Source organism: Rhodamnia argentea, chromosome 3 (assembly GCF_020921035.1).
Source record: "Rhodamnia argentea isolate NSW1041297 chromosome 3, ASM2092103v1, whole genome shotgun sequence".
Lineage (NCBI taxonomy): Eukaryota > Viridiplantae > Streptophyta > Magnoliopsida > Myrtales > Myrtaceae > Rhodamnia > Rhodamnia argentea.
This window is the reverse complement of record NC_063152.1, coordinates 27487439-27559527: the sequence shown is the minus strand read 5'-3', so window position 1 is coordinate 27559527 and position 72089 is coordinate 27487439. Positions and strand designations below refer to the sequence as shown.

General features: G+C 37.7%; 2 protein-coding genes across 2 annotated transcripts; both read left to right on the top strand.

Moving 5' to 3' along the window:
* The first annotated feature begins 34028 nt into the window (after positions 1-34028).
* On the top strand, positions 34029-49533 carry LOC115733520 (transcription factor MYB98-like). The gene is made up of 3 exons (XM_048275653.1): positions 34029-34294; positions 34514-34640; positions 49291-49533. Exons 1-3 carry the CDS (start codon positions 34029-34031, stop codon positions 49531-49533), a joined length of 636 nt encoding a protein of 211 aa, XP_048131610.1.
* Positions 49534-55965: 6432 nt separating this feature from the next.
* On the top strand, positions 55966-67603 carry LOC115730978 (sugar transporter ERD6-like 5). The gene is made up of 18 exons (XM_048276728.1): positions 55966-56180; positions 56798-56860; positions 57962-58051; positions 58147-58206; positions 58349-58416; positions 58495-58558; positions 58645-58711; positions 58783-58856; positions 65520-65612; positions 65684-65764; positions 65851-65935; positions 66013-66056; positions 66133-66195; positions 66272-66331; positions 66509-66562; positions 66972-67031; positions 67135-67249; positions 67391-67603. The coding sequence occupies exons 1-18, from the start codon at positions 56022-56024 to the stop codon at positions 67513-67515; spliced, it is 1425 nt and encodes a 474-aa protein (XP_048132685.1). The 5' UTR covers positions 55966-56021; the 3' UTR covers positions 67516-67603.
* The last annotated feature ends 4486 nt before the right edge of the window (positions 67604-72089 follow it).

Below are 72089 nucleotides of genomic sequence, written 5' to 3'. Positions count from 1 at the left end.
GAACAGCAGCTCACTTTTATAAGACGAGGAATTCCATACAAACACCAGTATGGAAACCTAGGCAAACCTCCCAACAAGAAAGCTCCTGAGGGTATGGCTCGAGACTTCTTCCCGATTAGAGGTTTCATCTAGATTTGGTTGCAGAGTCTGGCGGGTATAGCGACTACATCAAACTAGATTGGACTCTAGGGAATCATCTGCCAACAGAGTAGTGCTTCGACAGAGACTTCACTACTATAAGAGCTCTCTTCCGTCCGTTAGCCATCTCATTGCCTCCTCCTGTTATTCAAAAATGATAATCAAGATGTTATTATCATCATGAGAGAGAGAGAGAGAGAGAGAGAGAGAGAGAGAGAGAGAGATCTTACCAAGGATGCAATGTTTTTCTGGTAGATCACTGATCTGATACTTATGTACATACAAGGTTGGAGTATGTTAGACAGGATCATTTTTTTTCTTTTGGTCAAAAGACATGATCATTGGATGCACGACAAAAGAGGTATTCCAAGACGAGGGATCACATAAGTCTTGCTTTGAAGCACTTGAAGGATTAACAAGAAAGAAGAAATTTCAACCGGCTAAGGTGTAGTGCAGCAAGAGACAAAAGGCTCTACAAATAGGTAAATAATTAGTCATGCTCATTATTGTTGTGGATATACTTGCACAATTTGCATTTAATATGTTCCCATACTAAGGAATGCTATTAATGGCAGGGTTCGTTAGAAGTGATTTTCTCTAGAAGCGCAACAGTATACATACTTGGTGATTACTTACCTATTTGAGTAATTTAAAATCTAGACCTTTAGATTATCGATGATTTTGATGGATGGAAATCACGATTGCAAATTCGCAATATTGAAAGCACCTATCACATGCTTCTAATAAAACCTTAAAGTACGTAAATAAATTGCTATTTACTGTTGAAAGTCATGGTTCATTATATCAGGCTCACATTATTTTTCTATTATAAATTAAAGTAATTGCACTTAACATTGATTGGAAAGATATGCAACAATGGTTAAACTCATTCATCTGGCATACATATTGTCTAATAAGTCTTTGACTGGGAGAATTAACATTGTCTGAGCTAGTAAACAAAGAAACCGGAGATACAAATTTGTCTGTATAATCAACTACTAGATAACCAGGAGCAAAAGATTATGTTTTCCATTTTACTAAAAAGTATTATTCTTATCAAGAAGACACAACTATATTAATTAACTTGAAACGAATTAGTTTATAGTCACATACACACATATATATTATATATATTGTAAAGTCATAAATTGATTTCAAACATTGTATCTCATGGTTATGCATCTATACAAATGACAAAGGTAAATTGTAAAAAAGATAGGAAGCAACTTAAACTCTTTATATTCAATGTTTTGAAAAATCAATCTTAATTTTAAGCTTGTATTGATATTTTTTTCATTTGAGCAATGTCAAAGTTTTAATCCAGACATTTTTCCACAGAAAATACGTGTCCTTTTGACATAGTCCTTGTATATGCCTAAGTCACTATTCACTAATGAAAAAAAAAATTCTACACGAAAACTATGCAGTACGTGCATGATACATTTTTAATTCTATTTATAATATAGAGTTATAAAATATTTATGACTTATTTTTATTTGTCATGAAGAATGTTTTGTTATTGACGCACCTAGCAATGTGATTATATATTTTAACCTAGGTTTAGCGTATTAGCGAAATATCAAATACAACTCTCTCTTTTTCTTTGTTACACACATATAATCGATCTCCCTTCTTCAGAATCGGGCATGACCCTAAAGTTCATGCTTTTTGAGGGAAATTCGGTCATTATTTTCCAACCATGCCTTTTATAGCTTATCTTTTGCCGATATCTAATACTCAGCATTTAAAGGTGTCATTCAAGGCACATCCATCATTTTAATATATACGACGAGAAGTTTGGGTGGCCAAGCAAGGCTAGGCCCAAAGTTAGGTGGATTGGGCCTTTTAGCAAGGCCATTACTCAAACTTGTCCATTTGGACCAAACTTGGGTAAAGCAGGTTGCTTGCCCAATAATCTTCTTTATTGTGTTCTACACTAAGTAACCTCATTATATATATCCATTCTAAGCCTCTTTTTATTTTGAAAAAAAAAAACTAGTTCTTTTGATGAGTTAAAACGGTAGGAAAGGGCGATCCGGATAGCTACTTCTTTGGGTGTTACTTCATGCAAAATGTTACATTTAAATTTTTACTATTCAATTCTCTCATAAATATTTGAGTTTGTAAGTCAAAAGTCGAGAAATCTCTTCAAATGTGGTAGCTAAAGTTCAAGGCACAAGCTGGCCAGAGGTTCGCTCATAATAGGGTTCGAACTTGTAACCTCATTAAACACCGTGTTCTCTTTACCATTGAGCCTCGATGACCGCCAAAAACTAGTTATTAAAAAATATTATCAATATTCTCGTCATTTTAAGTATGCATGCGTAAAGCTTCTAATGGTTAAGGAGAGACGCAACACAACACAGTGAAACATAAAAACAATGTCACTACAACATTAACAAGAAAATGAATGGGACAAATTGACAAAATTAAAACTCCATTCGTTTTGTGGAAAACAATTTCCTGGAATATGATTTTATGATTTTTCAATGTTCGGTTCCTGGAAAATAACGAGTCAAGGAAAACATTTCTTGTCATGAAAAAAAAATACTTTCAAAAGTAAGGAAAATAATTCTCTTTTTGAGAAGAGAAAGATATTTTTCCCATCCTTCCTTCCTCCACTCTTTCACCATTCTATTTTAAAAAAAATTGAAAATTTTCTTTTGTCTCTTTGTTTTTCTTTTTTTTTCCACAAAAAAATGTCTTTTTTTTTTTTCTCTTTTCCCTTCTTCTTAGGCCCGTCGCCGGCGAGCTTGAGCCTCACCAGAGGCCGACAAGGCTAGGCAATGCCGGATCGGGTGAGGCTTGGCCTTGGTTGACCTCGCTTGCTATAAAAAAAATAAAAGAGAAAAAATAAAATTAGAATTAAAAAATAAAAAAGACAACTAAAATAAAAAGAGAAAGATTAGAATAAAATTTATTAAATGAAATTCGATTTTCAATACCAAACGGTGAAAAATATTTTTTAGGTTATATTTAGGTTTCGGCAGAACATAAAAAAAATTATTTTCTTAGCTTTATGGAAAATATTTTCTTGAAATACTTCATTTTCCGCGAAACAATCTAAGCCTAAATAACTAAGTTTGAGCATAAAAAGGTGTTATCCGCATATTACCACATGACTCAAGATATGCCCCATCTTAGGAACGCCACACCATAGATGGCGTCTGCTTCCTTTTCTAAGAAACTCTATAACATTAACTGAGCTAACTTTGATTAATTGTTTGGATCACAAAACAATTGCTGAAGATGGAATCAATCGATTGAGGAGATCCATATATTTATTCAATAAGATCAAAATTGTTTCTTCTCCAATAATTCGGAAAAAATGTAAATAGATTAAGCTATTGGAAAATCAGATTGGCATATAGGGTCAAAACCCTCATCCTATGTACTATGAGAGATCATGGGAGACAAACCCATGCATGGGTTATGTCAGTCTCTCTCCTCTCCCATATCCGGCTCAAAATCGCATATTGAGCTAATTCTATGGTGGAATTTGTGATGGTGTTGTTGTTGTCTACTTGTGGTTAATCGAAGCGTTTGTTGTTATTCCAGTTTTGCCCGATAATTGCTGACGTGGATGTCAACTGTCTTACTTGGTATGACAGAAGCTGATGTGGATAATTTTCTAATAATATTTACATATTCTTCAATTTTTTCTATTTTTTATTATTTTCTTTTCTTTTATTTTTTGTTTTCGTCAAAGTGGCCGGTGAGGGTCACCGAGCCATCACCTATCACTGTGCAAGGGTAGTGAAGCCCTCCCTAGCCACTAGCAAGGGCCACGACCCTCACCGGTCACTTAGGTTAAGCATGCGCTTTTGAGCATGAACCGATACATCTTATAATTGAATTGCCATGTCTCTCTTGAGTTCGCAAAATTTCCTAAAAATTTGAATATTCATCAATTGATGAATGTGCATCTCCGTTTTTGGATTGAATCATTCTAATAGACCTACCATTTATGACAGTTGCTTCTATGGAATTGCGCACTAAATGCAAATATGCAAGTTAATCCACTGTAATAATGAGTATGGCTAATACATTTGCCTAATTGTACAATCCTCCATCTTTTTATGCATGATGCTTCTTTAGTCTTGTTAATTAGCCTCACTATCAATCCTCGCATAACAAGTCATTATGCATAAAAACGACCAAGAGGATTATCATAAAAATCCTAAACTAATTGCAATCATGTCAATTCAGTCTTAATTTTTTTTTTTTGGCCAATTGAGTCCTAAATTTTTTGTATTTATGTCAATTCAGTCCATCTGGCGACTTATGACCCGAAATTGGTGACATGGAACCCCGAAAGTGCATTATGCCTAAAAGTCTTTGTAAAAGATAGGGATGGACGCTGAATTTGTGTGGTGCTTGCCCTGGTGGGGCTAGCTTGTGGAAGGAAAACAAAGAACGGGACGGAGGAGAGGAAAATTTCGCGGGGAGAGGCAACCGTTAACCTCTCCCCTCCTCACCCATCCGCTTGCCGAGGATATTAATGAAAGAAAATATGTATTATGTAAAACACCTGGCGCGTTCAGCCGACCTAGGCCCTACCTTTCTTGCTTTTCCCCTATGATGTTTATTCAATCTTTATTTACAAATCTATGAAAAGAAAAGAAAACAAGCAAACTGAAACGGATAATTAATAATCCAACATTTCCCAATTTGGCCCTTCTTTCGTTCAGTAATTGTGATTATCTTCCTGGAACATTATGCAAAAGACGTGCGACAATGAATTGAGACCAAAGCACCAAATAATCTCTCTCTCTCTCTCTCTCTCTCTCTCCCTGGGAGCTACGGATGGTTGTCGACGTTAGTGGTGGAGATTCCAGAACGACCAGTACCACGATCCTCCTCCTCCGGTACCACCCGTAGCAGCTCGACTAGACCCCAGCTCCCGACACCTTAATAAGTGCATGTCACTCACCTAAAAAAAATGTCAACGATAGGGAGTGAGAAAACTCAGCAAGTCAGAGTTCTAAATCATCGACTAAATTGTATAATAAAGTGAACAGATAACGGTGAACAACCAAACAAATCATTCAATGTATCCATCTCATTCATCTCGAGCAGCGTTCATGCGCTCACATGTGGGTGATGTTAATGCATGTCATGTATTCGTGCACTCTTGTTAACGTCTCGTTCCACCACAGAGACGAGTCCAGATTACACAACAGGACCGCCCAGATCACATAGCAGGGCTACCCGCATCACACAACAGGGTCTTCCCATAAACTCCATGGGAGATATTTCACTGGGCACGAAGCCCATTAATTTGAGTTTTCCTTAATGCCGCTCCATGAATGCATGTTTATGTTATGCGACATTCAACATATCAAGGCACGTTACCAAGTAGCACACGTTAACATATGCATACACTTCTAATAGCGAATCTAATTTAACCATGATTGCATCTATTGTCATTAATTAGACTATACCACATAATGCACTCAATATTATTTAAGCAAAGGAACGTCTCCACCAAAGGGCTCTTGATACTAGAACTCACTGACTGGCATATTTTTCTATCCCACCTACCACCCTTTTTCTTTTTTTTGAATCTTTACTCAAGTACTAAGACCAGAGCAATCTGGTTTTAAAAAAAAATCCTGAAATTCCTCAACTGGACACTCCTTATTGGCGCCACTTAGAATTCCAAACCACCCGACCACACTCATTTTTATTCATTCTACTTATGAGGTTCTTTTGTACCATAGCCACAAAACTCTCATTTTAGTTCAAACTTCGCGACAAGGCTAATGTAAAATTCTTGTCAATCACATAATTCCCAAACTGACCCACGGTAAGGATTAATGGTTCATATTAATCCAATAGAAACTGGACTTCATTTTCTTCTCCACGCTACCATTTTTTTTTCGCGATCGAGTAACCAACTCGCAATAATCCGTAACCCCACAGCCTTCAACGCCAAGCCCTTGGTAGCCCCATAACCCCTACTCGACGCCTCGATTCCACTCACACTCTGCAGCCCTTCGGCTCAACGTCACCCGAGTTCGCCCTCCATCATTTTGTACCCATAGAGTAATTACGACCACCATTCAGCAGTAAAACTCCACAAGCAACTGCAAATGAACTTCACACATGAGGATACCATGCCCGGCTTCATTGAAAACTCATGGAAACATCACCCAACTTGATACCAGCCCATTTCGCAGCTGAGACCCATTTTTTTGGTTGTACCGATACCACCAGTTGGTTCTATTCAATCACCAATCTCCCCGCAACAAGCTTACTCGTCACTCCCCCGTCGCTTTACCCCAAAACTCGACACCCATTACACAACCTAGTAGGTGGGTTAGAGATCGACTTGCCTTGGACATTGCTGTAGCTGAGCTCACGTCTATTGGTCGTTAAGAAGCCGCTGGAAGACTGGTCGGTCGAAGGAGCCGAGCCGGCGGAGGAGGAAAGCTTCGCGATAACGATATATCCAAGAGAGTCTGCGAACAGCCGCAAATGAGTGCCTATTCTGCACAACTTGAGGCTGCACGTGGCTTTTATAGTCAAGCATGATGTGGGTATTCGTGGAGAAATTGATGGGGTAAACGAAATGGGTTATATGACCCATAATGGCTGGCTAGAAAAAATAGAGAGAGAACACAACTGTTCAAGGGAAGTTGGGCTGATTTCGAGGCCCGATGACTGGCCCGAAAATGAAAGACCGGTGACGGGGGCGTTACAAATTCTGATCAAACTGTTAAGCCCAATGGTACAGAAACATATAAATGCATTATATTTCACTAATGGGATGAATCTGATTTGGAACATATAATTGCATCATCAAGTGCTTCATTAAGGATGAGTGACATGGCCATATAATAGGAACATATGTCAAAAGAATCCATATTTTCTATGTAAAATTTTGACATTGCTCAAAACAAAATATCAAATCAAGCTTAATATTAATATTTTTTGTTATCATGGAAATTAAAACCGTTTTTTATGTTTCCAATCTTCTTTGAAATTTACCTTTTTCTTTTGTATAGATGAAATAGCAATGGTATACAATGTTTGAAACCAATTTATGACTTTTTGGTCTATGTATTGATCTTTTCTTCTTATAAAGTAATGCCTTTCAAAGTTAATTAATATAGACGTGTCTTCTTGTTAACGATAATATTTTACTAACGAATAGTGTATCTATTCATATAAGAGTTGCATATTTTCATAGTACTATTCACTTAAATTAAAATATTAAATAATTTTAATTTATATTGAACAAACAGTCGTTATATACGGAAAACAAAATTTCCACGTGCAACACTCATGGTTACCTAGTAGTTAATTACATAGACAAATTTATTTATTCGCATCTATATCCTTGCTTGCTCGGATAATGTTGATTCTCTCGTATAGAGACATATCGGACTATACGTATGCAAGATGAATGAGTTTAAGCGTGTTGGAGATTCTTAAAATCAATGGTAAGTGCAACTATTTTAATTATAATAGGAAAGAGATGTGAGCCCAATATATCTAACTATGACTTTCAGCTGCTGATATTGGTTTAGTTACGTACTGTAATATTTTATTAGACACGTAATATGGATTTTTGATATCGTGAAATTGCCTTCAGTGTTTGCATCCATCACAACCATCGACAATCTAAAGGTCTAGATTTTAATTTTTTCAAATAGTTATGTAATCATGAGGGGTGTGCCATTGGAATGTTTCTTACAATGAGAACGTATTAAATGCAAATTGTGCAACTCAATCCACAGCAATAATGAGCATGACTAGATATTTACCTATTTATTTCTGCAAGTCTATCCACAAACAATAATGAGCATGACCAATTATTTACCTATTTATAAAGCCCTTTACCTTTTGGTGCTCCACGCCTTAGCCAGCTATATTTCTTCTTCTTTCTTACTAGTCCTTCAAGCGTTACAAAACAAGACCCTTGTGATGCCTCCAAAATAAAAAAAAATCCAGCATCTTTGGAGATCTTTCCGACCAATGGTAACGGCAGCTACTTGAATTTATAATAGGAAAGAGATGTGAGTTCGTCAAAGCCCTTTTCAATTTCAGTATATCAAATAGTTTTGCGTTTCTCCAAAATCCTTGAAACTAAAGACGTTTGCATTTAGTCAAAGACTTTCCACAGATGCTAAACCAAATGCACCCTCAATCTAAGGAAAAGTTCGAGAGACAATCAAAATCTGACTGAGCCCACAATATGAATTATGAATGAAGAATTTTCCATCCAACAAAGTTTCTAAAAATAATTAGAAAAAGAATGTGTGGATTAGATAGATAACAAGAGCTCAATTCCAACACAGCCAAAAGCAAACATTTCAATCTTAGAACTCCTATCCATGATTTCACTCATCTTATCACTTCTAGAATCTAATGGTGGTATTCTCTTTTCGATAGAATTACAGAAAAAAATAAATCAGCTATAAGGTACGAAGGGGCTGCGAACCCATGTGCAAAAAGAGCCCAAAAAGTTAAAGCCATATATGCAAGTCTCCACTACACCAACCGCGGACAATTTCAAGGCAATTTCCAATAAAAATAGAAAGGAAAGATTGCTCTCCATCAAAATCTATCTTGTCCCACCTAAATTGACCAAAGGAACTGCTAAATTATTGTCTCGAGTTTGAGCCGTGCATGAGACGATCTTTCTTATTTGGTAGAACAATCCTTTTTATTTGTAAGGACCTCTTTGTTTTTAGCCATTCAATAATCTCCATCCATCCTTATAAAAGGGTGAGAGCACCGGTTGACGTCGCAGGTTAAGGCGTACTTGTGCAGAGGCATGTTTTGCATAGCTTTCTTTTCCGCTTAAATTTGGGGTGATTGATTGTTTTAATGGCCGAAAATAAAGAGGATTCCTACACTTGCGAAGGATCGTTCTACAAAATAAGGAGATTCCCTACAAAAAAAGTAGGATTGTTCAATGGATTCTTATTTATTTTCCTCTTGTGTTTGAACAAGGTCTGCACAATTAGTTTTTATTTTCATTATTTTTATAAAGTCAATTCTTTATTGTTCACTATGTTTTATTAAAGTGGACACATAGGCTCAATCCGAATATGGACTGTACTGGGACCTCGCGAATGTGGCCTATAAATGGGCTTTATTAAATCCAGCCCCTTTCAAGCCTAACCTCACCAAGCTCAATCTCAAATGTAACCAAACGATGGCTTCATTTGTTTGACGAAAAATAATCATGAAAAAGTTTTTAGAATTTTTTGACGTTTGATTTACGGAAAATAAAATAGTTAAGAAACATATTTTTCATCAATAGAAAAAATACCTTCAACAGTGGGAAAATGATTTCTACAGTTTTGAAAAGAGTAAATCCTTTTCCCTTATATTTCCTCCTTATACTCCTTCATCTTCTTTTACTTTTTAACTATTTTTATTTATAAATTTTTTTCTTTTCTTCTATCTTCTTTTATCCTTCTTCATGGCATGGTCGCTGGACGAGGCAACAGACGTTGACCTACCACAAGCGTGGGGCGAGCTTGCCTAATTTGGCAAGGTGAAGCTCGCCAAATTGACTGGCATTTTGATTGATCCAAGTTTATTTATTTCAATTCAATTGTATTCATATATTATGCACAACCCAAATGAGTACTTTGAAAGTTTTACCCTTTTCTTTGAAATCATGCAAATGTGAGAACCGTGGGATAACTCATGAAGGTGCATGATTTAAGATATAAGGCATTTTGAGACATATGTATCATTTTCAAAATAATTTTTATTTTTCAGAAAGTAATACATTATAACAAACTAAAAAGGCGAATTAATTAGTTTGAAATTTCAAGTGGTTGAAATTTCGCTACACCGTCCCATAAGTAGAAAAATTATGTCTTAATAGCATTTTTTTTTTTTGGTTAATCATTGATCTGATACTTATTTACATACATGTCCGACTACCGGAGACATGATGATTGGATGCGCGCAAAAGAGGTTTTGTAAAGATGCGAGGGAGATATGATGCTGGATTCTTTATTTTGTAGGCTTGACTAGTAAGAAAGAAGAAGAAATTGAATTTGCTATGGCGTGGAGCACCAAAAAATGAAAGACTCTATAAATAGGTAAATACTTGGTCATGCTCATCATTATTGTGGATACATTTGTACAAATATATAGCTAAATATCTAGTCATGCTCATTATTGCTGTGGATTTAGTTGCACAATTTGCATTTAACATGTTCTCATTGTAAGAAATATTATCAATGGCAGATTTCACTAGATTTGGTTTTCTCTAGAAGCACGATCATGTAAACCCCCTCGTGATTACATAACCATTTGAGACAATTAAAATTTAGACCTTTAGATTGTCAATGGTTGCGATGGATGGAAACACAGATGGCAATTTCACGATATCCAAAATCTCCATTACATGTGTCTGATAAAATCTTATAGCACATAAATAAGCCTCTGTTAACAGCTAAAAGTCATAGTGAGATATATCAGGCTCACGTCTCTTTCCTATTATGATTGAAGTTGTTGCACTTATCGTGAATTCCTTGTCGCACCTCTTTCGCATAATGTTCGTGGAAGATAATAACAACTACAGAACCGAAAAAAAGGGGCAAAACGGGAAAGGTTGGATTTTGGGTCAAAGATTTTCCTTTTTAGTTTGCTTGTTTTCTTTTCTTTTCATAGGTTTGTAGATTGAATAAACAGCATGGGGGCAAAGCGGGAAAGCTTGGGCTTGGGTCGGCTCAGGCTCTAAGTGTTTTACATATTGCATACAAATCCGGTGCCCATCCCTATCTTTTACAAAGGCTTCCGGGCATAACGTGCGTCCTTGTGGGGTGAGCACTATAAGTGTAAATAAACATCATATAATTGAAAAAATACAAATCGAAGAAAATATACGTTGTATATCGGTGATCATTTTGATGGCAAATTCTAGAAAATATATGATACATATGGGTGGTTATTTTGGTCATGAATCTTTCTATTCTTTGTCTTGAATTGTTGAAGACTTTTTGTTTGGCACGATACTCCTAGATTTTCACACGATGTGCGCACCAAATGTGTTGTTAAATTGAACAATGTTGCTTAGCTTCATTTCCCTTTGAGCTTTATGTATAGTATTCGTAAAGCAGAGAAGCTAGGCATGCTAAGATAGTTTTGGTTATCTTAAGTACTTGAGTGACTAAAAACACATGTATTGGTGAGAATTCTTTGATTGTTATACATAATAATATTTTTGATTTAATTCATGATATTCAAAAGAAGAAGAAGAAGAAGCAAGGCCATAAAAAGTTGTATCGCTTGGACGGGTCAAAAGCCTGGTTCATTACGAAAAGATCAATACTATTGCAATATGGGCCTCTTTCAAAGTTGTCAAAGTAAGAATCTCTTTCTAGTTGCTCTTGAAAAATTACTTATTGCTAGGCTGATAGTTGTGCTTCTTGGATTTTTTTTTTCGTCATAGGTTGTGAAAGCCTACTCTCTCTCTCTCTCTCTCTCTCTCTCTCTCTCTCTCTCTCTCTCTCTCCACCCCACTCTCCCAAAACGTGAGAATTCGAATCCCCCACCTTCCTCTTCCCAAATGGGAAGAGTGGCTACTGGAGCAATCCCCCAAATGATTAACCAATGAGAATTTGACAGTACAATATCCGATGTGGTTATTAGAGCTCCATCTGTTTTACGGAAAATGAATAATCTAAAAAATATTTTCCTAAAAATGGTCATTCATATGACTTGAAATAATTAGCTAATGAAAAAAAGTCATTGTCAATAACATTGCATGTCTAAATATTTTCGTGAACCATGAAAAGGTTTTTCATTCATTCATTTTTCTAAGCAATAATTTTTTAGAATTTTTTTTAAATTATTCATTTTTACAAACAGAGCCTGGGTGTATCTGACAAATTCATTTACAAATAAATTCGGGCATTTTGAATTCTCCAGTTTCTCCCCCTCATTTTGCCTTCATCTTCGTTTCTCTTCTTGCTACGAAGAATCATTGTTCATGGCTGCTTGCGCTTTGCTGAGTGTTGACGACAATAGCATCAGCACTGGCGACAGCAATGGCCATCGCGAGAGCTCGAACTTCCTGACCTCGTCCAACATTGTCGGCAGTTGGGGGCGGCGACAATGTCGATCAGTGAGGACAAAGAGGAGGGAGAATTGCTCGCCAACGATGGGGATTATCTGGAGTGGTGGAATTGAAGAGAGAGAAGAAAAGAGGCGCAAATTATGAGACTTGTTTTATGTAACTCTAGCATTTTGGTTGAAAGTGGGTCTACAATAAACCCGTTTTTTTTTCTAGATTTTTATCTTTGGACCCCGTATATTATTCACATTTCATTTTTGACGTGATCGATATCTAATCCATTTGAACAACCTTGAGTCAAAATATGAGTTTGTAACCCACTTTGACCGCCCTAGTTATATACTCTTCATTTGAGCAATGCCAAAATTAGGAAAAAAAAATCAAATCAAATTATGTTGTACGTGCATAGTACATTTTTATTCTATTTCTATTATAGAGTAATAAAATATTTATGAGTTGTTTTTGTTTTGTAGCAGAATATTGTATTATTGAAGCACGTGATGATATAATCGGATTTCTCAAACTAGATTTACCTTGTTAGTGAAATGTTGAATTCAACGCTCGTTTTTTATATCCTGCGTACACAACTTCAATGTAATTGTGAAAGACAAACTAATCTTGTGTACAAGAAGAACAGTGCTTCCCACTGGGATATTTATGCGAGATTTTTGTCAATACATAATCTACACAAAAATTAAAACTTCTTTTTGAATAACATTAAAGGAGACTAATAACTCAACAATATCTTTCATAGTACACTCTCTTGTTTATACCATAGAAGTGTTTACAGATTCATAAGTGAAGGGGAAACCACATAATCCCTATTCTAGATCTAACATGCAACGGAAACCATAGATTGACATGCCCATGAATGTAACTTGAATCACTGGTTGGAGACGTAGAACGGACATATTTCGATAGCCATAGATTAAAAGACCCAAAAGTAGATGAGAAAGAATCCGGATCCAACGATCGCTTGTTCTTCGAGAGAATTCCTTAGAGAGTCGGGAGAGTATGAGCGCTTGTCTAAAAATGTCATACGTTCTGACAAAGGGAATGTATGGTCTTCACCTTTTTTGGAATGTGAATCAAATCGCTCATTATTGCGATCAATAAGACCTACCTTTTTGGTCTCTCTCTATATGGTAACCGGTACCATATAATAAAAGCAATTTCGATTCTTGCACTACATGTGTGCAATTAATTCCAACAATAAGAATATATTAATTTTGGAAAATAATCTTCTAATATGAAATGCAAGTACATTTACATTACCTTAATAATTATTATGGATAATGTTTGACATGTCCAACAGAACTTCTTTTCTGATTAAAAAAAAAAGAACAGTACTTCTTTAACACCCTATACGTTATATAGTTGAAAATCATAAATTGTTTTTTGTTTGCTTATGACGATAACCACTTATGTTCACCCAATCTTCAAACTGCATAATGAACATTTAAAAGTCCATATTTAAGCAACTGAAGTAAATTCTACATTTATAACAACATACTTTTTGGGTCAAAATTTTGATTAGTGGTTGAATTAAGAGAAAATATTCCATCGTCTGAACTTAGATCGTGTTTGGTTGATATAAGTTATGAAAAAGCATCATCATGTTACAAATTTTTGTGAATTATTTCATTACAATTCAAATTGAATTGCTTATCATTGAAGGCACTGTAGCTACAACTACCATTGCTTATATACTCAAAGATTAAATTCTTGCCTAATATCGAGGAAAGCTCTCACTCACACACAATTCAAAATGACCGGCTCTCATACAATTTAATATCGAATACATGAAACATTATATCTATCGACCATTTAACTTGTTCCCATGTTCTCTTCCTCCATAATTTTCCAAGGAGGGAGAACAGCAAATCACTTTTATAGGACGAGGAATTCCATACAAACACCAGCATGGAAACCTAGGCAAACCTCCAAACAAGAAAGCTCCTGAGGGTATGGCTCGAGACATCTTCCCGATTAGAGGCTTCATCTGCATTTGGTTACAGAGTATGGCGGGTATAGCAACTACTTCAGACTGGATTGGACTCCAGGGAATCGTCTGCCAATAGAGTAGCGCTTCCATAGAGACTTCACTGCTATAAGAGTTCTCTTCCGTCCATTAGCCATCTCATTGCCTTCTCCTGTTATTCAGAAAATGATATCCAAGATGTTGTTATCATCAACAGAGAGAGAGAGAGAGAGAGAGAGAGAGAGAGATTACCAAGGATGCAATATTCTTCTGGTAGATCATTGATCCGATACTTATGTACATGCAAGGTTGGAGAATGTGAGACATGATCATTGGATGCATGTCAAAAGAGGTATTCCAAGATGAGGGATCACATTGGTCTTGCTTTGAATCAGTTGAAGGACTAACAAGAAAGAAGAAATTCAGCTGGCTAAGGCGTGGTGCAGCAAGAGATGAAAGGTTGCATAAATAGGTAAATACTTAGTCATGCTCATTATTGGTGTGGATAGACTTGCACAATTTACATTTAATATGTTCCCATACTGAGGAATACTATTAACGGCAGGGTTCATTAGGAGTGATTTTCTCAAGGAGCACGACCATATACGCTCCCTCGGTGATTACTTACCTATTTGAGTAATTTAAAATCTAGACCCTTAGATTGTCAATGATTTTGATTGATGGGAATCTCGATGGCAAATTTGCAATATTGAAAGCACCTATCACATGTTTCTAACAAAACCTTAAAGTATGTAAATAAATTGCTATTTACTGCTGAAAGTTATGGTTGGTTATATTGGACTCACATCATTTTCCTATTATAAATTCAAGTAATTGCACATAAAATTGATTGGAAAGATCTGCACCAATGGTTAAACTCATTCATCTAGCATACATATTGTCTAATAAGTCTCTGAATGAGAGATTAATATTGTCTTAGCAAGTAAACAAAGAAAGCGGAGATACAAATTTGTCTATATAATTAACTACTAGATAACCACGAGCAAGAGATTATGTTTTCCATTATACTGAAAAGTATTATTCTTACCAAGAAGACGCAGTTATATTAATTAACTTGAAACACATTAGTTTATAGTTACACACAGGGGGTCTCCCCTTCCGTCGAACATTTTGAAGTCTGGCTGAGAGAACCCTGGCGTATACGGCACGGAATCTATCTAAGCCGGAGTGAAGGAAAGGCACTAACAATCAACACCGGATGGGTGACATAGCAGAGCAGCTTTGAGCCTTATTGAAAAGGCCCTTGACTATAGATAGGGTGTTAGGACTTTACTAATAACATAAAAAGGGTTCCAACCAAAACCTACTCCTAACAAGTTGCTGAGTTCGGCTTTCGGGTTCCAATGTAAGCTGTTAAAATGCTACCCTCAATACAACCGACCAGGGCAATCCCGACTCATCGGATGCTTATTGGGATGCCACTATCAAAGATTCTTCACCAGTGACAAATCGGATTGATTTTCAAAAACTCTTTTCTTTCTCTCATTAAAGAATGGGTTTCCCATACAAGAAAACAAGGGACGAGTCTGGTGAGAGAGGTGACTCCTTGCCGATGCACAATTCATTCATTCTCGGGCATAGTTGTTCACGAAATGTGGCCACCCCTTTTCCATTTAGAACACAGGAGGAGAAAAACGCATGGCATGCCCGCTATGGGCTTTTTCGCCGTTGTTTTCCCTAATTTCTATTTTGAAACCTTAGATCGACTTGAAAAAAGAAAGGCATCATAGGTGGTTAAGGTTTTCATGTTTGAATATGAGGAAAGATCTCTGCAGCCCCTACCCGAATCTCCATGGATTTGAGAAGTGTGGGCAAGTTCGGGATTCGCTATTGCTTTCGACTTGGAGCGGCTCACCCCCTTTCGGGCCATCTTTGTCGAGAGAGGCCGCCTTCTCTCGAGCCAGCAGTCTAGTTTATAGGGCGATCACGCGCACGCACACACATATATTGAAAAGTCATAAATTGATTTCAAACATTGTATCTCATGGTTATTGCATCTATACAAATGATAAAGGTAATTATAAAAGAGAATGGAAACAACTTAAACGCTTTATATTCAATGTTTCAAAAAATAATCTTAATTTTAAGCTTGTATTGATATTTTTTTTCATTTGAGCAATGTCAAAGTTTTAATCCAGACATTTTTCCACAGAAAATATGTACTCTTTTGACGTACTCCTAACATATGCCTAGCTCACTATTCACTAATGAACAAAAAAAATCTACACAAAAACTATGTAGTACGTGCATGACACATATTTAATTCTATTTTTAATATAGAGATATAAAATATCTATGACTTATTTTTACTTGTCATGTAGAATGCTTTGTTATTGAAGCACCTAGCAATGTAATTACATGTTTTAACTGGGGTTTATCGTATTAGTGAAATATCAAATGCAAGTCTCTCTTTTTCTTTGTTACACACATATAATCGATCTCCCTTTTTCAGAATTGGGCATGACCCTAAAGTTCATGTTTTTTGAGGGAATTCGGTCATTATTTTCCAACCATACCTTCTATAGCTTACCTTTTGCCGATATCTTGCACTTGGCGTTTATAGGTGATCACTTTTAGGCCCAAATCAATTTGGGCCCAAAAGTTAAGTCCAATATGTCATTCAAGGCCCATCCATCATTTTAATATATAAGATGAAAAGTTGATGAATCAGGCCTTTTAGCAAGGCCATGACTCAAACCTCCCCATTTGGACCAAAGTTAGGCGAAGCAGGCTGCTTGCCCAATAATCTTGTCTATTGTGTTCTACACTAAGTAAAATCATTATATATATACATATACATATACATATATATATATATATATTGATTGCGAGCCTCTTTTTACTTTGGCCAAAAAAAAAAAAAAAGTAATTTTATGAGTTAAAACGGTAGGAAAGGGCAATCAGGATAGCTACTTCTTTGGGTGTTACTTCATGCCTCTATTGAGTTCTTTTGTGATGTAATAAGAAATTAAGAATCCAATGAAGACCATCCTGATTTGCTAAAAAAATTTATTTCGACCCAAAAAAAAAATTCACTCATAAGTATTTGAGTTCGTAAATCGAAAGTCGAGAAATTTCGTCACATGTGGTAGCTAAAGTTCAAGGCACAAGCTGGCCGGAGGTTGGCTCACAATAGGATTCCAATTATAACCTCATTAAATCATGTGCTCTCTGTACTATTCAACAATATTGTCAGCATTCTCGTTATTGTAAGTATGCATGTGTAAAGCTTCAAATGGTTAAGGAGAGATGCAACACAACACGGTGAAACATAAAAACAATGTCACTACAACATTAACAAGAAAATGAATGGGAGAAAATTAACAAAATTAAAACTCCATTCCTTTCGTAGAAAATAATTTCCAGGAAAATGATTTTAGGACTTTCCGACGTTCGGTTCACAGAAAATAACGAGTCAAGTAAAAAGTCTTCTTCTCATAGAAAAAAACACTTTCAAAAGTAGGGAAAATAATTTCCTCTTTTTGAGAAAAAGAAAATATTTTCCTCCATCTTTCCTTCCTCCACTCTTTCACCATTCTATTTTTTAATTTTTTTTTATAAAAAATTGGCATTTTTATTTTATCTCTTTGCTTTTTCTTTTGTTTTATTTTTTTTAGAAAAAATGTCCTTTTTTTTTCTCTCTTTTCCCTTCTTCTTAGGCCGGTCGGCGGCAAGGTTGAGCCTCGCCAAAGGCCGGCAAGGTCAGGCGATGCTAGATCTAGCGAGGCTTGCCTTGCTCAACCTTGCCGGTCATAACAAAATAGAAAAGAGAAAATAATAAATAATAAAAGAGAAAAAAATAAAAATAAAAAATAAAGATAAAAATAAAATTTATTAAATAAAATTCGAATTTCAATAAGAAACGCTATAAAATATTTTTCAGGTTATTTTTAAATTTCAACCGAACATCGAAAAATATTATTTTCTTAGAAAATGGCTTTTTGTAAATTTTTTCTAGAGACACTTCATTTTCCGCAAAATGAACTGAGCCTAAAAAACTAAGTTTGGGCGTAAAAAGGTGTTATCTGCATATTACCACATGGCTCAAGATATGCCCCATCTTAGGAACGCCATGGTGTCTGCTTCCTTTTCTAAGAAACTCTATAACATTAACTGATTTAACTTTTTATTAATTGATTCGATCACAACAAATTGCTGAATATGGAATCAATCGATTGAGGAGATCCATATATTTATTCAATAAGATCAAGTTTTTACCTCTTTAAATTACTATTTTGTTTCTTGTCCAATAATTCGGGAAAAAGTAATTAGATTAAACTATAGGAAAATCAGAATGGCATATATGGTCAAAACCCTCATCCTATGTACTACGAGAGATCATGGGAGACAAACCCATGCATGGGTGATGTCAGTCTCTCTCCTCTCCCATATCCGGGCTCAAAATCGCATGTTGATGTAATATTATGGTGAAATTTGTGATGGTGGTGTTGTTGTCTACTTGTGGTTAATCGAAGTGTTTGTTGTTATTTCAATGTGTAATCATGCTATAAAAAATGGGCACAAAAAAGATGAGCGACAAAGTACAAGAAAATTATTCTGTGTTGTAGCGATAACCTGGTTTTTTAGTTATAAATCACATCTTGGGAATATTTAAGGTCAATAAATTAATTTAAGTTATGGTGCATTTGGTATATTTTTAGTGTTAATATAGGTGTTGGCATATTAATCTTGGATAGCACGTTTTACTTGGCCTCTAACCTCCCTTCAATATTCGACCAAAAAAAAAATTTTAAAAACTTTCAAGTAAAAGCCCAAAGTGCTCTGATTTTCTCAAAGAAAGGTCCGAAGTGGACATTATTTCAAAGAAGGGCCTGAAGTACCTTATTTATTTTAAAAAAAAAGGGCTCACCAGAGGGCGTTTTCGTCTTTTTTCCTTTTCTTTTTTATTTCTTTCCTTACTTCTTTTCTTTTTCCTTTTTCTCTTTGTCTTTTTACTTTTTCTTTTTCCTTCCCCAACCAATGTCGACCTCGCTTGAGGGACGCTCACGCCATTGTGGGGCGGGGCTCGCCCTCACTTGGGCCTGCGTCAAGTGTCCCCTTGCTTGGGCTGGCGTTGGACGAGAGTTGCCTTGCCGGATTACCTATATTCTAGACCAAATCCACCCTTTAAACACCCAAGTCCCAGATTCTTCAAACCTTTTCCTTTCTCTTCCCCTCATGTGATTCCAACTCTCGCTCACTATTTTCCGAGAAAGTGAGAGCCGAGAAACAATCAGAGGGCAACTACAGGAGGAAACCCCCTCCCCTGTTTTCCCACTCAAGAAAAGATCGATGGAATTTCAACTTCTCCACTGAAACCCACCAAGATCAAAGACCATAATTGAATCGAGTACCCACTCGGATCGAAAGAGAAGTTCATGCAAGCTACTGCGTTCGATTCAGATCTTGAATAGAAGATAAATATCTTGATCAGATCGGCAATCCGGTGAGGCAACCCTCGCTCGACGCAGGCCCGAGCTAGGGTCGTCGGATGGCGGCGTAGGCAGCCCTCGCCTGAGGTCGGCAATGGCCAGGTAGGGGAGGTGAAAGAAAAAGGGAAAAGAAAAAGAAAATAAAATGAAAATAGAAAAATAAAAAAAAAGGAAAATTAAAACGGTAAAAGACAAAAATATCCTTCGGCCAGTCCCTTCTTTGAAACAGAGAGGGTATTTCAAATCCTTTCTTGAAACAAAGTCTACTTTAAGTTCTTATTTGAAAAAATCAGAGCACTTCTAGTATTTTTTTGAAATTTTCCCAAAAAAGGGGCCTTCAATAGGTTATTAGTGGCTCCATAAGTAATTTTTTTTTAATAATTAATCGAGAAATCAAGTTGAGATAAGGTAAGATTTGAGAGAAATCGGGCCAAGTGTTACCTCTCCTCGCAAGGGGAATCGTACACACTTACTTCGTAATCTGTCAACAGCCTCGGCTACTATCGTAACATATGCCGTTAAAAGTCAAGAAGCAACTTTTGGAATTATACGAGCTTCTCATAGGAATGATTGGTCATATTATCTCTAACCATGTGATATGTTGTCTTCAATTGATGGCAGAGAAATTCCAAGAGTTTGTTGGTCTTACCCATTAAACCTAGAAATAGAGGTGGCGGTGATCCTTCCAAACAAATCTTCAGGAACTTCGAAGGACAGATCATCAAGATTCAAGCTCTCTCTCCCATTCCAAACATCCTTAATCAACACTTGATCTTCTTCTCTGTTAAGATGGCTCGAACGCATCTTCTAAGTGTTCCAAGACCAGACCAGTTAACATCCCAAAACGGGTTAGCTCTGATGCCCTTCTTCGATACGACACACACCTGTGTCTAAAGCTTCATCTGTATCCGAGAGTCCGCACCGTCTATTGAAAGCTTCCTCTCCATCCCTACTCTTAATGTGCTTCGGCTTTATAAGCATTGCCCACTGAGCTCTTCTGTTCTTGTCTACACGCCATCTGAGTTTGGAAGGAGAGCTACATTTCTTCCGTCTGGCTTTACAAAGGCCAAGCCCTCCATCCTCTTATCAATAAGCACGAGATCATCTCACCTTAAATGAAAATTATTGTGCTGATGCGAATGATTATTGATGATGGTTGAGCTGCATGACTGTGTGGTTAATGATTAGTGAAGAGTTTGAGGACGATGTGGTTAAACGGCTTAACGATGTGGGTTGGGACCTGAGCAAATTGATTGTCATCCAATGATGAATTTGCAGCATCCTTTGACCCATTAGTACAACAAACTCCCCATATTATCAAAATATTGAAGAGGAAACCAGGTAACCATGAATGTCTCTCAATCAAGAATGAGAAAATTAAGGATAAATTACATTAAAAAGTTGCATTATGCTCTCACATCCTTTCTTCCATGTCTTGGAACAGTTTGCTTTTATGATGTTGTTCCGCACGAAACTATTGTGGCCTAGATGTATCTACGTCTATCTGAACCGTTCAAATCAATGGTCTCCATATATAATTATGGATGCATACCTCAAGAACATCTTCTCATTATTGGTGTGAATACACTCGCCTATTTTGTTTATAACGCATTTTCAATACACGAGACAGTATAATTGGTAGGTTTTGTAATAATTGATTTACTCCACAAACATGGCAATGTACATGTCAGATAATTACTTAACTATATGAGAAAATTAAAATTCATCCACGAGATTGTTGATAATTACTATTCATCGGATAACCAACCAAAATTTGACAATATAATATCAGACGTGGTTATTAGGTGCTCCAGTAAATACCCAAAGCACAAAAAGTGAAGGAGTAATATTTCTAGCTAAAAAATTATAAATTGTAATGTATGACTTGCATGTTTTTCTTGTTACATATCAACGTAACAATACATATTGATCAAAAGGATTTCCAGAAATGACGGAATCCATTAATATATCATAATCACGGAAAACCAAATAAAGATCATCGAAGTCCTACAGGGTCTCAATCATTCTCGTCATTTTCTATTGGGTTAATACCATGGAAAACCCCAAACCCGTACACTTGTGACAAATTTACCCCAAATTATTTTTTTGACCACAAAAAACCCTAAACTGGTACACCTGTGACAAATTTACCCTAAACTGGTACACATGTGACAAATTTACCCTCCGTTAATTTTCATTAAATTTAACTATCAAATTGTTGATTTAGTGACATGTGATAGTTGACGGGTATACCAATATGGGGTTTTAACCCTCTATTTGTTACAGGTTTATCAATTTGAGATAGGCGATCTTCAGATTTGACAGGTGCGGTCTCATGGAAGGCAAAAGCATTAGAGACGAGGTCTTCGAGCCATCGCCTTTCTTTGTAAGATCGAAGACTTGCTTTCCGTATCATTGTTACCAGGTTATCCCCATGATCTCCATGGTCGGGATCTTCGCCGCCGGGCTGCCCTAAGGCTTACCTATTTATGTCAAATCGTGAACCTCCTTCCTTCAGTAGTCTCTTCTTGTACGATGACACCATCCATAGTGCACGGATGGGTGGAGCACCAAGGGTTGTGTCCTCCCATACCGTAGCGGACCAAAAGCAAAAACAAAGTGACGATTTAACGAGGGGTGAATTTGTGACATGTGTACCAGTTTAGGGTATTTCGTGGTCAAAATAATTAGTTTAGGGTAAATTTGTCACAAATATACCAATTTAGGGTTTTTGGTGGTAAAAAAAATAGTTTGAGGTAAATTTGTCACATATGTACCAGTTTGGGGTTTTTCGTGGTCAAAAAAATAGTTTGGGGTAAATTTGTCACATGTGTACCGGTTTAGGGTTTTTCATGGTATTAACCCTTTTCTATTCCACAATAACTTAAATAAATTAGGAATTTCTAATATTCTTAAAAAAAAATGTCCAATTCAAAATTTAGAGTTTCCAAGAATATTTTCAGATCGCAATGCAAAACACCCTCAAATGTGCTAGCTTTATTAATGGTAGATGAGGCCGGTTTTAAAAAATTTATATTACCGCTTGTGTACCCTTAATGCTGATCCAATTTGAAATAGAGAAACTAATACTACCAAATACAAAATCTATATGAATCTAACCATGTAGAGATCCATGTTAAATCATAAAAACCCAACCTAATTCCGAGACTATAAGGGAATCGCACAAACTTCTCATAAGGGAAAAAAAAAGGATTATACTGTCTCTGTTCTATTTCATATTTTTTTTTCTATCCACTAAAATTGCATGTACTAGGAGGAACTCCGCATCAGTGTTTGGATTGTATTTACCCTTTTGAATGATTTCCCAATTAAGTGTTTGATACGTTAGTCCCATAAAATTTCGAGATTAAAAAAATAAGGATCCATAGAAAATTTATTTTCTTCAAAGAAAATAGACGAACATGAATTTCAAATGGTAATGGAAACATTGAGAGGCCTTCTCGACTTGAGGCTCTAACCGTGGCAGCGGCGAATTATGGCAAGGATTTACTTGTAATTTCTTACATGAAGTTGAATTTGAAGCCCCAAAATAATCATTGTAGAGCCAAAAGTTTGAAATCAAAATCGAAAAAATACAAGTGTGGCTATAATTAGTCATCAAATTAATAGAAAATATTCCCTCTCTTAAATGATGCAAATTTCTGTGAATTACTTCATTAGAGTTGAAAACAGACTAAGGCATGTAACTGAATTAGCATTAATTAAATATTTTAAAATTAGATTAGTAAATAGGGGAAGTCATTACTAAAATTTTCTCCCGTTTTGACCACTATTTAGACGAATGATACTTTTTGTTTGTCATAAGTGATGAGGGACCAGCCCTAGGTAGAATCACTCTGGTTATTCGAGGCCTCACCACATGGTATATATGCTTCGCAAGCGAAAGCGTGCCTGTAAGTTAAAATGCAAAGCAACAAAATATCTGTCATAAGCGGTAAAGAAGACGTGTAATTAATTCATGTATATATAAGTAGTAAAAGTTGAGGGCGCTCTCTCACACACCATACAAAATGACCGACTCCCATACAATTTTACATCAGATACATGAGAAGTGAAGCCTATCGACTATTTAACTTGGTCCCATGTTCTCTTCCTTCATAATTTTATCCACAATAGCTGTAGAGGCAGCGGCGGCGACAATTTTCTTTTCACAAGACAAAGAATTCCATGTAGACACAATATGGAAACCTAGGCAAAGCTAACACTTATGCCCACTAGAGGATATGACCTGGGGACATCTTCCCAGTTCTCGACTTCATATACATCAATTGCGGATAATGGCAGGCACAACGACTACATCATACTGGGTTGGACTCTACGGCATTGACAAGCAATAAAGTAGCGCACTCCGTGCCTCGTTTCCTCGCCATCTCAGTGCCTCATCCTGTAATTAAGAAAGAGAAATACAAGATGTCATAATTATCATTTGAGAGAGAGAGATCTTGCCAAGGAATAATTTTTCTGGTAGATCACTGATTCGACACTAATGTTTATGCAAGGTTGGAGTACATGAGACATGATTTTTGGATGCATGTCAAAAAAGGTTTTCAAAGTGAATGCATCACAAATCTTGCTTTGAAGCACTTGAAGGGCTAGAAAGAAAGAAGAAGAAATTCAGCTGGCTAAGGCGTGGAGTACCGAAAATTGAAGGGCCATATAAATAGGTAAATACTTAGTCATGCTAATTATTACTATGGATAGACTCGCACAATTTGCATTTAACACGTTTCCATATTTAATAATATTGTTGTTGGTAGGTTTTGTTAGAGTTGATTTTCTGCATGAACGTGGAACTGTGTACCCCCTCGTGGTTACTCATCCATTTAAGAACATTATAATCTGTTGTTGAAAAAACATCTCATAAAACTATTTTGATGATTTCCAAACTATCATTAGTATTTATTTTATCTTATTGTATGCAGATGTTTGTTTATATGACCAAAAGGATCACGTGATATCCATCATGTGAAGATCGTGTGACATCCGAATTGTTTTTATGAAAACATCACCTGACCAAAAAAATCTGGTAACTGATAATGTTTATTATAAAGTACTGAAAGATCAAGTCTTCGACATCGTTTGACCTTTAAACATTGATGATGTTTATTGAAGAAAGAAGAATATAACCGTTGCTTGACGAGAATGCATAGTGGGAAGATCTTGTAGCTTCTCAGAAACAGTTATCTAGTTCTGTCAGACACTGTCAAAAGGAGTCAGCATGGGACGACAATTATGCACCTATTTTTGGAAATACTGTGCCGATTCATAAAACGGAGTTATATGGGCAGCACTAGTTCTGGAATAGCATGTCAAATCACTCTCCAGTGGCGCATTGTTTCCCCTGGACACCTTCCAATGGTAATGTTGCCAATGTCTATATAAGAGATGATCAAGAAGACCAGAAGAGAGAGACGAGCATATACAAACTCCAAACCTTCGGTCAAGCTGTTTTTCTTGTTGAAAGCTTATGTTACTCAAAAAGATCTTGAGGTCATTTTTTGCTTTGTAATCTTGCGACAGTCAAGTATACATATTTAGCACTGTTGCTGAATCCAGATAGTCTGACTTATCATCTAAAAGATTAGAACATATTATTTGTAATTTGTGAGACAGTTTACTAGTGGACGTAGGCTTTGCATATACGCCGCACCACTATACGTTTCGTGTGCTTGCATTTTACTTGATTTTTATGCATTATTGCACATATTCAAATATTGTTTAGTGAAACATCTGCTTTGACCTGATTTTCACATATTACCTACTATTCTTCGCATAAACTCAAAAAGTTTCAAATAACCTATTTATCCCCTCTGGGTTATATTTTTGGCCCCAACATCTAGACTGTTAGATGATTGACGATTTTGATGGATGGAAATGATTATGCGACATGGATATTGCTTGTACCTAATAAAAGCCTAAAGTGCATAGATAAACATATATTTGTTACTAATGTCATAGTTCACTATATTCGGGGCACATCTCTTTCCTATTTTAAATTAAAGTAGTTGCCACAACCATTGACCAGAAATATCTCTAACAACAGTTAAACTTGTTCATCTGGAAAACATATTGTCTATTACGTATTGCTTTTGAAGAAAACATTAATTAAGTAGGCGAAGAAAAAGAGGCAGTGAAATAAATTCGTTTGTATAATTAACTACTTGTCAACCACAAGCGTTGCACGTGAAAATTATGTTTTTTTCATATTTAATGACTATTTATTGAATGGATATACTACTCACCAATAAATATTACAACTTAACAATAATACATATCCATATTGATTAGTTTGGAACACGTTAGTTTATTAAAAAAAAAAAGAACAATATATAGACGGATAAGTCATAAATTGATTTCTAACTTTGTAACTCATGGTTATTGCATCTATACAAAGATAAAGGTAAATTTCAAAAAAGATTGGAAACACTTGAACTTTCTTTTTTTAACTTTTATGTTCCGAAATAACTACTGTTAATTCTATACTTGAATTGATATTTTTATATGGGCAAAGTCAAAATTTAATCTAAATAGAAAATATGTATTCTCTTGACGTGTTCTTATCATATGCCTATGTCACTCTTCAATAATGTAAGAAAATTATCTATACAAAATTTACATTGTAGGTGCACACCACATTTCTAATTCTATATACGTTACAACGTAACAAAATATTTATGAGTGATTTTTATTTTTCACACGAAATATTATATTAATGAAGTGTCCGATGATGCGACTATACATTTTAAATTAAATTAATCAAATTAATAAATCATAATGCAATCATGTTTTCAAACAATCAATGTACTTAGACAGTCCGATCAGAGTCCCCATTGGCATCATCGACAGCTATTCACTTCCGCTGTCTCACCTCTTCCGCATCATTTTCTTCCCACTTCCACTTCCGCTGGATTTTCCTAGAAGAGAATAACAATTACAGAATAAATAGCAAAGGGGCAAAATGGGAAAAGGATGGATTTTGGGTTTTAGATTTCCCTTTTCAATTCTTCTATTTGTTCGATTTGGTAGGGTTATATGGTATATGTTGGTAAACTGTGGAGATAATTTTATCTTACAGCCCCGCCCAAAAAAATTTTAGCTGTAATAAAATGAAGGTGGGATTTTCCAACAAAAGTACTAATTTGTGGCGAGAAAATCTTGGATAGGCCCGACTTGTCGTGTAGCCCATGTGCCTATCCCTTAAGTGATTGACACGTGTCGAAAGGGCGCCACTTTTTACCCTACCATACGTCACTCGCTCTCTCTTCACCCTCTTGGTTCTCTCCGTTCTCGAGCGTCTGCTCCTGTGTGCACTTTTCACTGAGTGCATCTCAGGTGAAACAAAAGCAACAACTCGAAAGTGACAGCATTGTAGAAGTTGGTACTGGCAGTTAAAAAAGGCAAATGGACATTTTTTACGCTAAAAGTCATGTACGGAAATTACTTTGACGTTAAAGTTTCATTTGGATCACTTAAGTACTAAGTTTTTGAAAAAACCATCATTTTGATGCCAAATCCAATTTCCTTCACTGGAAATCTGATATGACATTATTTTACTAATATTTGACGTTGACGTGGCTCCAAAGGAGGTCCAGTCGGAATTAAAGAAAGGTAAAAATTCATTATAAAAAAATATTATAATAAAAATACAAACTTAATTAGTTTAAAAAATAAATAAAATCTAAAATTTGGAAAAAAAAATCAAATAATAAAAAATTCCATTTAAAATAAATTGAAAATTTGGTTAAAAAATTAACAAAATAAAATAAAAGCTAAAAAAAAAAAAAAAACGTTGCGATAGGTGGCGAGGGTGGGGCATGGCCGCCGAGGGTCGCTAGGCCCCCACGCCGGGGGCCAGTAACCCTCGCCGGCCGCAAGCGAGGGCCCGGTCGCCGGCCCCTGCCCAAGGCTTAGAGACCCCCATTGGCCATGCCCCACCACCGTCGACCATTGTCGGCACCGGTGGCGGCGGGGGCGACAACGAGGGCTTGTGAAAGCCCTCGCCACTTGGTAACCAGATTTTTTTTGTTAAATTTGAAGCTTATTTTTAATTTTATTTTAAATAAAATTTGTATTTTAAAAGAATTAATTTTTAGCTAATTTTTAAATTTGAAATTTGATTTATTTTAAAGTTTAGAAGTCCATGTGGCAGCCCTCGTTGACTCATTATTATTCTTAAATGTCATTTTAAATTAAAAAATAATTATTAATCACATGTGGCGCTTTTGGTTGGAAATTTTCGCTGGAGGCACAAAGTGATCATTTTGTCTTCGATTTGACACTTAAGTGATCCAACGAAAACTTTTGGCGCCAAAATAATATCCATACATAATTTTTGGTACCAAAAGTGTTCTTTTTCCCGTTAAAAAAGCACTAACTCGTGGCTTTGACCCAATTCTGACACGACTTTCGGGTGAGGCTCGATTCCCGCAGCCATCAAGGGCGTGAATGATAATCATTCTTTTTCAGAAATAGATTTACGGCTAGAAATAGTTTTTCTATTTCTGTTTCCGGATGAGTTTCTAAGCAAAAAAAAGTGTTTGATAACGATATAAAATTTCTACTTCTGAAAAATGTGGGCGGCCGGCGGCGATCGGCGGCGGGGGGGCTCCGGCTGCGGGCACGACCGGCGACCAGGCGGCGGTGGCGACCGGCTGCGACCGGGCGATCGGCGGCGGCGGCGGGCGGCGACCGGCAAGCATGGCGGCGGGTATTTGAGAAAAAATGAGATTTCTATTTCTGTTTCTCGGAAAAGTAGAAAATTTTTGTTTCTCGTTTCTTCTTCAAATCTCTTTCTCAAACAACTTTTTGTTTCAGAAATAGAAAAATAGAATTGTGTTACCAAACAGATTGCTGTTCCAGAAATAGGTTTGAAACAGAAATTCTGTTTCTGGATGGATTTCATGCACTCCCCAAGCTGCCATTCGTATTGGCCGTTAAAAAGATGACATGGGATCGTGCATGCATAGGGGCCCATGGTAAGCAAGTTTTGGGCGGTCGCACGTTTTGTTCCGTTGTATAGTGGCAATGGCTCAACTCATGGGCTGGTCGTCACGTTGCTCCTCCACCCGGTAATGCATTAGTTTAAACAGACAGCATTAGAAGTACGCACCCAACACTTGAGACCAAGTTGCCGTAGTGGCGGTGACACGTGGTGTAACAAGGTAACAGGAGTGAGAGCATGACATACATGGCACCAAGCCACACGAGATCCGTTGCACTTGGGCCATGCATGGTATATCCATCATATAAGATGCTTTCTTCAATGCTTAAGGATATAAAGTCTTTGTCCATAGATGTTCCACGTAGATAATTTGCATCGATAGAAATTTCTTCATGAATGAACTGCAATCGGTAGTTAAAACGGAACGTAGGCTCCATTCGTTTTACGGAAAATAAATCATTTGAAAAATATTTTCCTAAAAATGACTTCTTGTTAAGATGCACATTGACGCTTGATACAATGTTGTTCAATGTTTACTAGTGTAGGAAGTTGTTTGAAGCTTTTTGTGCAAACATGACCAATGAATTGGGAAAGGGGATGAATGTAACGTTGGTTTTGAAGATGATGAAGGATGCGCTGGTTTTGGATATGCTAGTACCATGAATGTCTTTGGCGTGTTTGATTTGCTCGTGGTTTGAGTTGTATAGGGCTAAAATCATAACCTGATCAAGAGAAATGCACCAACTGCAAACTTGGAGGATTTTATGTTAGCGATTTCTAGCCGTAAGTGGTCGGATAAATTGAATTGACACAAATACAAAAGGCTTATGACTCCATTGAAAAAAAAGAAGAAGCAAAAGTTTAAAATTAAATTGGTACAATTGCGATAAATTCAAATTTTTTTTTAATTTTCAAATCGTATTTTATGCATAATAGTTTGTAATGTGGGGACTGATAGTGAGGCTCATTAACAAGAGTAAAGAAGCATCGTGATAAAAAGATGGGGGACTGTACAAATAAGGCAAATGTATTGGCCATCCTTACTATTACTATGGATTGACTTGTATATTTTCATTTAATACACATTTCCATAGTAGCAATTGTCATAAATGGTAGGTCTATCAGAATGGTTCAACTCAAAAACGGAGTTGCATATTTATCGATTGTTGGATATTCATATTTTATGGAAATTCCACTACCAACATTAAGATCTCGATAAATCACTATAAACATGGCAATTCAATTACTAGATGCAACGATTCATGCTTAAAAGCGCATGCTTACCTTAATGGTCGACAAGGGTTGCTACTCTCGTATAGTGGCCAACGGCGCCTTGGCGACCCTTGGCGACCTCTTTAAGGGGAAAAAAAAAAACAAAGGAAAGAAAAAGAAAAATTCGAAAATATTAAAATACTATTGGAAATTGTCCACATCCGCGCCCGTCATGCCACGAAGGACAGCTGATGTCTATGTTAGCGATTTTCAGCCAAAATTAGCCTAATGAACTCATTGGCAAAGCGTGAAAAAGTTTAGGACTCAATTGGTAAAATTAAAAACTTTAGCACGAAATTGGTATAAATGTAATAGGTTTAGGACTTTTTGGCAATTTCCCTAATGTCTAATAGGTGGTTTCTTATATTGTAAGCCAAATATTTACTGAAACTAGAAAAATCAAGTCATGCATCAATTTAAATTTCTTTTAGTTTAAATTAATCAGAAGCATGTGGGAATTCTAAGCGACAAGATTAAGAGAGGATCCACATCGGATTTTGTTGATTAGAGAAAATTATAACAGAAAAGATATGCTAGGCTTGCCATTGCTTCGACGTCATGCTATTGTCGCAGGATTGACATGAGAGTGGCTCGAGATTCATGTCCCATGTTTCATTAACAACATAGAAAATATTAGAATTAATTTTATGGGAGATCTGCACATAATATGACAAGGTAGAGAGATGTTCCGTGTAATAAAAATTCGTTTCAGATTGCGGAAAAATCAAGGGAAGCTCACTCCCGACACCGACCTCAGACAACTTCACACGTAATAATTGCAAGTGAACCTATTAACCCTTAAGAAGACCCTATGTTCTCTTCCTCTGTCTATCCATTAAAGATGGAATTCGCTTTGAAAATTGAGTTCCATGGGACAAAACAGAACCTTGTGCAAATTTTTCTTTTTTCAAAGTAACATTTCATTCATTTCCGCAAAAAAAGAGTGAAGCATTGCAATCCAATTGCTACAACTCCAAAACAAAACAAAATCCACATAACAAGATGAATCATCAAAGATATGGGTGACACACTCAAAAAGCAAATTCATGACTTCTTCAAATCAAAATCAGCGGCTGATTACAGAACTTGTCTTTAATAATGAGCACATACTGAGATATTCATCTGTTGCTATAACTTTGCCTTTTGGTGATGTCCGCCTAGGTTCGGCATTTCCAACACCATCAACATGCTAAATAGAAAGGTTGAACGAGCATAGTTCTGATAGTGAGAGTGAAACTTTCTCGAAATTCTTTCAATCTTCTTTGAAACTAGACTTGTACGCTAATACAATCCGAGGGAAGCGAAACTCTGAAAACATACACTAAAAACTCAAATGGGAGAGAGAAGCTTTCAGATCTATACTATATCAAAAGAAAAACGGCTCCATAAATGGGAAGAAAGAAAAAAAAAGAAAAAGAAAAAGAAAAGAAATAGAGAACTAAATCAATTAATGGAGAGCGAGACTCCCCACCCCCCAAAAAAAAAAACCTAATCGTAAGCATTTACCTGCTGGCAACCTGTGCAAACTTCACTTGTCTTCAATGGCTGGTGATTCGAAAGAAGAACTGGCCCCGGTCTTGGTAAGGAGAATTGGCCGTTGATTAGAATCGCAAACTTTTTTCCCTCTTGATGGTGTCTTCAGTCCATCTCTTAATACTAAATCCGCCCAGGGCGAGACACCACAATCTGCAATTAGTGAGTGATGGAAAGTTAGACCCATCGTCCAAATCGCACGTTTGAACGATTTTTGGTCAGATTAAAACAAACATAGTTAAGCTGAAAAAATGGTTACTTTTGGAAGTTCATACCCTTCACCAAGACAAAATTGCAAGTAGATTATTTTGGTAAATCATTGATCCAACTTTTCAGGGTTAAAGGGTATTATGATGCATCTCCTACTGAAATCACGAGTGTTCTTCACATGTGGGCCTTGATATTTGATAAAACAAATGGCTAGCAATTTGTTTGGATCAATAGGTTTCTGGAGGATAAGACTAGAGAGGTAGACGGAAAGCCTTCATCATTTGTCGATAGAGATAATTGTATATGAGGATAGTGGTAAGATTGTGGCTCATTGTATATGGCGAGAGTTGTAAGATTGTGGCTCAAGAAGAATTAGATATTAAAGCAAGGAGCATCACAAGATGAGAACTGTATAAATAGGAAAAGAATTGGCAATATCATAATTGGTGGATACACTTGCATATTTTGCATTCAATATATTTCCATATCGAGAAATATGATAAATGGTAGGTTAGGTAGGATTTGTTTAATCTAGTAATGTGTCAATGCACATTCTTTGATCTTGACGTGGCTTTTATAAACAATCAATGTATCAAACCACATGTTATTGATAATTTTACTTTATTGAAATTGATAAACAATCAATGTATCAAACCACATGTTATTGATAATTTTACTTTATTGAAATTGCGGACGAGGCAACCCGATGGTCTATATTCAATATCGTTATTGGACACACAAATCAAATGCTGAAAGCCACATACTTAACCTCAGGTTTATTATATGCAACTAAAAGCCGTAAATTCTTCATTTGTCTTTTACTATATAAGTACAATCTTTGTCAATTTGAAATAATTGATCCAACATAGGATAGACTTAGCGACAAATTTATGTGAGAGCATGGAGTGCTAATATCACTTATTGTCAAAAGAAAACTATATAGTTTTTTTAGCAAACGCAAGATGAGAATATCGTTATGATCTTATTACATAAACGAATATGGTTATCTCCAATTTGGGATTTAATAATTCTATGGTCATAATATTCTTCTAAAAGTTGTAAAACGTGTCTGTTACTTTGTATTTGCATATTGCTTGAATTGAGGAGAGTAGGGGAGATTGTGCTTTTTGGATCACAGTGTGCAACGAAAGCTATGTGAATTCCACTTATGTTGAGATTAATATAGGACTAGTGGTGCTGAGTTATATCTCTTCATGGTATACTTGATAGTTCATGTGGGTAAATCAGTCCCTGACCCAGATAAGAGAGCTGAGATAAAATGTAAATTGACCGATTCAATTATAGCAAAACTTTTTCTATCGTTTGAACTCAAATTGCTATCAACGGATTCAATTTATTTTAAAAGACATCAATGTAGAAATTTTTGTGATCGCGGGTTATCATAGGAGAGCCGACACCCTGCCACAAGCCAAAACAAGAACCAACGCTCACAAACTCAATCAGCAACAAAAAACTACAAGCCTAATAGCAGTGGCAGCAATCAAGAAACCCATTCAAAGAGTCCCCGTTAACGACGCAAATCCTTGTTCTTACCCAAAGAAACATTCAAACAGTTACCAACCGCTTCATTTGAGAATGGATTGAGCTAGAATGCAGAGAGAGAGAGAGAGAGAGAGAGAGAGAGAGAGAGAGAGAGAGGAAAAGAAAAATAAAATAAAATAAAACTAATTATTATTATTTTGAAAAAATTAGAAAATTAAAAGAATTTGTTTACTTTAGAGATGGCCTCATCACATAGGACGGCCGATGTCCACGTTAACAATTTATAACAAAAATTAGTCGGATTGACTGAATTAAAATAAATGCAAATGGTTTATGACTCAATCGACAAAAAAAGTTTAGGACTGAATTAGCACAATTAAGATAAATTTAGGACTTTGTTGATAGTTAGCCCTACATTAGATCATTGAAAGTGTGCTCATTGGCTATTAACTCATCCCTTTTTCCTCTTCCTCTATGATTCTCCCTTGCAATAAGAACACGAGTGAGAACCGGGAACTAGGAACCTAGGAACCAGATACGAGTTAACCTATCTTCTCTTTTTACTCTTGCTAATAATAACAAATGTTGCCTCTCTTTATAGATATGGATTGGCTTAATGATGAGATTATCATCAGTAAATAGAGTTTACAAATTGAAGTGGATTGAATATATGTGGTCAAGTTTTCCAATAACTTTTTTGGCTTAATTATTATTTTTTTCATTTGAAACTGTTAATAAGTGATTAACTATGGTTGTTCTTTCTTTTTATTTCAGGTCATTAGAATTTGTAGTAATTTTTCATGAATGATTGATGACTGAAGTTTTTGTAATTTAGTTACATCTTACATAATTTTGTTATTTTTCGACTACGGTCCAGTCAATCACCATCTTCATGGCGATCCGGTGACGGTGGACCACCCGATCATGCTTTTGCTCGACTTGAATGAACCACCATTGCTGAACGAGAGGCTCGGTGAGGAGATCTCTTCGGGAGGCATGAACTCAGACAGCCAGTGGGGTCATGAGTGGGATGACGGTGGTGATGATTGGAGCAAGAGAGAGGTGGTGACAGGTCTGCCGCATCAGCAGCAAAAGCAGAGAACGGGGAAGAAGAAGAGAGAGAGTGAGGATAGCAAGGTTGACAAGGAACCTTTGGTTATCAAAGGCCAGTGGACTCTTGAAGAAGACAGGTTAAGACTTGAAAGGACTCCCCCTTTTTTCTTGCTTCTTCTTCTTCATCTAATTTTTTTTCCCGTCCGGTTCTGATTGTTTTTCCTTTGATATATGGGTTTTTAGCTTATTTTCCTCGTTAGGGTTTCTGGGCATGTTTCCTTTTTCCAAATGTTGGGAATGATGAAGAAGAAAACTATTCATTGTTTGAATATATTTTTCTTCTCATTTATGTGGAGGCTCTTGACAATGTTGGTTGAGATGCATGAACAGAAAAAGTGGTCTCAGATTGCTCAGATTCTGAAGGGGAGAGTCAGAAAACAGTACAGGGAGAGATGGCATAACCATTTGAGGCCTGATATCAAGGTTTTTTGTCCCTGTTTTCCTTTAAAAATATGTTTTTTCTTGCCTGTAATTTGCTCTTGCTCTAGACTCTACATCCATTGTACCTTCCATTGCATAAATTTACATTGACCATCATGCTCATTTAGTCACGTATTCCTAAATAGAATCACAATAAGATTTGATAAATGAATCCCATACATAGGAAGTATATCTAGATATATATATCTGATATGCATATAGATTAAAGGATATGAGCATTCAACACTCATTGTGATTTGCCATTGTGATTTATCATAAATTCATTTACACACCACAATTGAGAATATGTGTTTGTTTTATTAGTCCTTATAAAAAATGACTTTATTTCCTCATCTTCATTGACGCGTGTCATCAGTGCGTGGAAGTTGTGAGTCCAATTCTTTCTTTTGTTGTTATTTAATTTTTGGTTGACTTACTTCTTAAAGTTTGCCAATATGCTAGTTATCCTGCATCATTTAGTCAATATGAGACAACTCGCAGGCATGCATGGGACGAGTGCCCATGCGAACCGGATTTTTTGGAAACCATGCCTCATAAGCAGGGCTGTAAAAATCTCAAAACATGTTTTAATTCTTATTAAATGTAAATATTTCTTTCCTAACTTTTAGGGCAGAAAGACACCTCAAGTGTCAATATTTGCATACGGCATTCACTTTGGTGCTAATATTTTTTTTGGATCACTTAAGTGCCAATTTTTTCGACAAATGATTATTTAAGTGCCAACTCCGGTGAGGTTGCCGGAATTTCTCGCCGTTGGCACTAAAGCGATAGTTTTTTTTCCGATTTGGCACTAAAGTGATCGATGATCACTTAAGTGCCAATTTTTTTCAAAAGTGATTATTCAAGTGCCAACTCCCGCGAGGTCACTGAAATTTCTTGCTGTTAACACTCAAGTGATCATTTTTACTTTTATTTGACACTTAAGTGATAAACAAATAATAATATTGGTACCAAAGTGAGTACCATACACAAATATTAACATTTGAGGTGCCATTTTGCCTAACTTTTAGAGAGAACAATCGCATGAGTCCTTCGCGCACTTCCATGCTGTAGATCAAGATCTATTTATGAACAAAACAAAAGGTTAAGTTATTTGATGAAATCCAAGTTCTTCCATTTAACTCATAACACATACCTAATTAATAGCCTAGAAAAAAGCTAGGAATACACCACAATTAAGCGTTAAATGAATAAGATCCACAATTATATTAAAAGGGTGTAAATAGATTCATTATGAATTTGCCTCATTTTCCCCCCAAAGAAACTTCACCATAACATATATCAAGAAAATATTTTACACCTTCATGTAAATAAATATACTTTGTAACATATTTGATCACATAAAACTGAAAAATATTAAGCTAGAGTAATCAAAGACGCACCACCAAAATTAAGAACTTCGCCAAAAACCTAAACTCACGAAACCCGGTGTTGACGCCTAAATTTTGACTAATCTATTTTTTGCATAAAAATTATAAAAAATCATCTCACATATTTATTTTTAGCGTACATTGCATTGGCATATAATTGGGCAAGCAGAACACTTAATTTAGCATGCGTCTAGACTAGGTACGGGATGGAAAAATACACCGAGAAGATTTGAAACTTCAGGGACTGTATTGCAAATACTTAAAACTTCGGGGACCGTATTGCAAATACTTGAAACTTCGGGGACTGCATTGCAAATACCAAGAGAAGATGAAGAAGGGTAGAGAGCTCTTGAGAAGAGTTTTAAGGGGGAGAGTGGAAGAGAATTGAGAGAGTTTTGAGAGAGTTTTTGAGAGGAATTTTTAGAGAGGAAAAAGAGAGTTCTTGAGAAAAATCGGAAGAGAAAATTCGAGAGTGAAGAAAAGAGTTTTAGTCGAGCATCATCTTCGACGAGTCCCGACACATATTTCGCCTCTCGCCACCCAACAACGCCATTGCTTGCCATTTTCGACGACAGCCGCGTTCTTCCAGCTCCGAGATCTTGAAGGAAACTATAACGTGTATGTGAGTAAGATTTTTTGTAATAGAAGGTAATCCTTTCCATCTCGATCTACAAAAATGTAATCGTTTGGTTTGAACATTTGTTTGTTTATTCTAGACATGCCACATGTTCCAAATTTTAGCATTATTACATGTTAATTTATTTTTATAAATACTCGTGACTCGCTGCGTTTTCTTTCTTTCTAAATCATCCATTGTGTATATTGCACAAAGTTCAATGTTTTACATCCCCATAAAAAAGAAGAAAAAATCAAAAAAATTGCATCTTTGAATTTCAAGTAAAATCCATCAAAATTGCCAAATCAAATATTTTTCATGAAAATGGTACCGAAAGGGCGTTGGAGTAATCTAGCGTAACCAAATCCCCGAATTCAAAATCTCCGGTTCGCGGAAATAAGATAGTTTTCTCCCGCTATTTTATTTAGGTTTCTAATCAACCTACCGAAAATGATTAGTGGCGACTCCAAATTCAAAACACGTTGCATGTTAATTATTTGAACCTTAAGTTGCGATTTGGTATGGACTTGGGAGAGTCCGAGTTAGGTTAGTTAATTAATTAACCCGATAATCCATTAGCCTGAAAATTAAACTTGTCTATTTTTTGAAGGTCGCGACAGCTTGGCGACTCAGCTGGGGATTCAAAGACGACTTAGGCCAGATAATTTCATGAAAAAGAAATCACTTGATTTGGTAAACTTTAGTTGAATTCTCATTCTTAGATGTTAAATGTTTTTGCAGATTGGGAGTTATAAGGGGAGGAGTGATCGGCTAACCCTTTATTTTGCAGGCTTGGTGAATTGGAATTGTGATTTAACTTTTGAATCATTGAAGCGGTGTTTGCCTTTATTGTTGTGCATGATTTATCGTATTTGCACTATACTGCACACTACCCGTGACCGGACCTGGGTCACACTAATAGTTTTAAGATGGTATTTAGATGGTTCTTTAACCTTGGCGGTAAGGTTTCGCTAAAGGTTATCCCATCCGGATCCCGAAAATTTTTCCAAAAAAGTGGCTCAAGGGTCGTTCTCATACACGTGAGGCTACGATGCATGAGAATTGCCCTTGTCGACCGAACCAAGCCGAAGTGATTGGACCCGACTAGTCATGACTATTGTACGTGAGGTTGTGACTAGTCATGATGACTGTGCGCGAGGCTGCGACATGTCGTTTCGTTCATCATTTCACTTTGCAAAAGCCTTATGGATAGATAGAATAAGATTTAAACTCACGATTCATGCGCATGTCTTTGTGATTGACATTTTCTTCGTATGAGAGGTAATTTCTTGTCTCTTGTACCATGTTATCTCATTTTTATTTTGGGCCGGTCCATGGTTTAGGTTGATTGTTTAGAAGTTTCATTGTCTTATTTCCAATTTCGCACTTTGCTTCCGCAGCTTTTACAATTTCATCGGTTGTCCTTAATTCTGATTTGGCTTATTCCTGTTGTGCGATTTTTACTAAATTCTACGATCGAGCTTTGAGTAAGTGCCAAACACAAAAGTTGTAGACCTATGTTTCAACTAATATCTTGCAAAATTTCAGAATTAAATTCATAATTTAAGATGGCCCTTCATTTTTTCAACAACATGCGGTTATAACAGTTTTCTGAATGTGATTTTTTTGGAAAGACACATTAAACTGATTTGATCCGTGCATTTCTAGTCTGATTGGCCAACATAAAAGTTGTTCATCACCTTCTCAACTACAAGCTCGTAAAATTTGGACATGTTTTGATCAACGTACGAATTAATACGAATTTTTTCGTAAAAGCGGACAAACTGAAAATTACATGTTTCAATCCTTTGGTCATAATCACTTTGTTCGTTTAAGTCTAAAGGGATGCCATGGGCCGGCTCGCTATTCTTGCTCCATGTACTAATTTTGGCTTTGTTACTGTGTACAGGTAATTTATCACGGATCCTCCACATATTACTCGATCGATCGCGAAGAGGATGGCCGACATTAACGCCACTATCGGTGCTGCCCCGGACGAGAAACTTAACTCATTGACCGAGCGCTTTGAAGGGATGATGTCCCGAAAGATGGAGGAAATGATGGCCGCCTTCACCACCAAACTGCAATCATCCACCTCCAGCCCGCCGCTAACCATTCCCCGCTCGAATTCCTCCCGCGGATAACTCCCGTAAAGCCCCGGAAAGCTGCTCCCTATCAGATAATGCCGCTAGAAGATGTGATCATCACGGGCGTGAGCTCGAGCACGCCACCCGTAGTCCTAATCCCCCAAGCCAGCCCCGTGGCCCCCAGATTGAATGGTGATGCGGCCAAGCTGTTGGCCCAAATGGAACAGAGGATCCGAGAGGTTGAGGGGACTCACAACATACCCCAGATTGACCTATCTATCTTTTCAAAGGTCACAAGTGCGGAGAAGTTCAAGATGCCCGACTTCAAGAAGTATGATGGGACTTCCAACCCGGTTCAGCATGTCCGGAGTTGTCACAAATGTCAGATTCATGGTGACAAGATTAATGTCCCTCCGAACGAGTTGCATCGATTATCCGAACCATGGCCGTTTTCTATGTGGGGCATTGATGTTATCGGCCCTATCAATCCTAAAGCATCCAATGGGCATCGATTCATCTTGGTAGCAATTGACTATTTCTCTAAATGGATCGAAGCCGCATCTTATTTAGCGGTCACAGCACGAAATATCGTGAAATTTATCCGTCGAGATATCATCGCTCGATATGGTTTACCTGAAGCCATAATCACCGACAATGGCTCAAACTTGAACAACAAGCTAATGAACGAATTGTTCAAGGAATTCAAGATCAAGCATCCGAACTCTTCCCCATATCGTCCTCGGATGAATGGAGCAAGAGAAGCCGCTAATAAGAATATTAAGAAAATCTTAGCAAAGACGGCTGAAAATTATCGTGATTGGCATGAGAGGTTGCCATTTGCACTTATGGCGTATCGGACCTCGATCCGGACATCTACGGGGGCAACCCCGTATTCTCTAGTATATGGAATGGAGGTTGTTCTACCAATTGAAGTGGAAATTCCTTCCTTACGTATACTGTCTCAAGCTAAGTCGACCGAAGCCGAATGGATCCAGCAGAGGACGGCCCAATTGAATCCGATCGACGAAAAGAGACTTAAGGCTATATGTCATGGTCAGTGTTATCAGCAGACGGTTGCTAATTCATTCAACAAAAAAGTTCGGCCTCGATATTTTCAGATCAATGACCTGGTCTTGAGAAAATTATTGCCAATAATCTCACTCCCGCAAGGAAAATTAGCTCCAAACTATGGTGGTCCATATATAGTAAAGAAGGTGCTCCCTGGTGGTGCTTTGATTATGGCCGAGATGGATAGTCATGTCCTTACCAACCCAGTCGGTTCTGACTCAGTAAAGAAATATTATACTTGATTCACTCTGATGTTTTCATAATCGAGTTATAATATTAATACTGATTCACGAGTTGTTCACATTTGGGCATTCGTTTGTTTCCTCGCTACTAATCTTTGCTGAGAGATTGTTTCAAATGGGGGAGTCTCTCCGGCCCAATTGAATTGACCATCAGCAGCGTGAGATTTACATATTCACGCAGTAAAGGGGTTATCTTGCAAAAAAAAATATGACGACCAAGATGAAATGAGTAAAATGAAGAGCCCCTTCAATGACAAAGATATGGAAGATCGAATAATGCGAAAGCGAAATGCAATTGAGTAAAAGCTTGCATTTATTTCATCCATCGGAGAGCCTCACAAACAGATCATCGGAGTGGGAACGTAAAGTCAAACCGAGCCCTAATGAGCATCACAAAGGAGTTCAACCGACTCTCCATACGGTTGATACTCCGCCTACACCGATCGCTCCGAGAATCGAGATCCGCCAGCTTAAAGAGGAGGAGCTCACATTTCTCTTTAAGCTTGGCTACCTTGTCCTCGTGATACTCGACAACAAATTCCAAGTCATGGATCAGCATTCTCCCGCGGGCTATATCCAGGGTCAGATCGTCCAGCCTTTCTTCCAGCCATGTGCATTGAAATTTCAAAACAATATTGAGCGGATCGCGCTCAAAGATGGTCTGGGACATGGCCAAACGTTCCATCAAGTTCCCCCTCTCACGAATCAGCAGTGAGACTTGATCATTACCGTAGTCAAGGGCCTTCTTATAATTGTCGGCTACAAGACTGGCCAACATCAAGTTGTCCGACCGATCCCGATAGCGAGCACTCACAAGATGAGCCAAAGTAACATCTTGATGAGTAAGATGGTAAGCCTCCAGGAAGTTAGTAAAGAGGGTAGGGAAGATTCTATATTCCTCTTCTAACTTGGTACCTTGAATAGAAACGGTGTCCATATCTGTAAACATGAGACGGATTTCGGTTTCGGCCTCCGGATGGTTGGCTATATAAGAGTAGCCCTGGCCCAGGAGATTATAAAGTTTCTCCCATTTGGCCAAAACTTCAGTCGAGAAGACGCGTGCAGGGGGGGAGGCCATTGTTGCTGAAGCAACTGAAAAAGAATGGATGCGAAAGAGTGCTTAGAAGGTTAGAGATGAAGATATGAAAGCGATGATCGTCTCGGCGTTAAATCCTAATTTAAAGGGCAGAAAAAGTCATAGCAATAATTATTGTGGGGGTCGAGTTAATTATCCGGGTAAAACTACGGACGTTTCGTCCGTGAATCACGGATCTACCATCTCGAGGCTCACGAATTCGAAAAAGTTGCGAAATGACTTAAAGGTTCCGCCATATTAAAAGAGGGACAAGCATACTGCAGAAAAGATTTGAGGGTCCCACCATATCAGAAGGAAATGAAGAAGACAGAGCGGGAAACACGAAATCTTGGGAGAAGCGCCGGCTTGGTGGTTTTCATCCACGTTAAAAGGGAGGCTTTGGAACATACCCGATTACTCACAAGAAAAAAGAAGAGTAGAAGGTAGTAAGAGGTATTCCAATCCAACATGTTTAGAGGCAACCAGCACTTATTGGAGGCAACCAACCTGGATGTCCCGGAGAGCGAACTGCTGAGAGGCATTGAAGATTTCGAGGTCGAACCCAGTGCTGAAGCCATAAAATCCAACCCCCTCGGCGATGAAGTTCAAGATCTCGATAATAGCAACAACAATAGCAGCAGCAGCCATAGTCAACCCCGAAAACATCAAATCAAAGTGCTCGAAGATGCCTTCAAGGAGTGCCCTTACGTGAACGGGAAACGAAAAAATGAATTGAGCCGGAAGCTAGGAATGGAGCCCTTGAAGGTCAAGTTTTGGTTTCAAAATAAGCGGGTCCGATTGAAGGTTCAAAGCGAAAGTCATGAACTTGCGTTTCTGAGGGATGAAAACAAAAAGCTTCGAGCAGAGAACAAGAGGTATAGGGATGCTCTTAACACCGCTGTTTGCCATGTTTGTAGCAGCCCTATAACCTTTGGTGACATGTTCCTTGATGAGCCACATCCGAGCATTGAAAATGCTCATTTGTCATTTCATCCCCCGAGAAAGTTCTCACACAATCAGATTTCGTTGGGGATGCATCCCGAAAAGTCGGTTTTGCGGAGGCGTAACCGATGCCCTTCGAGGGAAGTGACATGCATCACTACAATTGGAGTTTCCCTAGTGTCACAGTCAGCCAATTCAACGTTGATGGAACTCTGAGTCTGTAGCCTACATGAAGTTTGAGTTTTTATTATGGGCTTTCAAAATATCACTCTTTTGAGCATTATTAGCTAGCCCTTACGAATCCTCAAAAGGAGTAGAGACATGCGTGAATGAATGTACTGTTTGTCACAAAGTCCCCATGTGAGATATTCTTCTTTTTACGCCTAGAGTTAATCAAGGGGCAAAGAACAGTACTATCCGCGAATATCATCATGCTTAAATGCGTGAATTCCTTGTCAGATTTGATCGAACGTCGAAAGGAAAAGCATTAAAAGCCTTCACATAGGTAGATGCAAAAAGATTCGAGGAAATAACTGCCTCGGGAGGAAGCGAAAAGATTTGAGGAGGGAAATAACCGCCTCGTTCGTAGGGGGAACCGAAAAGATCCGAGGAGGGAAATAACCGCCTCGTTCATAGAGAAAGCGAAAAGATTTGAGGGCTCCTACATATCGAAAAAGGAAAAAGATGACAGATTGAGTGAGAGGCAAGAGTTATTACGAAATGGATCCAAGACACTAAGACCGGAAAGGAGAGAAAAAGTTGTCCTCTTTCGTAGAAAAAGCGAGAACCTATATGCGAGACTAACAGATCAGAAAAAGTTTATAAATGACCACCAGAACTCGTCACGAAAGACCACCATCACTTTTGTGATTTTCGGGCAGATTGTTTTGCAAGTCCGAGAACATCTAAAGCTCGGTCTACGGTCGAAACAGCCATTTTCGATCTACATATGGAAGGTTTTAAAAGAAAAACACGTTCATTCCAGGCGGAAGTATGGGAACCTTCCTATCCCGAAGATCTGCGAGTCATGGTCATTGATGGCAACCCCGTTTCCCTCTCAATCCTCGTTGCTATGCTGAGAAGTTGCATGTACGGGGTTTTTGCTTATGCGAAAGCAACGGATGCCTTACAAGTACTAAGGCAGTACAAATATGATTTTGACATCGTCGTCACAGCCGTGGTAGGGATCGACATGGACGGTTTCAGTCTCTTAAAGATCATTGATTCCGAGTTGGACATACAGGTCATCGTAGTATCAGCAAGTAATAATCAGCAGTTCATAACGAGCGCCATATCGCATGGTGCTCGAGACGTCCTACAGAAGCCGGTCTGCGCGTTCGAGTGCTCCAAAACATTTGGCAGCATGCTGTAAGGAAGCAATTACTCGTACAAAAAAACCACGACCAAGCTGACGACGACGATTTTGTCCAAAAGAAAAGGCCCCTTTGGTCCGCCAAGCTTCATTCTATATTCATTGAGGCAGTTCGACGACTAGGAATCAATTCAAAGACGACCACCGGCTGTACACAAAATGATGAATATAGACGGACTCACCATGCAAAGTGTCACAAATCACCTTCAAAGGGTTAGAGATAAGCTGAGGAAGCACGATGCAGCTTGGGACCAAGGCGACCGGACCAGAGTTGATTGGAAGATCAATTCCGGGAAAACCTACCGAGCAAAAGGTACCCGGCCACTTCCCAATCAAGAATACAGGTCATACCAACCTTCCGCTGGTGGTTCTAGTAGCGGACCAGTTGATCATCCCTACAAGTTCCCGAGCAACGACGGAGGCTCAAGCTTAAGGAGTCAGACTGCTCACAGCAATCTGTCACCAGTGTTAGCAAGTAACAATGCCCAATTCGAGTACCAATTGCTCGAAAAATCAGGAAGATTACTTTGATGATGAGCTTGCTACCTTGATGAGCCTGTTTGGAAATGAAGGACCTCCGGAGCTGTGATCCGAAGCAAGTTATTATGGGTCTTCAAACAACGATTGTTGGTGTTTAGTCCAAGACAGAATCGCTTGATCGTTGAAGTGGCCAAGAAGAGAGGTGGAACCAATCTCGCATGAATACTCCTTTAATTCCATGTATAGTTCCCCTACGTGGGATTTTTTTTTTTTTTTACTTTCTAACTGTCTAGAATTTGCCTAGAGTTAAAAGACGAATTTTCTCCTCTCTTGTCAAATGCGTAAGTTCCTTACTAAGCTAGGCCCGTAGCAAATCAATTTGTGGACGACGCCCGAACGCCCGTAAAGAGAAATTCCGAATAGCCTTACTTGGGAGAATACGAGTAAAAGGCCAAGCGGGCTCAAAGATGGGTAACTCCGTATCGTCCCAATTGGCTCTCAGTCATTTCAAACTCTAAATTATGCTTATTTTATTCTCGACGAGGGATTGCCAACCTGTTTTGAGAACAATATAGCAAAAAGCGAACCAACCATGGACGCCAACATCACCACGACCTAGTGGTTGGGGGAATGACAAGGGTCCGAGGCATCTCGGGTTCGATCCTGAGATTTGGCATCAATGTACAAAGATTAATAAAAACTTTTTTGCTTCGCGATTCAGTGCCGATTGAAACTCAGCCAAGATGGTTACGTAACCTGGAGAGATAACATCCCGGACATACGATCCGATCCGGATGAATTGATCTTTTCAATTCAAAGTTTGCAAGGAATACGTACAAGGGTAAAGCGGTATCGTTTCAACTCGTTTAGAACGTGAGAACGTACATTGACGCTTTCCCTTTTGATTTTTACGAGGGTCACCGCCTTTCCAGATATGGAAGTATCCCTTCTCTTGAAAAATTAATGAAATGAGAAATTCCTGGAGCCTTCGACAATCTCATGTCTCAAACTAGATAATGAAGTTTTGCAACTCATTTGCATGAGCAGGGGCAACTCACAATTCACGCCCTTAAGAATTTTCTTACGTGCTTGCACCAAGATAAAAAGTTGCTACATTTTATATGCTCGAAAACACTCATACATTGCATAGTTTGTGCATGACTGTTCCTCATATTTAATTTACCAACTCTGAATAAGGAACATGAACTACATAAGATACATCAAATGTATAGAATGGGGCATGACAGGATGATGAAAGGCAATCATTTCCCAAACACGTCCAATTTTTTCAGGCGAGATGAACGGTGGCAAAATTCCGCATTCCCCGAGGTAAAGAGTTTTCTCGCGAAAGGTACGATAACCGAAGTGACGGAGGCGTTCATTTCTCTATCCTAAACACTACAGGTTATTCATTGATTACCCCTTTTGAGCGGTGGTTTCATTTCTTCACCCCTATCAAGAACCACCCCACACCGGAGTCCAGACGAGTTAATTCCAGCAGCAACACGAGGTAAATGGTTAGAAATTTTCTTGCTCGTACTAACATTAATCTTCGGGTGTTTCTTTGCATTTATACTTGAATTTTAATTCAAGTGCCTTAGGATGATGAAGAGCATTCACTTCTCTATCCTATACACTTCATTCTTTGCATAGCCCACTTGAGCCTGCAAATTCATTTCTTAAACCCCTGTTGGTGATCATTTGCTCATTCTAAAGACGAAGATAGCATTTTCCCAAGGATTAGAATTGGAGATGGTCGGGTCAACAGAGAATTCCCGAATGGACTCATTTCTTGTATGCTAGATTTTTTATGTTTACATAATTTTTCTTTGTAAATGTTTATGTTTGTTGTAATTCCTGGTTCAAAATCATGGGATTGTAAAAAAAAAAGGAGAGGCAAACTCGGCTTAAAGGAGAAGGGCCCGCTCTCGAAAAAAAAAAAAAAAAAAAAAATCACTTGAAATAAAGAGATGTCGAAGAGCTCTCAAAGAAAAAGGAAAAGAAATCTCTTCTCGAAAAAAAGAAGAAAAAAAGGAAAAATGAGAGTCGGGAGTAAGAAAAGCAAAGGCTGATCTCATATGAAAATTTCAAGCATAGGAAAAGCAAAGTGCATACCAAAAGTAAGGTCAATGCACATTCATTTGTAAAGTACTTCTGAATTTTGAATGTACATTTTTGCATGTTAAGTTGTAAATTCCATGTACATGTTTGCATTGTGTCTCTTGCAAATCCTTGACGGACACTTGTTGTTAAGAAGATTCCCCAAGAAATCAGTTTGCAAAGTGCAATTTTCAGTAGAAAACTATCATCCCTCATTCAATGATGGTATTCTTTCTGAAGACATTTCCGGAAGACCAAGATCGGTGACTAGTCAGCGATGATCACCAACGTCAAGCCCCTTCTCATTTAATTTCTGAGCCAAAACGAGCCTTTTCGTTCCTCGGTCCCCAATCCTAGCCTACGTTATAACCCTCCAAAGTCTCTTCCGATTAGGACACTTGAGTTAACGTAGAGTTAAATGATTTTAAGCATCACTCGAAGAAGTTCGAGCAAGATTATTTCTCTCTTATTTTTGCAAGATTCTTGACTTGTAAATCCGGAGCAGATGATGAAGAAATTCATTTCAGCAGCCTTGACTCAATTAGAGTCCCCTTTGTAAACCTTTGACCTAGCCCTCATTACGGTCCTAATCAAGACCTCCCGATCGGCTCGGTCGTATCAATTGCGAGATTACTTGGATCCTTATCGAATGCGATGATGGAAAGATTGAGTGATTTCTCTTGAATCCTGCAGACAGGATAAATAGCTTTTCTCGAGAGTGAGAGAAAGCCCTTTCGGACCGAAGTCCCCCCATTCAGCTCACATTCGAGGTATTCGTAATGTGAGAACCTCCTTGGACAAAATTGGTAATCCAAACTTGACAGAATTGTTATGCATGAACCATAGTATGAGTGATTGCATTATACTCATTGTTGAATATGTTTGTGTGTGTTACCTCTGACATTCTATGATAGGTAATACATTCTCGATGTTCGAGTTCCCTCCCAAGGTCTCGAAATTCATCCAAGGATTATTGAATGAGCAAGTTTTGCTGGCAAATGCCTACCAGGTACGATACGAGCAATCTGTTTCGTTCCTTGATTAATCGTTTGGAGAACTCGGGTAAGTTTTCTGAACCCCTTTTCAATTAACAACTCTTCCGATGATAGTTGTTATGATTCAATTCAGGCAATATGCCCCTTTTGTACTTATCGATTCCATTCGATGGTACTCCTATCAAATATTGTTCAATTCGGGCAATATGCCTCTTCCGTCAGGTCGTGAAGACATATGCACCGGCGATCTTGATATCTTATCAAATCATAACGACGTAGCTCTTATGGTTTCAATCTCGAGTCGTGAAGACATATGCACTGGCGATCTTGACATCTTATCAAATCATAACGACGTAGCTCTTATGATTTCAGTTTCAGATCACGAAGACGTATGCACCGGTGATCTTGACCTTTAGTCGGCTCATAATGACATAGCTCTTATGATTTTCGGCTCCTTTATCAAATCATGAAGACATAAGCACCCATGATTTTGATCCAAACCAAATCATAACGACGTAGCTCTTATGATTTTGGTTCCCCTTTATCGAATCGTGAAGACATATGCACTGGCGATTTCAACATTTAATCAACTCACAACGACGTAGCTCTTGTGAACTTGATTTCACTTCTTTCGACTCACAACGACGTAGCTCTTGTGATCTCGAACGACACACATATTTTGCGCTGTCTCGCACCAGAAAAAAGCCTCAGGTAACGGATAAGGCACCGATACCTTAAAATCCTTGCATCTGCAAAAAGAAGTTTGGAAATTAAGAGAACCATTAGCTTACGAGAAATTTGGTAAAACAGGTATTCTTGTATGCGATCCATGTGCAGGTTTCTCTAACATGAAAAATGAGAAGTTTTGACACATGTTATTTACAGTCTTGCATATCATGCATCACTTCATTACATAAAAAATGGGATTAAAACTCCCGCCAAAAAGTTCATCCATAATTTGCACTGTCAAAATTTAGGATTCAATTTTGTCTTTGAGCGGAACCTCTACGAGCCTCCACTCAAAGAGGGGCAGGTGTTGACGCCTAAATTTTGACTAATCTATTTTTTGCATAAAAATTATAAAAAATCATCTCACATATTTATTTTTAGCGTACATTGCATTGGCATATAATTGGGCAAGCAGAACACTTAATTTAGCATGCGTCTAGACTAGGTACGGGATGGAAAAATACACCGAGAAGATTTGAAACTTCAGGGACTGTATTGCAAATACTTAAAACTTCAGGGACCGTATTGCAAATACTTGAAACTTCAGGGACTGCATTGCAAATACCAAGAGAAGATGAAGAAGGGTAGAGAGCTCTTGAGAAGAGTTTTAAGGGGGAGAGTGGAAGAGAATTGAGAGAGTTTTGAGAGAGTTTTTGAGAGGAATTTTTAGAGAGGAAAAAGAGAGTTCTTGAGAAAAATCAGAAGAGAAAATTCGAGAGTGAAGAAAAGAGTTTTAGTCGAGCATCATCTTCGACGAGTCCCGACACATATTTCGCCTCTCGCCACCCAACAACGCCATTGCTTGCCATTTTCGACGACAGCCGCGTTCTTCCAACTCCGAGATCTTGAAGGAAACTATAACGTGTATGTGAGTAAGATTTTGTGTAATAGAAGGTAATCCTTTCCATCTCGATCTACAAAAATGTAATCGTTTGGTTTGAACATTTGTTTGTTTATTCTAGACATGCCACATGTTCCAAATTTTAGCATTATTACATGTTAATTTATTTTTATAAATACTCGTGGATGGCTGCGTTTTCTTTCTTTCTAAATCATCCATTGTGTATATTGCACAAAGTTCAATGTTTTACATCCCCATAAAAAAGAAGAAAAAATAAAAAAAATTGCATCTTTGAATTTCAAGTAAAATCCATCAAAATTGCCAAATCAAATATTTTTCATGAAAATGGTACCGAAAGGGCGTTGGAGTAATCTAGCGTAACCAAATCCCCGAATTCAAAATCTCTGGTTCACGGAAATAAGATAGTTTTCTCCCGCTATTTTATTTAGGTTTCTAATCAACCTACCGAAAATGATTAGTGGCGACTCCAAATTCAAAACACGTTGCATGTTAATTATTTGAACCTTAAGTTGCGATTTGGTATGGACATGGGAGAGTCTGAGTTAGGTTAGTTAATTAATTAACCTGATAATCCATTAGCCTGAAAATTAAACTTGTCTATTTTTTGAAGGTCGCGACACCCGGGAGTAAGTTTTTCTCTGTCCTCCTCTTTTTCTGCTTCTTCTTCTTCGTTTGGCTCTCATTATTTTCTTAGCAGAAGGACCCGTGGAGCATCAAGGAAGATAAGATCCTGATTCAAGCACACATGCGGATGGGGAACAAATGGGCCAAGATAGCCAAGATACTGCCTGGAAGGACAGATAATAACATAAAAAATCGCTGGAATGCCACCAAGTGCAAGCAACTCTCTCAACGCAAGTTCCTCCCAAACAATGACGATTCCAACCTCTTGCAAGACTACATCAAGAGTGTCACCACTCCATCTCCTCCAGAATGATCGGCACTGGCTTGTGGTAGCGACCACAAAACCGAGAAGCGGTCATTGTCTTTGTCGACGACAGCCATTTCTCATGGCTCGGATGTACAGCCTAAAGCGGCCAAGCGCCCCCAGCAGGACCCGAATCGCCACCACCACAGCCAGTTGCTGCCGCTGGCTCAGAGGTCAGCCAACAATTACTTCAGTTTTCCAATGGTTGATGGGAATGGAAATCTAGGGCTTTATTAGATGAAGGTCCATTATTATCATCAGGTGCTGAGTGAATGGGAGTAATGGGAGTGAAGAGAGATTTAATATTGAATGTGAACTAAACTCGGAGATGAGCTCGGTGATGGATGGTGATCGCTATACCACCACCATCACCCTCATCACTATAATCACTATCACCGTCGGCAGATTAAAGAGATGGACTTCCTCGAGATGATGGCTCGCTGAAGTGGCTAATTGTGAACTCATAATAGGTGCATCTCAAAATGTTGTCTTTGTGCAAAACTCATTTGTTTCCCAGTTTGCTTATTTGAGACCCAATGTTGTTGTTCTAGTAATTGTATGTGAAATAGAGACTTCTTTTGTTTTATTCTCATATAACCATGTGTAAGGGTGTCTGTGGCTATGTCATGGTTGATGTGATAGACCTGGAAGAGATCTAATATTATTGCACGTGCATGTGTTTAGCTCAGTTTTTCAGTGTTTGCCTTGACATCTTCGGTGGTATTAAGGCTTCTATCTCTATCTCTAACCTACTAACTAATATGCTAGATGAAAACAAGAAAAGAAAAGGCAAGGGGATCATGCATGAAATTTCTACAGTGAGACTAATTAAGAATTATTCACAATGTCACCACAAACCTTTCATGAAGTATTAGTGCAGGAGTTCTTATTATTGCTTCTCTTTTCAGGTAAAGATCAAACCCTATCTACTTTGGTTATGTACAAAGCTAGTGAGTGTTTATAAGACTTTGGAAGTTGGCAATTGGGTACAAAAGAAATTTCTTTTGAGCATCTTAACCTTGTGGATGCACACATAAGTAATACATCAAACCCTATCTACTTTGTTCATGTACAAAACTAGTGATTACAAGATCTTGTAAGTTGGCAATTGTCTACAAAAGATATTTTGTTTGACCATAATATCTACAGTTTGAACTTTCAATTCTTTAGTTGCGGATGGTCAACTGACTTATACATGTCTGAAGCTCGAAATGCATTTCCCTTGTCAAGGATAAGACAATTTGTGTGGAAACATAGTCATGTTCCCCACTCTTTTGGCTTTTGAAGGTCCTATTAGAGTTTAACCTTGAACGGGGCACTATTGTTTTATGAGGCCCATCATGCCCACTGTTCGGACGTGCTTTGCTTGACTCTGTTTTGTATGATTAGACCTAACCAATCTAATCAAGCTCACCATGATCTAGACTCTCAAATTGGGAGACCAATGCATTAGGGAAGGTGATGAATGTAAGCTTAGTTTTGAACCTAATGAAGGTAACGTTGGTTTCGGAGTTGCTAGTAACATCAATGTCTTTGGTTTATTTGATTTGCTTGTGGTTTGAGTTGAAACTTTTAGGTCCATTGATGTTGTGCTTTGAGATGAGTGTAATCTCAATTGACCAGAGAAAGGCCAAGTCTAAAAGCATAACCTAATCAAGAGAAATGCACCAGTTGCAAGCTTGCAGGATCCACTGAGTTGCACAGGGCTAAAATCATAACTTGGGCAACCTACCCAAAATCTGGCCACTCCATGAATCTAGCAAGCTTGCAAGATTGAGAATTGCGTTGTTTTGAAGAGTCAAGTTGCAAATAAAGAACGGGAAGCAACAAATGAAAATTTGAAAAATGCCAATTCATAAGGCCGAAAGAGACACATTATTTACACAACATATGGTTTGCTGCAGTGAAACAATAACCAGACGACACCATCTAATCAGCAACAAAAACCGCATTTTTTTATGTATCAATTCATGCTTACAAGCACATGCTTAACTTAAGGGGAGCTAGTGCAGCTAAAACTCATAAAGGACCCATCTTTGTTAAACTCGCACTTCTTTTGTCGTATAAGGCCACATAGCATGAACAAAGTATATGAAAATAAATAAAACTCTATGGAGCGTCTCATTGATTATGCGATTGAAGCTAGATTGACATAGAATTCTAACAGCTTATTTTGCTGTTGTTAGAAAAAAAATGAGCGCAATGGCCATCCATCTTGACAAAGTACTTTGTTATTTAACACGTTTTTCTGTTATACTAGATACATAGATTTCAAAGTTTGAACCTTGAAGCTACTATTTGAACAAGTGATTTTGAGTCAAAATGGCACTATTGCATTGGTTTCATACATTAGGTGAAACACTTCTGCCCCGAACTTGTGATCCTCTTGCAGACTAACAACACCAACATGAAAAACACTTTCTTTTTCCTTCTCAAGACCTAAAATAAGACAAAGAAGCTTAAAAATGCTAAACTACATGTTGCAACAAGTACATGACTCGACTCACAAAGTTGCCACTGACTTCACCGAGAAAGGACGCCATCGAGAAAATCTAAGATATTTTTTTTTTACCAAATTCTCATTTGGCAGCATCGAGAATTAGGTTCTGATTTCTTCGGCTTGCCGTAGTCCAAAACTTTGGGATACAGTGCATCAGATTGTCCCGCGACAGATTCCCAATCATATAGGAGTAATTAATATAAAAGGAAAAAATCACCAAAAATCCTAAACTATACCCTTTTTGACACATTTACTTCAAACTTTTTTTATGACACAAAAAATCTCAAAACTTGTACTTATATGGCATATTTAATTCAAACTAGTACCAATTTGACACATTTACCTCAAACTTTTTTTTGTGACACCAAAAATCCTAAAGTTGTATTCATGTGACATTTTTACCTCAAAATTTGGGTAAATGTGTCACATGCCCACAACTTTGGGGTTTTTGGTGTCACAAAAAAAAAAAAAAACGTTGCGGTAAATGTGTCGCTTATGTATAAGTTTGGAATTTTGGTGTCACAGGAAAAAGTGTGGCATAAAGATGTTGCGTCAGTACAAGTTTGGGATTTTTTGGATCACAAAAAAAAAGTTTGGGGAAAATGTGTCACTGTGAAAATAATTTAGATTTTTTGGTGATTTTTTCCCTAATATAAACCGCAAGAAAGTACAATTTTGAATGAGAAGATGGCGAAGAATTCCACTTACTTCAAGTCTCACCTTTGAAACTTCGATAGCAAGTAAGAAGGAACAATCTTTGGAGAAGGAAATAGAAAAGATAGCACCCTACAACAATGACAAAGATCGGTATTCCGATTACATACAACAGTTTGCAGCTGCAGTAGAAATAAAATCATGAAAAACAAAGGAATATTCATGAGAGTCGGACTCTATAATAACTAATTCCTAACTTACGCTGTTAGTGTAATCTATGGAGTGATGCAAAATGATTAATATAATCAATAAAAAAGTCCTTGCTTGAAATTTTTACAATTCCACAAAAAAAAAAAAAAAAAGATACAGTTTCCTCTATAAGGATGTTGGGCTCAATTTGAAGATCCTATAAGTACAAATAGACATGGCCAAATGGAATCATAGGCCCAGAGCTGGCCCGTTGACCGGGCCCACGGTTCCAACCCGGAACGAGAACCGGCCCTCAAGGGCCGGTTCCGGTTTCTAAATTTTAGGAACAGGCCCGGAACCGCCGATTCCGGGCTGATTCCAACCCGCTTTACAAAAAAAAAAAAAAAGGGGGAGGCTTGGGGGAAAAGAGCAATTTGGGCCTAGGAACCGGCGGTTCCAAACCGGAACCAGAATCGAAACCGGCACGGAACCGGCGGTTCCACAAAACCGGCTATCTCTAAGTACAAAACGAAAACCATTTTCACTTTTATAATGACCCATATCCAAAAAAACTTCAACTTTAGCATTTGTGACAATTATATCCAGAACTTTTTTTTATCTCATAAAAAACCTCTAACTTTTACTTTTGTCCCAATTCTACCCCAAACTTTTGCTTTTGTCCAAATTGTATCGGTCTAGTACCAAAAAAATCTCAACTTTAGCATATGTCCCAATTATATCCAAAATTTTTTTTGTCTCATAAATAACCTTCAACTTTTACTTTTGCCCCAATTCTACCACCGTTAGCCTTCTTTCCATAATCACCATTAGTTAATCATACTTAGTATTTCCAGGTCGTTGATGAATTACACCTCGGCAAAGTCGACATGGAAAAACTCCAGAACTTCTTTTCTGTCGTTTGCTTCCTCTACATATTTCTTGGAGATACAGAGTCACTCAAGATGTCATGTTTCGTGTTCTCTCCGACACTAAATATCCCAAAAAACAGCTAGATATGAAGATATTTGGACGAATGATCTAAAATCTTATCATTCATGAAACTTACTACATCTAAATTTTGAAGATTCATTATTAAGTTTGGTAAGAAAATTCAAGTTAGGATTAACTAACAGTGATTATGGACGGAAGGCTGATAGTGGTAGAATTGAGATAAAAATAAAAGTTGGGGGGTTTTTTATGAAACAAAAAAAAATTCAATATAATTGGGACAGATACTAAAGTTGATGGCTTTTTTGGGTATTAGAATGGTAGAACTGGGACAAAATACAAGTTTGGGGTTTTTTATAAACAAAATTTTTTTTTGAATATAATTGTTACAAATGTTAAAGTTAGAGGTTTTTTAGGGTATTAGGCCCTTTTATATTGTAGAAACCCATATGTTTATAATCAAGGAACGGAACTTTCTATATGAATTAGGTGCAGGGTACATATTTGATTAATTACACCATCAAATGTAACAAATGTTGGATCATTTAATATGATTTTGTGTTTAGACCACATGATTAAAGAGGTTACCTAGGCTATTTAATAAAAATGTGATTGACAATAAAATAATTCATTATCAATGGACACGTTCGTCGAGTTCATCGCCGGCTGGCCCGGTATAGGTCGACCCAACCACCAACAGCCCCCGCCATTGCCATCGTCAGCAGCCATACCAACAAGCTCCTCGATCCCTTCATCAATATCACCGGGGACTGATGGCGAACGTTGGCACGTCCTCAACAACGGAGTCCCATGTGCTCCACCTTCTTCGACATCAGCTGCAGGATGGGGTCTATGCCAGCCATGCCATGCCGGCCTGTGCTGGGAATCATCAGCGTGCTCGATCTAGGGCTTGGATTAACCAATCAAAAGTGTAGATGGCAATGCCTGTCGCGTGCGCGCTAGAGACAGGAGGATAAGATGCAGAAGATGGAGGTCCAAAGAAGATAAAAAAACAGAAAGAAAAGAATGAAAGAAAATGAAAGAAAAAGAAAATCAGAAAAAAAGAAAGGAAAAGAAAAGAATACAAAGGAAAAATTCCAATGGACGAAATTGCCCCCGGTATAGTGGCCAGCCGACGAAGATTTGGCCGGCCAAGTTTGGATTTTTATTTGAGATCAAATGAGCATTTTAGATCCTTATTTGTAATAAAATTCCCCTTATTTTCTTTCTTTAAAAATGGATATGTTCACTGGATATCCTAAAACTTATTACGAAAGTGCAATTGAATATTAAAATTTATAAAAAGTGCCATCGAGTTCTAAAATTTGCTAAATTGGTGAAAGTAAAGTCCTTTCGTTAACTCCGTCTAACTTAGCTAATAAAAAATGCTGACATAATTTAATATTTTCTCTCTCCTACGTGACAATGACGTGGCTAAAATGAGTTGTTTTTATCCAAATATGATTTTTTTATAATTTTTATTTAAATTAATTCTAAAACATAAGGGGGATAAAAAAAGAGAACCAGCGACGAGGGCTGGGCTTTGCGGCCCTCATCTCCGTTGCCCTACCATCATTGGGAAGGGCTGGCCATGGTGGGGCGATGGTGGCAAGAGTGGTTTTGTTTTGTTCTGCTTTAATTTTTTGGCTAAAAATTATATTTAAAAAATCAGATTTGGACAAAAACGATGCCATTTTAATCACGTCATCATCACTTAAGAGAGAAAAAAAATATTTAAAACATTCAAGTCTCTATTTTTCGTTAGCCAAGTTGGACGGACTTAATGAAATGATTCAATTTCATTAATTTGATAATTTTGAGTACTTGATCGTAGTTTTTGTAACTTTTAGGACTCAATTATATTTTTGTGATAAATTTTAGAAATTAGAATACATCCTTTTATAAGATAAATCTACTGTATTTGAAATTTTCCGCTTTCCTTTTCAGAGTTTTTCAAGCAAAAGGAAGAAAAAAAAAGTTAAATGGCCCCTACTGGACACGTGGCGACTAGCTAGTGGAGTGAACCGTGAGACTCTGATGCAGTCCAAACTACCTAATATTTTCTTCCCCCTAGCTCCCTCCCTCCCTCTCTCTCTCTCTCTCACACACACACACACACACACACACACACACACACACACACACACACACCAACCGACCGTTCTTTATATGCACTGGCTGGTAGCCGACTCATGTTCTTCAAGGGATGGAGAGAGAGAGCCAAGAAGGAGACGGGTTGCGCACAAGCTCTCCGCTTCTCCGCAACTATGGAAAATCCATGTCTTCAAGTGATCACTCAGTCATGCCTTCGGTCGTTTTTAGCACGCTCGTTGCCGTTTGCGGGTCTTTCGCCACTGGGTGTACTGTGAGAATTATTGCATCACGTCCTTTCGTTAATTGTGTGCACATAGTTTGATCACTAAGAACCCCGCTCAATTTTCTGTAAGCACACTTTTTTGTTTTTTGGCTTTCCCGCGACAGGGTTCTTCAAATTCGAGTGAACGCTTCGTAAGAAAAAGAAAGAGGAAGAAGCGAATTGCTCGGCCCTTGTTTGTCTTTTGGCAACTTTCATTCTGGATAAAAAATGGTGGTTTTCGTCTTGGCATTCGTCTGATGTTACAACGAGCAAGATCCTTGTCCGCAATTCTCGTTGAATGTCCGGTTGTTTTTTTGTTTGTTTGTCGGGGCGTGTGGGGAGCGAAAGGGAATAATGTTGCAGAAGCACCTGCTGTGGATCACATGGTTTAATAGACCAAAGATATTATGCTGACCTGGATTTTTCAAGAACGTCATAATTCGGACAACATTAAAAGACTAAAGTTGCTTCTTTAGGATTAATTAAGTTTGTTATGAAACTCAGTTTGGGAGAGAGACAAACTAATTATATTTCTTAACTGCTCTATTTAGGTTGTAGTCTCTCGTATAGTTACTCTTCACCGGGGTAGAAGTTACCATTACCAGTGGCGTATTTTTATAATGCAGTCCGGGTATTCGTCGCCCGCCGAGTCGGGCATAATGGAGGATCCGGGCCTCTCTACGTCGGTAGTGAGTCCTATCAAGCATACATGCTACATGTTCTCCGTGTATTGCTAGAAAGTATAATGAATTGCTACCAGTTTCAGCCAATTCTTCATTCGGTGACATTCTGTGCTGAACATCCGCTAATACGATCTCAAATCACATCTTAGCGAATAGAATACATCTCGAGCTTGAGATAAGAGGGCGTAAAGTAGTCGTATCATATGAACAATTTCCGCACTGTGGCATTTATTAGAAGTAATCATGCGATCCATGTCCCTCCTTTGAATAATGTTTTACTCTTGAAGGATTCTTTTCGCCTTCCACTACTTCACAACATGTGACGTCTTGGAATGTCCTTGGAACTTGTCTGCCTCTTTATCCTCAAAAGTAGATTTGCCTGCCTCTTTTGTTTTCTTCCTAGTCCCAAGTTGGACTTCGAGAGTTGGGAAATAATTGTTTATTTGTCATGTCTTGGTGAAGCTCTCTTTTGCGCACGAAAGAGAGGTGATCGTACTCTTTCCCGCCAACTTGAAGAGCGTGTATTGTCGGCCACTTGACGAGCTGGTGATGGGCTTCTTTCACCAAAAAGTCAACGATGGTGAGCAAGATCTTCTCTTGGCTACAAATAGAGGAGACCCATCGTGTTTGAAGCGTGCCTTTGAGCACCAACGAAGGGAGGTTTTGCCTATGTGAGTGTTCTTCACGTGAGTTTATTTTTGTTCGTGAATTACACTCGAGAGTAATTTGGGTAGTTAGATTATTGTGTTAAGAATTTGTGTACTTCCTTTGTGAGATTAAAATATCATTTCACATGATATTGTGAGAGCTAAATATTATCGGGTATAATTGGAGGCTAGAAAACGGTATTTAAGTGCTCGAGGGTGATTGTAATTTTCATTGTATCGTTTAATTTGTTATGGAATTTTGTACTGATCTTCTCGTGGACGTAGGTCACACCGATCAACCCACTTTTGTTTACAACGCAACTTTTTCCTAAAAAGCATGGTCGATGCCCCGAAAACACATTAGCTAGCTATGACTCTTGAGACACCATTGGATAAAGGGAATTTGAGAGTCACGATTCGGGTTTTCTAACATTAGTAATCCCGATTTGACATGTTACAGTTCTCGCTTTTTGGTTCTATAGTAACAATAGGAGGGGTAATAGGAGCTTTGGTTAATGGCCAGATGACCGATATGATGGGCCGAAGATCGGTACGGCATTCTCTAGCCTTTCCAGCTATTCTTGAATTTGAAGAACCCGAAAAGGATCTCATTGAGTTCTTAATTGAGGTGTTGTTGCGACGCAGACAATGGGGATTTCGCAAATATTTTGCGCTGCAGGATGGCTTTCTATAGTATTTGCCATGGTTCGTGCTGTCTATTTACCTCTTCAGAACTTCCTTCGATAGATTGTCGATGACTTGACTAAAGTTTGGGGACTACTTGTTCCATTTCCTGCTCCGAAAGGGCTGTGACGCAGTTAACGATGCATTTTATTTTAGCTTGCAGAATGTTTGGTGGCTCGATATCGGAAGACTATTACATGGAGTTGGCTTTGGGATTCTAAGTTATGTGGTAATGCAGAAACGTACAGATTTTCTTGTCCTAATTGATTTCTGGAAGACGTTGATCATGATTTTTGCGGCCAAACAAAAACCTGTGTACATTGCCGAAATAACACCCAAACACGTCCGGGGAGCATTCACGGCATTAAATCACGTAAACATTTTTTTGAGCCGCTGTAAACTGGTATTCGGGTCGACTCCGACGCGTTGCTCGTCAACCATTGCTTGGTCTTGTTGCAGCTTTTGTCGTGTTGTGGCATTTCGTTGATGTACTTCCAAGGAACTATTGTTTCCTGGCGTATTATCGTCTCGGTTTTCTTGTGCTTTGTTTTGTTAGATTTACCTTGGAAACAATCAGAAGCTCACCGTCCATGAATTCATTTTCAGGTGGAATCCCCTGCGTACTTCAAGTTTTTGGTTTATTCCTCATCCCCGAGTCTCCAAGATGGCTGGTGAGTAGTTCATGGAGTGTATCGTGTGCTCATTCGAAACTTTAATTTAGATTGCGGCCCATCACTTTACTCTATGTAGATGCATCCAATGGAGACGAATTGATGAGTGTTAGGTCCAAATTAGTCATCCAATGGGGCTATTGAATGGTTGAGTAACCATGAGGGGGTGAATTGGATATTTTACGAAAATTAAAACTTTTTCGTGAATCAGATACTTTCTCTCCTGCAGTGCAATATCTCATCACAGTAGTAACATCGACAATTCTTCACATTGGAGCTCGATTTAGAATGCATATTCCATCTGCTTCCTCCAGACTCTCTTCGTTAATCTCTATCTCGAATAATCAAATTTCGTGCCAAGTTATCTTCTCATAAATTTTTTTACCACTCCTTACCAAACAGGGCAGGTTTTACCTCTTCCAAAGTAATCATAATATGCCCATGTAGCAGTGATCCATAAAGTGCTCAAAAGAATGTGACAGAAATGCTAACAACATCATACCTTGTATCTCACTTGGCAATGACTCATTCACAATCTTCAAGTTCATTATGAGTTTGTTAAACTCATCTAAATGGGGTACAATGGATGTGCCTTCAACCATTTGGCACCGAAACATCCTTTTCAGCATATACAAGCAATTGTTCAAACATTTCATCGGATTTATTGCCCACGGTTTGCTCATAATTCTGTGGATTATTCTCTTCGACCACTTCAATTAATAGCTCATCCGACGCATTCAACAGAATTATGATTTTTGCTTTCTCCATCAATTCTACCTTATCAGCCTTTTTCATTGTTTCTGGAAACATATTATTTCCATCCAATGCATTCGCCACCAAACCTTGGGTTGTTAATAGGGCACACACCTCAATGCTCCACAACCCAAAGTTATTTTTCCTATTGAACTTCTCAATCTCAAGTTTCGCTCCAAACATAATTACATCTATAGAATTTCCAAATAGTGACAAAAAAAAAAAAAGAAGAAGAAAAAGCCCCACATTAACTCTAGAAACCCTAACCTCAGCTTCAATACCAACTATAGAAACATTAATGAATTTTGCAATTAAATCAATGCGAAATCACTAGAGAAATAAATGAGAAACAATAAAGAACACTAGAGATTGACGCGGTTAGGTCTAAGTGCCAGTATGTTCTCCACGTGAGAACTAGCAAGAAATAATCCATTAACAATCAAAAAGTAACAATTCCTTACACGCTCGAGTGTTTCCAATATCTAGATTGAGCCAAAAGTAAACCCACAAGTATTATTTTACAATCTCTCATTCATAAAACTCATATTGAGAAAATGTGACACTCCTCTTGTTTACTCTACTATATCTAATTGCCGAGTAATATAATGTATACATGTATGTATATGCTCTATATATATGTATATATGGTGGCATGTTTGTATCCTCTGTAAAAATTCTCTTGTTATAAAATCTAGTAAAGAATTTGATGAAAGCCCTACTGGATATGTACAAGAAGCCCTCTGCGATTGACAAGGTCTATTTGATGCGACGTCTGTTTAACTTAAAGATGAACGAAGGTGCATTAACCGATAATCATATCAATGAATTCAATGTGATTGTTAGTCAACTGAGTACAATTGAGATTGGCTTTGAAGATGAGGTATGTGATTTGATTCTAATATCTTCATTGCCCGATAGTTGAAATACTATTGTTACTACCGATAGTAATTCATCTAGGTCAACAAGTTCGACGTTCGATGAGATTCGAGATTTGAGGACATCTATAAAAGAGAGTCCGGTGAATCTATGTCTACTGCTTTAGTAGGTGAAAATAGAGAAAGAACTTGTACTCGTGTTAGGAGAAGTAGTATAAACTTGAATAGACTTAATCGGTCTAGGACTAGTAGTGATGTCTCTTGAAATTGTGGTAAGAAAGGGCATCTTAGGAGGAATTTTCTTAAATTGAAGAATTACAAGGGTAAGGGAATTAAAGTTGATTCCGCAAATGATGTTGTAGCTATTGTTGAATATAATTCAGATTAGTGCTCATTATGTCATCTCTGTCACTAATGATTCGTCGTTTGATGAATGTACTATGGATTGTGGTTATTCTTTTTATGCTACACAAAACAGGAACTATCAATGCATAAATAGTAGTAAAGTGCAGTTGGGGAACAATAATGAATGCGATGTTGTAGTTGTTGGTAATGTGTGCATCATGGTACTATGAAGACATTGACTAGAGTTAGGTATGTTCGAGAGTTGAAGAAAAATCTAATTCTCTTAAGTGCCTTGGATTCAGCTAGTTGTTGGTATTCTTCAGAATGCGGTGTTTTGAAAATTGTTCGAGGTGCCTTTGTGATAATGAAAGGAATCAAGCACAATGGCATGTATGAGCTTCAAGGTAAGACAATGACACATTTCGATACGGAGACATCGGATGCATCTGTTCAAGAATTTGAATTGTGGTATATATGTTTGGGAACATTAGCGGGAAAAACCCGAAGGTTCTAAGTGAGTTGAATTAACTATGTGATTATGTGAGTAATGAACTGAATGTATGCAGGTGATGTGATTCAAATCAATGGTGAAAAGTATAGTTTAGTGTGAATGTCAAAGAAACCATGGAAATTGCCGAATTAATACACTTGGATGTTCGGAGGCTACCGTAGTTTTCTTCGAGGAAGAGTACAAATTTTGTGCTAACATTTTTAGATGACTACTTGAAGAGGACCTCGGTGATTGTGTTTAGGCACAAGTTTGATGTTTTTGTCCGAATCATGTAGTTAAGAGCTTTGATTGAAAAGGAGGCTGGTAAAACGATCAACCATGTGCGAACCGATAGTAGCATGAAGTTCTCACGAGAGCTGTTAAATGAATTGTGCATGAAGGAAGGCATAGTGAGACACCGCACTAGTGCTAGTAAACCACAATATGTTGCAGAGTTGATGAGCAGACCATTATAAAAGAAGGCTCATAAAATGCTCTCTAGTGTTTGGGCAAAAGTACATTTTTAGTACTAAAAGTTGTGTACAGAGATCACTTTAGTGCTAAAAATTTCAAATGGATCACTTTAGTGCCAAATCGGAGAGAAAATGATCGTTTTGGTTCCTTCGACCAAAAATTCCAACCAAAATTGCCACGTGGCATTTTTATTTAATTTTTGAATTTTAACTAGCATTTAAAAAAAAATGAAGTCCACGTTGGTTCCACGTGAACTTCAAAATTAAAAAAAAAATTTAAGATTTTAAAAATAGAAAAACTAACAGAAAAATTTTAAAATAAAAATTTTATTTAAAACAAATTAAAATAAGTTGAAAATTTTTTAAAAATAAAAAAATGGAAGGCCTTGATGCGAGAGGCTTCGCTTGTGTTGAGAAATTGAGTGAGCGCCAACAAGACGGGGGGTCACCTTCTATATCCCCGAAGGACCACTCGGCGCCTTTGGCGAGGCCTAATCGTTCGCCTTCTTCGGCTTCGCCACGACCTTGGAAGCCTTGGCAAAAGCAAAAGCAGGAGCAGCAACCGCGGAGGAAGTAGACCTCATGGGGGCCAAGAGTGCCTTATAACCCCTAAAAACCCTAGAATCAGTAAATGACATCGCTAGGTCTTAAGAGTTTTTCGCAGCTTCTTCGAATAAGAGGGATGGGATGGCTGCTTTGGTGGTTTGAATAGGAGGGAGATGGTCACATTCGTAGCCGTAGTGACTCGGGATGCCGGGGGAGAGAGAGAGAAACGACGAAGATGGAGGGCTTTTGGATTTTTTGACATGTAGAGAGGGAGGCGACCGCACGAGAGTTCGGCGAGGCCCCGATCGGCCATGGTTCTCTCAATCTCTCCTTCACCGAATCTCTCTCTATTTTCCTTCTCTCTCGGTCTTCAACGCCGGAAATTCCTCTTCTTTTCCTCTCTTGGCCTAGTCTGGTTTTTAGCTCCCTTAAGAGATCCGTTCCCCCCTTTCTTCTTGAATCAACCCCAACAAGCACCGAAGAATGAGGAGGGTGCACCAATGGCCGACCCCCCATGGTAGCGGCCCTCACCCAAATCTAGGTAAGGGTCTGCAGGCCCTTGTGTGAGGCCGGGCGGGGCCATCGGCCCCTGGCCGTGGCTCGGCAACCCTTGCTAGCCATGCCCCACCCTCGTCGGCAATGGTGGAACGGCGGCGGTGAGGGTTACGAAAACCCTCGGTGAGCCACATCAGCCAAAAATATTAATAAAAGAGTGCTACATTAGAATTTCGAGGAAGCAAATCGGACTTGGCACCAAAGTGATCGTTTTTCAAGAAAGTTGGCACTAAAGTGATCCGATTAAAACTTTTGGCACTAAAGTGATTTCCGTACACAACATTTGGCACTAAAAGTGTACTTTTCCCCTAGTGTTGGTATGGCTAGGAGATTCCTAGCGAATGCAATCATACGGTGAGTGACTTGAGTGCAATCATCCCGAGACAGCATGATGTATGGTATAGGGCCTCTTTTTCTCTCCCTTAAAGTCCTTCATGGATTTTTTGTCGGGAATATAGCAGTGACTTATTCGATGCTATATCACAATTCATTCATTCTTGTGCATTGCTATTCACGAAACGTGCATGGGACATCTGTCGATGGCGGGAGTCAACCATGCAAGCGAGAGGTCAGACCAATCCCATTCATTCCGGTCCGATCATAGATTCCCATTAACTGCTATAGGATGTCGGACTCCCGAATGAGTGTGGTCAGATAACATTGTTGATTATTCTATCATTAGAATATTTGTTTGTCCATATTATGTTTGAGTTAGAGATGGTATGCTTGATGGAAGAGCAAGAAAGTTAAAGGTGCATATGTAGTTGGTGTTATGATGAGATCCGCGGTTATGTTAAAGTTTAAGCGAGGCTTGAACTTGGATGATGTCTATAATGATTGAACCCATATGGGTTGTGGGAGAGTAACAATGAAGTTCAGACTTTAGTAAAGCGGTTGTAACTTGACTTAAACGTCGAGTCAATGTAGAGATTGTTAAATTATGTTTAGCGTTTGAGCCCAGGAATGAAACTCAACTCAAAATAACATATTATTTATATATGCCATGAAGATCAGATTTTTATTTTTTTATTTTTATTTTTGGTGTTAGAGTCCAAATTGAATAAGAAAAACAGGGAAAAGGAAATATACGGCAATACCTTTCCTAATGTGTGTGGGAGTATGGTTATCGAACTTGGAACGTCAACATGGACATTGAATTTGACCTTGATTCGGTCAGACTTCGAGTTCATACGCATGTTTCCTCTTGAAGTTGGACTTCATGTCTTGTTGTCGAGTGCTTGAAAGGGTTTACTTCGTTGGTTTTGATCATGAGATTAAGAGATTATTTCGTCAGAAATTGTGAGGGCTAAACACTCATGGGTTATTGAATATAATTGGAAGCCGGGAAATATAGAAACTATTTGAGTAACTCGAGTGTGGTTGTAATATCAGTTATATCGCTTAATTTATAGTGAAATTCATTGTTGCTATCCCCGTGGACATAGACCTCTATGATTGAACCACGTAAATTTGGTACTCGATTTATTTTCGTATTTAATCTATTTTACTGTTTGATTGCTTGCTTCGTGCAACACCTCTGTAAACCACTCTCTTTTCCCAAATTACAAGAAATATAACCATCTCAGAGAATAACAATAAGTATAACCACGAGAGTATGAATGATAGAGAGAAAATAGAAGTTCTTCATCTCCACCAAAGTCCTGAGCTATTCTTTTTTACTTTGATTTACCTTCCAATCTTCAAATTAACCGTTGAAAGCCATCTCGAGGTCACAGGAACCTTTGGACCAATTTATCTGCTCAATGCACCTAAAAATGGTGATTCTATTCTCCGTCCCTACGCAAAGCAGAACATTATAAGAATAGAGGCTTTTGCTTCTACAGGCTATTTGACTCTCTGACTGCTTGGACAGAAAAGGGAAAACTACTATGATCTTCTCCGGTTTGCTTGTTGTGGATTCCAAACCTTGAAAGTAGTTGCTAGAAATCAATTCGAATTCAAATCAAATTGGAAGAAGATCTAGGTCTTTTTATCCAGGAATGTAGAAGCCAACACATCTTATATAACATCTATAGCAGGAACTGCTTCTACAACCGGTCTGTCCAGTCTTTCCATACTTCAAATTGAATTTGCTGTTCACCTTCTACACTACGGCTCTTCCAAACATATGCTTGACTGTTCAACTTTGTAGAAGCAAAGCACTGCTGGTATTCAGATGTTCCTAGTACGGACACCAACTCATTGGCTTGCGCATCTATAAGTTGTTTCTACACAACTAGTAGATGCATTGATAACCTTTGATTATTTTGTCAATCGTCAAAATAGCACAAGGTATTCTCTCAACACATGACATAATGGAACTTGGTTGATTAGATGATGAGCCAATCTAAATAGCACAAGTAGAATGTTGTACGCCATGTGGAGAATCTTTTAGCACACCACGACGTACTAAAAAAAAGATCATTTTAAATGTTTCTCATGCGCAAACACATTACTTTGCCAAAATTTTAGATTGAAAATGGGAAGAGTAGTGACAAATTGAATATCATGCCAATATAAATTTTACTCATGACTGAAATTGAAGTTAATGTTGTGGCAATTTGGCAGTTAGGACTCAGCATTTTCCATTGCGAAGATGATGATTATTGTAGTTAATGACTGGCAGGTAAAAGTCCGTCAAGAAAAGGAGTTTGAAGTCACGTTGCAGAGACTCCGAGGCAAAAACACGGACATTTCCCAGGAAGCGGCAGAAATCAGAGTAATTTCTACATTTAACATATCAGAATTTTCTTACTACTTTTTGATATTTCCATGAGTATTGTCTTACAGGACTATACAGAAACCTTTGAACGGCAATCCCAGTCTAGGATTCTCGATTTGTTTCGACGAAGATATGCTCATTCCCTCACAGTAAGCCTTCCCTAGAAAATATTCGAATCACTTGTCATTTTTTGGTCTTGCTTTTCCTTTTATTTCCTAATGTTTGCAAATCCTAGATAGGAGTCGGATTGATGATGCTTCAACAATTTGAAGGGGCGAATGCATTTGAATATTACGCAACCACTATATTTAAATCAGCTGGTAATGATCGCGCTATTAATTTGTTACTCAATCATAACGAATGAAGACTTGGTAATCTCAACTTATTATCCTGACAGACTTTTCAAGCAGCATTGGTACCCGAAGCATGGCTATTGTCCAGGTAAACGACTATCGAGAATCACGCTGCAACATAGTTTCCTTTGTCCCGTTTTCAAGATTTCTCACCTGTTTTGCAGATCCCAGCGAGCGCTCTTAATGTAATCTTGATAGATAAAGTTGGAAGAAGACCGCTTTTCATGGTGACTAAACCAGTACATATTGACACAGTCGTTAAAGTCGCTCACACGCATAACCAAATCTGACCCCCATTTGCAGTTTTCTTCAGCCGGAATGGGCTTGAGTTGCTTTCTTCTAGGACTCTCATTCTTCATGCAGGTACTCCAACACAAACTAAGGGTTTGTTTGGTAACGCTCCTGTTTCTTTGATTTCTGTTCTTTTGTTCCCGGAAACAGGAAAAAAAAAACAGAAATCTGTTTGGTAACGTTAGTTATATTTCTGTGATGTCATGTAGTGGCCTGATCCTTTGTTTTAATACTTTGCTGTTAAGCCAGGACGTGCAGTATTGGAAGGAAGTCACTCCCATTTTGGCGTATGTATGCATTATGGTAAGCATGTATAACTAATGCTTTCTACTTTCATGTTTTTCAACTCTTTATACGGCTAGCTCCTATGATTGAGGGCGTAACGAGTTGTGGCTCAACCCTAATTTACCGGGCAATAATACATTGTCAGATCACAATTCGACAAAAGAACAAAAAACATTTGGCCCCCAGTAGTTTTTACTCAGTTTTAGAACAATATATTGGTGATGAATTTTTTTTTTTAGGCTCATTGCTCAATCTGTCCAGGACAAGATAGGGAAAGAAAAGGAAAAATGTTTGACCGCATTTTCTTTCAAACGTGGAAGCAACAGTTAACTGAATTCTTCATCAAATTTTACTGCTTCTAAGTCCTCTACCGTCTTTCCAGGACTAGTTGTGTTGAAGATGCTGACAGATTATTTATTGCAATTAGGTGTATTCCATAACTTACTCCCTTGGCATGGCCGGGTTACCGTGGGTTATAATGTCCGAGGTAAGTACATACCGTAAGTCTAACATTACACTCTATAATCTCCATTTCAAAGCCACAGATAAGATTAGAAACCTATCTATTCCGATGGACATGATCTCAATAGGTATTCCCAGTAAATATTAAAGGTTCCGCTGGAAGCGTGGTGACCTTGGCTAGGTGGTCCTGTTGTTGGATTGTTAGCTACACTTTCAACTTTATGCTCGGCTGGAGCGCCACGGGTAATTAATTCTCCTTTTCTCTTTCTTGTTCCGTAGTTTTCACCAGCTATGCTTCTCTGGAGCCTATAAACATGAACTGCATGTGTTCATGTGTCCGGTGTGTGTACTAACAATTCTATGTATTGACTATGCTGCTTTCAGGAACCTTTCTGATTTTCGCATGCGTTTGCGGTTTGACTATCGTATTCACTGTGAAGCTGGTACCGGAGACCAAGGGGCACGCATTGGAAGAATTACAAGCATCACTTGCCCATTTCCGGCAATGATTTGTGCTTTGTTGAAATCTGAATTGATCCTACCATTGTGTTGGCAACCTCAAAAGGCGTTGTGAGTCAAGCTTCCCAGAGCCTCCTTGTAGGACTAAATTTTTTGCGTCTGTTTGAGGGAAAAATTTGCAATATCAGAAAAGTAGATAAAAAGTAACGATCATACAAACAAGGGAATGGGATTCTGAGGAATAGGTTATGATTCGCTGGTAATATGTACAAAATAGAAGGTCTTCCGGTGAGGTATTTGAATCTTCAAGTGGTGAGTTCTAGTGAGATGAGAATGGATCTTAGGAGACTAAGTTTGAAATATTAAGCTTGAAATTTTGAAATTGGGAGTTATAGTTCAAAGAGTAAGATGTAATTGGTGTTGTTACCTTGTTTGAAGATGTGCTTTTCTTAAGTATGAATTAAGGCGAGTAGTTAAGTTATTGATCTAAGAAGTTGTAAGGGTTAAATTTTAAGTGAAGATACTTTGAATGGCCATACTCTTTTGGAATAAATAGGGTGATCCATAAAGAATTATTGTTAAATTTATAGACGTGGAAATTGAGGAACTAGATGTCTATGTTAGTACAACAATTGGAACATTTATATTAGGTTTTCGGTTTATCGATGGGATATTACGAAGGAGCTAGGATGATCGCAGAAAGGATTTTTACGGATCTCATGGAAGTTCGATTTACAAAAATCATAAGGCAGATGATATGATATTCTTAGACTTTGTGAATGAAACAAAGGAAATCGCGAAGACTAATAAATGACTAGCAGTGAAAAATTGAGGAACTTAGAATAACAAATTAATCCACGTACCAAAACGCTTCTTATTCATTTTTTAATTGTACATATTTTAACCCTTCCTTGGAAGATTATTAGTAGGCATTTTGCAAATAGTGAACACTCTAAGAATATTTTGTTGCCTATTTCGGATAGATTGATATCTAATGTGAATATTTGAGATTCTAGACATTATCTGTTTAGGTTTGATTACAGAAGAAGATTACTTTACAAAATATTTTTATCCTTGACGTTATTGACAACTTTTTCAATTATCCTAGTCTTTTATTGCACATTTTGATGGATATTATAAAGTGGGTGAATGTGCTCTCATCTTTAATTTGGATATGTTTCCTCTTTTGAGCATACCAAAAATATTGCATCCCATGCAGATTAAGAAACATTTCAGATAGATTTGCATACTAAATTAGGATTGAGTCTAGATAGATTGCATGTTAATTTAGGATAGATTTTAGATTACATTCCCTAATAGTTTAGGATTGGATTTCTAGATAAGATCGCCTGCAAGGATTAGTTTGGGTATTTTCCTATTTAAATTGAATGCACGTTTAGATAATATCTAGGTCAGATAATATACTTGAATTGAATTGAATGCCAAGATAAGTATCTAAGATAAGATAGGATTTAGGTTAGCGTATTTCCTAACCTAAAATAGATAATATCTCACTTTAGATAGATTTTTACTTTTGTTAATTTTTAATTACGAATTTTAATAGAAAAAAAAACATGTCATGTGGTTTAATTGCATCACAATCATGTCATATAGTTTAGGTTGCATTCATGTTATGTCATTTAGGATTGCATGTTAGTTCACTTAAATAACCTTTGTATGTCATTTAGAATAAAGTTTAACTTCATTCATGCACGTCATGAGACTTAGGTCATGCATTCTCTTATCGTGTTAGGATAGATAACATTTTGCCGGTCATTAATTTAGGTTAACTTTGCATATAATTTAGTCTACATTAAACGAATGAAAATCCAAAAAGAACCACCTAATGATTGCAGTTGCTTGTATTTCATTCATTTATGCAATTTATTCACAATTGTGAGTATTGTTCATTTCATGATTGGGCACCCACTTGGACATTTTCATATGTTAGGAGATAGGTCCTAAATTGAATCCAAACTATTTGGTAAACATTTTTTTCTAAATGGTACTGAAAGGACATTGGAGTTATCTAGCGTAATTAAGTCTTCAAACTCAAAATCTCTAGCTCGTAGGAGTAAAATATTCTCCCGTTATTTTACTCGTGTATCTAATAGACCTATGCCGAACTGATTAGTGATAACTCGTGATTAAATCTTTTGAATGTTGATAACTTAAAACATAAGTAGTGATTTGGTATGGACTTAAGAGAGTCCGATCTAGGTTTAAAACTTAGTAATCCTTTTGCCTAGGATGGTAAAATTTTAGGTTGCGACACCAAGGCCGGTGGCCTTGAGGCTTGCCGGATCTCGGTGAGCTTGAGCTCACCCGCAACCCCCATTGGCCCGTCGCAATGGAAGGAAGGAAAAGGAAAAGCAAAGAAAGAAAAAAAAAAGAATAATATAAAAAAAGATATTTAAAAAATTATGAAAAATCCCAAATAAAATCTTCAAGTGCCCTCATCTAATCTGTAGTGGACCTTACTTCAAATAAAGGCCTTGGCCTTTATTTGAAGTAAGGTCCAAGAAAAGGCATGATCTCACTAGCTAATCAAGGGAATTTTCATCTTTTTCAAAACTTTTAGCTTTCTTACGTTTTAATCTAATTTTACCAAAATCTACATTAAATTTATCTTTGGACAAAAATGCCATGGATCAGTGGGAATATTTAACCGGCTAACGAGGTCGGGTTCTTATTTGAAAAAATGCGATGGCCACTTGACGCCCTTATTTGAAACTATCATGTTCACTTCAAGCCCTTTTTGTACAATATTTACTTCAGATCATTGTTTGAAAAAATGAGGACATTACTTGGAAATTTCACAAAAATTATTAAAAGTTTACAAAAATCGTCCATCTTAGCGTTGATGCATCACGTACAACGGCCAAGTCCACATCAACAATTTTCAGCCAAACAACGATGTGGAAAATCTACTTAGATTTTTTTCCCCAAACGACAGAAAATATTTTCAAGTTCATTTTTAAGTTTCAATTGAACACTAAAATTATCCTTGTAACGAGGTAACAAATTGTTATTAACTAATTCCCATACAACTTTCTTTCCAATTTCTTTCCCTTCTTCCACACAACAATATACCTTTTGATTCTTTCTGCTTCCAACTTCATCTCATGCACTATCTCCTTTTATTTTCTTTGCCCTCTAACTTTTTCCCCCAAGCATGTGTTACGGTGGTCGGTGGGATCTCTTTGAGAAATCTATACTAGAAACCCATGGCACTAAGTGATGGAAACTAATTCCTAAGAAATTACAGCGGAAGAACATACCTAGGATAGTTGAAACACCGATCGAAGAGTACATCACGAAATTCGGAGCGTACCTTATTGTTCACGGACAAAATGTCGCCTTTGCAATCTCCGGGACGAATCCGGTAATGCTTCGTTGGAGGAGAGTTCGTCAAGAGAATCTGTGAGTGGGGAGAACGTCGTATCACTTCTCTAGGGAGAACTGTTGTCATATTATGGAAGACGACGTTTCCTTTTATTAAAAAGGAACTCCCTTCTCCATGGGCTACACAAAGGTTATGGGCTTGGCCCACATGGACGACCCCGTAATCATTAAATAACCCAATATCTCCCACTTGGCCATGATGGGCTAAACCATAACTCTCTCTTCTTTGCAAAGTTCATACTAACAAATAGTCCGTGAGACCAGCATACTTTGAAAGCTCGTTGTCATATATATGTTAGGAGTATATAGCAGCTCAAATTAGGCATGACTATTTAGAGTAGATCTAGTATGCATAGTATGCAGCACCCTAGATCGATCATTCACATTTACATCTGTCTTGATCTCTTTAAATAACATATGTTGTATTTACAATTATGATTAAGTTCAAAACAATCATAATTGACCGGTCAAAGAATACCAATTATAATGTGACTCAAAGATATATCGATCTTCCCCTTCCCTTAAACCTCTCGATTTCGGTTCGGATCGCTTTTCTAGAAATGTCCCATTAGACCGAATCATCCTTGATCATTGGCAATACTCTAAGATAGCAAACACCGAAAAGAAACCATGAGAATAAGTAAGGGTCGTAAGGGCACTAATTGAGGAACTCTTATCCTCAAGAGTCTCACAAGGGCTTAAAAAGTTGAGATCAAAACTTTTGTCAAATCTTATTGGTCGAATAATGCATACGTAATATGAAATACGTATTACGGTCTTCCCTCATTCCCTATAGAGCGTATGTCTTTACAAATAATACCGTACGGATGATAGTTCGGACATACCCAATGTCTAACTCGAGTTCACAAATCTACTCTCTTTTAAAAGAATCTTTCAAAACTCACATATAGCATTTAAGACATGTAAGGTGAAATGTGTGGGTTACTTCACCTGCGGACATAATAAACATTATGATCTCATCTTAACACTTAGTTAAGGCGGCATTAGTATTTTAAATTTGATCTCTCAATTATCACCTAGATAATAAGTTTAAAATTTCCTCATCTCTATTCATCACACGAGAAATGAAGGCGATTACCCGTGTAAGTGGACTAATCTCTCATTTGTCCGACATACTTTCTCAATATAATGCACTAAGCATTAACATGCATAAATATCAAATTGACTTATAGACATTCATATTAATAAACAACATCAT

Excerpts from the sequence above, each read along its gene's own strand:
- LOC115733520 (XM_048275653.1), top strand. The coding sequence starts at position 34,029 with ATGCTTTTGCTCGACTTGAATGAACCACCATTGCTGAACGAGAGGCTC. Across the intron at positions 34,295-34,513 it reads TGGACTCTTGAAGAAGACAG|GCTCTTGACAATGTTGGTTG; the intron begins GTTAAGACTTGA and ends ATTTATGTGGAG. Across the intron at positions 34,641-49,290 it reads ATTTGAGGCCTGATATCAAG|CAGAAGGACCCGTGGAGCAT; the intron begins GTTTTTTGTCCC and ends TTATTTTCTTAG.
- LOC115730978 (XM_048276728.1), top strand. The coding sequence starts at position 56,022 with ATGGAGAGAGAGAGCCAAGAAGGAGACGGGTTGCGCACAAGCTCTCCG. Across the intron at positions 58,207-58,348 it reads TTTCTATAGTATTTGCCATG|AATGTTTGGTGGCTCGATAT; the intron begins GTTCGTGCTGTC and ends TTTAGCTTGCAG. Across the intron at positions 58,857-65,519 it reads CCGAGTCTCCAAGATGGCTG|GTAAAAGTCCGTCAAGAAAA; the intron begins GTGAGTAGTTCA and ends AATGACTGGCAG.